The sequence below is a fragment of the Podarcis vaucheri genome (genome assembly GCF_965113315.1).
Source record: "Podarcis vaucheri genome assembly, chromosome: 2".
In the NCBI taxonomy this organism is placed as follows: domain Eukaryota; kingdom Metazoa; phylum Chordata; class Lepidosauria; order Squamata; family Lacertidae; genus Podarcis; species Podarcis vaucheri.
The window spans coordinates 79904792-79961475 of record NC_138760.1 but is presented as its reverse complement, the minus strand read 5'-3'; the positions used below and the strand labels follow the sequence as shown (position 1 = coordinate 79961475).

The 56684-nt window shown below is 42.7% G+C and overlaps 1 protein-coding gene and 1 long non-coding RNA gene across 5 annotated transcripts; both read right to left on the bottom strand.

Annotated features, from left to right (window-relative positions):
- Nucleotides 1–2262: 2262 nt before the first annotated feature.
- On the bottom strand, nt 2263–32772 carry POC1A (POC1 centriolar protein A). 3 transcript variants are annotated; one of them, XM_082213305.1, is made up of 12 exons: nt 32299–32771; nt 27935–28019; nt 26856–27027; nt 25806–25985; nt 24240–24347; nt 22025–22140; nt 20717–20850; nt 16531–16599; nt 14605–14757; nt 8246–8305; nt 6439–6591; nt 2263–2555 (listed from the first exon to the last, which is right to left on the bottom strand). In XM_082213305.1, exons 1-12 carry the CDS (start codon nt 32314–32316, stop codon nt 2457–2459), a joined length of 1347 nt encoding a protein of 448 aa, XP_082069431.1. In that variant the 5' UTR covers nt 32317–32771; the 3' UTR covers nt 2263–2456. The 3 variants fall into 3 exon arrangements, with proteins under 3 accessions (XP_082069431.1, XP_082069432.1, XP_082069433.1); XM_082213306.1 differs by lacking the exon at nt 24240–24347 and having other exon boundaries at nt 32299–32772; XM_082213307.1 differs by lacking the exon at nt 32299–32771 and having other exon boundaries at nt 26856–27023.
- A 12444-nt stretch (nt 32773–45216) lies between these two features.
- Nucleotides 45217–54898, bottom strand: LOC309527739. 2 transcript variants are annotated; one of them, XR_014217323.1, is made up of 4 exons: nt 54170–54898; nt 46418–46705; nt 46072–46149; nt 45217–45405 (listed from the first exon to the last, which is right to left on the bottom strand). It is a non-coding gene; the product is annotated as an uncharacterized lncRNA (long non-coding RNA). The 2 variants fall into 2 exon arrangements; XR_014217324.1 differs by lacking the exon at nt 46072–46149.
- Nucleotides 54899–56684: the final 1786 nt, after the last annotated feature.

Sequence of the window (56684 nt, the reverse complement as noted above, 5' to 3'; positions counted from 1 at the left end):
GAAAACCCGCTAGACGAAAGGGTTTTCCGTTTTGGAGGCGCTTCGCAAAACGAATTTCCCTATGGGCTTGCTTCGCAAGACGAAAGCCCATAGGGAAATCTCCGGGACAGCGGGGAAGCGCAGCGCGTCTTCCCCACTGTCCTCGGACCTCCTCCCGCGCGGCATCGGGACGAGGCTCCGATGCTGGGCGGCGGAGGGGGAACGTCTCCTCCTGCCGCGCGGCATCGGGACGAGGCTCCGATGCCGGGCGGCGGAGGGGGAACGCCTCCTCCCGCCGCGCTGCATCGGGACGAGGCTCCGATGCCGGGCGGCGGAGGGGGAAAGCCTCCTCCCGCCGCGCGGCATCGGGACGAGGCTCCGATGCCGGGCGGCGGAGGGGGAACGTCTCCTCCCGCCGCGCGACATCGGGACGAGGCTCCGATGCCGGGCGGCGGAGGGGGAACGTCTCCTCCCGCCGCGCGGCATCGGGACGAGGCTCCGATGCCGGGCGGCGGAGGGGGAAAGCCTCCTCCCGCCGCGCGGCATCGGGACGAAGCTCTGATGCCGGGCGGCGGAGGGGGAAAGCCTCCTCCCGCCGCGCGGCATCGGGACGAAGCTCCGATGCTGGGCGGCGGAGGGGGAAAGCCTCCTCCCGCCGCACGGCATCGGATGGCTTTCCTGAAGACTTGGGGTGGGAGGAGGGTTTTCCTTCCCACCGCCAACATTCAGAATGCTGTTCTGAATGTTGGCGGTGGGGAGGAAAAACCCTCCTCCCACGCAAGCCCCGGGAACAGAGGGAAAGCGCTGCGCCCCTTCCCCTCTGTGCCCGTACCTGTCCTGAAGGCTTGCGGTGCGGAGAAAAGCCCTTCTCCGCACCGCCAGCCTGGCAAGCGGTTTCCCTAGGAACGCATTAATTGATTTTCAATGCATTCCTATGGGAAACCGTGCTTCGCAAGACGAAAAACCCGCAAGAAGAAAAAACTTGCGGAACGAATTAATTTCGTCTTGCGAGGCACCACTGTAGTTTCTTAACAGACTTTCTGAGATGGTGGGAATACAGTCTAATGAAAGGGGGTGTGGGTTTTTTTTTTTAATGGAATTGGATTTTTTAAAAAATCCTCCTACGTGGAAATGGTAAGGTCCAACTTTGAAGGTTTCAGCAAAACACAGACCGATACAGGCTTCCATGGAAAGGGGTGCGGAGAAGAGATGGTTCTAGAATATATAAAGAGTGGGAGTGGGAGATTTTCTATCCACAAGATCAGGTGGGGGTTGGGATAAAATGAGCAAAATCAGTGCAGGTCAGTCTTTGAAACCGGCAACACTTAAAGGTCCCAAAGCTAAGATGAGGAGCATATAACCCTACATAGATTACCTTTATAGTAACAGTGAAACCGCTGACTGGTCCCTTCCTATTCTGCTTAGGTAACCATCAGACATCTAGGATCACATGAATGAAATTCACCATCAGGCTCCTTCCTATGCCAGCTTTGCCCCAACTTCTAGGAGGGGCAACAATAATCTGGCAGGGAGCCATGTCTTGGGACTCCTTTCACACGAATCAGGGCTTTTTGTGTCATCCTTGCACTATGTGAAAACGCTGCACTGCAAGGTCTCCCACGCCACAGTTCCAATGTATGCAAAGGTGATGGGGGGGAAATTATCCATCAGGAATATAAGTATACTCATGGCAAAAGAAATCTATGATCATGAACATGCATGCAAAGCTGGCACGGACTACACAAATACACATGTAGAAAAATAGACAAGGCATCTGACATTACTTAGCTAATGTTAAAAAAAATGGAAACCATTCTGGATCTGACTCTGAGTGCTTCATGTGTTATTTTCTGCTTCAATGAACTGTAAGAGATGTATAAAGATCCTACATAGCAGGACTGCTTTGTGCAGGTAACATTCAAATTTGAAGAGGAAGCTTTTTAGCAGTATCTCCCAGAAGTGAGTCATATTTCTGCTTGAAATGCTTGCAGAACATTTGGAGCGGAGTCCTCTCCCTCCTCTTCCTCTAGTGCTTTGGGAAATCTGTGTCTGAAGGGAAACTCCCACACTGTTCTCAATGCATGCACGCGCACACACACACACACACTATTTCAAGAAGTCTACGACAAAGGTTCCAGAAGCTTGTCATTTCCAAAATGAGGCTACCTTAATTCTTAACAGAGCTGCTCTGAGAAGCAAAGCCAGTGTTACTTTAAAAGTGAACAACTCCTCAACACCTGGAAATGCGAATCGGGGTAGTAAAGCCAAGCATCAAAAATGACCGTCGTTAGTAAGAAAGTTTAATATGAAAAAAGTATATATTTACAGACACTATTAAGCTGTACAATTCATTCTAATAAAATAGGAAATGTTTTCACTTTACAAATCAGTCACACAATATATGCTGAGAATGTGCTCGCGTGTGCGCGCACACACACACACTCACAATGCTGGCTGCCGTCCGTTCCCCAGCAAACTCAGTTGGATTTACTTTGAGCAATCTTCTGTTGATTCTCAAGGCACTCCTTCAGCTTGTCTTCAGTTAATGTTAATCTTTGTTCTAGAATGGAAACAGTCTGCGAAAGGAGAAAGGCAACAGCTGAAAGGTGTTGGAAAACCTTAGCATGCAAACCTACCACCTGGGACAAAGCTGAACTCGGTGGGGCTTCCCTCTGAGCAAATATGCCCAGGATCAGGGTGTGTAGCACATCTTCTATTTATGCATTGCGGACTGTTTTGCTGCCTTACCAAACAGCCTACCAAAGAGAAGAATAACAATCACACAAAGTTACAACAGAACTTAAAATGCCTACTTTTGAGATGTAGGATACTGGCACAACATGGGAGCAAAGCAGCTTGTTATTTTCGATTTTAGACGCAGACTTTTTTGGGGGGTGATCAGGGGGAGGGAATTATCTCCCTGCAGATCATTTCCCTGCTTCTCTCCACTATTTCATGCCACAATGAATTCCCGACCGAGAAAAATAACCTTAATTAAAAGGATTTGCCATAATATTGTCCTGCTGAAAAAAGTCACTGTGTGAAAGAATGTCTGGCTTTTACTGTACACTAACTAAAGGACCACTGGGTCTGAGCCACAGGGAAGGCGGGGAGAATTCCCCCACCACACACCCAACCTGTACCCTCCCATTAATTTACATTGCTGCATCAGGCACAGCAAGAGGTGAAAACACAGCTGGTGTCCTCGTTCCCCAAGCAAATATAGCCTCCAGCCCTCAAGACGACAAAGCCAACAACAGATATACCCCCATTCCCCAGTCAGGAACTGTGTTTCCTAGGATGAAAGGTCACGCCCTTTCATGGAATCCTAGACCTCCTAGAGTTGGAAGGGACCATTAGGGACATCTAGTCCAACCCCCTGCAATGCAGGAACCTTTTGCCTAACGTGGGGCTTGAACCCACGACCCTGAGATTCAGAGCCTCATGCTCTACCAACTGAGCTGTCAAATCTTGTCTGGCATGGGGAGGTAGTTCCTTTGGCCAGGGTGGGGCGAGGAGAGAACCCTATGATTACTGAGTGACCTGGGAAGGAAGGTGGGCTCCCTTTTTGCAGGCTCACCATCAGTGGAGGCCACTCCAGCCACATCAGGAGTGACTGGCAGGTTCTTCCTCCCCCTGCATCATTCCATGTGGTGCTCTAATCTGTCCCACAGGAATGAATGCTAGCAATTCAGTTATATGACAGAAAAGCAAGAGTAATTTAAAAAAATTAAAAGAAATTATTAAACACTGAGAGACAACCTTGGGGTGGTAATAGGGCTAGCTAGCCTTGGGTCTTGCTTGCCAGCAATCCTAGTGCTTGGATTGACAGGAGAGCTTGCCTCCTCTTAAGTGTGCCCCACACAGACTTAAAGCAGAAGAATGGGAGCAAGTGAGAATCAACCCAGATCTGCCTAGCCATTCCCTGGGTTCCGTTTCTTGGTCACAGGACACCGACAACTGGTTTTTACAGGTATCTCTATACAGTGAAAGTATTAGAAACCAAAGAATCACCAGTCATATACAACCTAAAACTGGCTGCTGTCACCCTTCAATAGATAGCAAACTGCTACTTCATTGTGTGTTGCAAAGCCTGGGGGAAGAATATTTTGGAAGATGAGCTGAATGATGTTTGCAGATATGTAATATTAAGGCATCCAGCAATAACAGCCTCCTTAATCCATCTGAAGCCTCTTATGGGTGAGAAAGGCACATATTTAAAGCAATCATATTAGAACCTGACCCTGAAGTTCAAATGTAGAAGGCACATGTATATAAAGCTAAACATATATCTTTCAGTATAGCGTGTTGGGTATTAGGGCCCCCTGCTGGTCCTTTTATGGCACTGTCCAAAGGAATGCCATAGTAAGAAATCTCTGATAAGTACCAGGTGTGAATTTGTGCAGTTAATATGGTTTTTAAAGGTTCAAAACAGAATACAAGTTGAGGCCTATATATTCACATTTAATGCTGTTGTAAGCACTGATGAAGGAACTGTAAAAGAAGTGTAAAAGATCATTTACCCAGTACATTTAGTATTTATACAACACTTCCTTCAAGCATTGTATCATATACACTCTCAGTAATCATCAGAAACACCCTGTACGGTAGGCCAATATTAACATCCCTGTATTACAGAATGGAGAGGGGAGAGGCTGAGCTAAGGTCTGAACTGGAGACTTCCAGATCATAACTAACAATTTCAATGCACTAGTGGCTGCCGGTGGTTAGAGCATGACCCAAGAAACAAGACGTTCAGTTAGAAGGGAACCATTCTGCTACATTAACCTGCCAGAAGGGAATACTGTCACTCTGAGATGCCACACACAAATACCCCTACCTATCAACTTCTGTTTGTCTAAAGTCAATTCTCTGGAATCAGCAACCTTGTTCTTTTTTGTAAAGGCAAGGTGGGACAATAGCTGTTTCAAACTGCTGTAACAAATACAGTCTGAGCAACTGGGACCTGCCATTTTAGTTTCCCACAATGTTCCCCCAACATCATGTTGCTTTCCTGGAAAGCTGCTACTGCCAGGAATGCTCAACAGAGGGCTCCTCTGGCAGGCTCCCCTGGTAGCAGCAGCACTAGCAAGCTGGCCAAGGACTATAACCACTTGGAAACACTCAACTGTAATCTCTGGGCCACTGAATTTCCAGTTCCGCATTCTTCCAGGAAACTTTATCTGGACTAGCCTCCTGGTTGATAACTCCAAGCAAGAAAGATCTCACGATAATGCTACTGTCTTTAGCAATTGCAGAGACCAGGACCGGGGTGGACTTAAGTCTCTTTAATGTAATCTTTCCACCAACTCGCTCAATCGCTGTGGGGTTTGAGATATATGCTTGACTTGTCAGGGAGCGCCCATTCAGCAAGCTAGAACAAGGCAGAGGCTGCTGACAAAATGAACACTTCAGCTAAAGTGCAAAAAGAAGCAAGGCTGCATATGAACATCTTGCTGTGCGGGACGTAATACCACTCCAGCCTCATCATTCCTAAATAATTCGTGTCTGGCAGATGGAAGCTACTTAACAGAATAAAAACAGTCCTGCTGTTCTCATGTACACAGAAACGCCACTTGACACTTTTGTCTCCGTAGGAAGCGGACTATTCCACACTATCGCCACTGGCCGCAACTGGAGTCGTCCACCACAATGGTTTGAGAATAGGCCAGTGAATCTTAATTTAAAAACAAATTCTATCCTGCCATCCTGGTGCACAGCTTACAACACAAAAACACCACAATTAAACACACAATAAACATGAACTGAGTTCATTTTTGAAGAACTGTGCATTCTATGTTTTGAGTATTGAACAGACCTCCCCAGATGCAGAATTCAAATAAAGCAACAGAATTAGAATAAAGCCAGCTGCATACCAATGACAACTAGAGGGGGAGAGTCTTTGTCTGCGAAAGAGAGAAACTATTCTGAGCACAATATCCCATTTTATAATTTAGAGGAAGCTGGTGATACTACGAATCTATGCCTCGCAACCTTCCAAATGGGGCCAGCCACACATGACGTTTTTTCCCTTTACTAAGATAATGCCCTTATAGGAGAAAACACACATGCTGTCATTTGTGAAGTTCAGTACAAATGTTTGGTTTGCCATGAACACTGTTCCTAGGGTCTCATGGGCCATGCCTCACCATTTGTCCCCAGTGCTAAATCAAATAAAACTTGGGCTGATAGGAAGCACAGACATGCTGAATTATAAGATACAACATTTCCTCTCTTTATTTGCGGACGAGACAAGTAGAAAAGGACTTAAGACACATCAGAGAAGAATCGGTTGAGAATATATTTTGGGATATTCCATTTCAAGGCATCCATTTCAAGGAAAAGTCTCAAGTAGTAATTCCTTTTAATACCTTCTCTATCAACAAATAATGGGATGAAATGCAGAAGTTTTATGACCCTATTCAAGGTTTCATAGAGACTCCTGAAAGTATTGCATACCTGAGTGAGAACATCCAGCTGCCCCACAATATGCTGGAGGGTGCTGGCAAGACCGGCCTCGTCAATTTGCTCAGGTTGTCTTCTGGCAGATTCTGCCCTTTCAGTTCCTTGAATGTGTTTATCTGGAACTTCTGCAAAATCCATCTCTGATTGCTAGAGGATGAAAAAAACATTGCTTACCATATTCAATTAAAATTGGTGGAGTGGGTAGGTGGAGACTAGTGGAGAGAGACATCAGCTCAAATGAAATACACAGTTAAGGATCATGTGCCTCAGAAATTCAGAGAAGGGAAGCTGCTCAAGTCACTGTACTGCAGCTGTACTGCTGAAACCCTCCAATTTGTACATGGTGGCCATGAAGACTACTTAGTAGTGATCAGCAACACAGACATTCTGCCCGTAAGCCATCCCCACCCACCCCCTTCCCAGTGCAGCATTTCTCTTTTAATTAAAGTAAGTATAGTGGTACCCCTAGTTACGGACTTGATCCATCCCGGGGTGCCATTCGCACCCCGAAAGTCCATAACTAAAGTGCCACTTCTGTGCACGTAGCAAAACCCGAAAGTATACACTTCCGGGTTTGCTGCGTTCGCAAGCCAGAAAGACGCAACATGAACCTGACGCAACACGAGGTATGACTGTATAAAAGTGAAATATAACCAGAGAATCAAAAGGAAGAGCAGACAACTGATATTTTTATACTCATCAAGAAATTTAGAAGCCCTTGGCTCCTCAATTTGATGTCAGGGGAGAAACATTTCTCACACCCCAAGGCACTTCAGTTGATATTTTGCACCTTTAGATGAATATAACTCAAACTATAATATAAAGTGTGTGTTTATTAAATAACAGCACAGTCTTTTCCTAGCCTACTGGATAGTTGGCCATCCTTTCTAGCTCAATCCACATACAACATTCTCTTTCAATAATTCCTCAGTGTTTCTTGTCAGGTGCACAGCCCAGGAGAGTTTACCTACAACGAATGTGGAATTTGGGAAAGTTGCAGATTCAAATCCTAGTATAGGGCTATTTTCCACAAAAGGGAAGAAGAGCATTTGCACTGTTTCCACCATAATAGATTTATTCCTGCAGCAAAGGAGACTTGGACATCTGTGGCCTCTAGGATTTTATTAATCACACTTGCAGGCAGAGGCCTACCCTTCAAATATTCCAATGTTCACTACAAGCACGCATAGGTCCGTAACTCATTAAAGTTTAGCTACATGCATGGGCTATAAAGACTCATGTGCTGCCTCAGTCTTGCACAATGCCCTCTTCTCTCTGATGCTAGGGGAAGACTTCGACAGTGTTTACTTTCAGTTTCCACAAATCCTGGCTTCTTGTTGCATATAAAGCAAAGATGATGGTTCAAAACCAACTAATGGAAGTTTCAATACAAGCTAACTTCAAGCCATGGGTTATAATGTGGTTGTTTGAGCAGAATTTGCTTTAAACCGCCATCTCTAGGTCATAGACAATGATAGTATTTGTGGAAGCTGGGAAAAAGTCTACATAAGTCTTCTTTCTGGCTGTGTAGCAGGATAGAGAGGGGGCCGTGTGCAATTTTCAGGCTTTGCTTGATCTCATTCTAGCTTATGTAGGTAGCGCTAAAACCATGTGTTAGCATTACATGCAAACCAACTCAGAGCGGACATTTGATTATCATTTTCCACAGCTCACAAAGTGTTTCTGTCAAAGTCAATAAGTGAGGCTGTGACAAAGCTCTGTCAAAATACTTGTGAAGGCTTGCCTCTACTCATCACAGTAACATTAAAAATCCCCTACAGAGATGTTTGGTTTCACTTACCTTTTCTTGTCTGTAAATTCCAGATTTCTGAATCTCTCTACTGCCAGTATCCATTGGTTTCTACAAGCAAGGAATCCAAGAGGGTTGTGTTATTCTGCGTTACCTGAGATGTGAAACTCAATGCACCCTAAATATTCCCATCTGTCTCTGACAGATTTTCAAAAGTTAGCTACCTGCTGACTTGAGCTGCACACTGACCTGACCTCAATGTCACAGTGCAAAGCAGTGCCCTGATGTCCAATTTGACAGCCCCTAATCTTGGGGTTCTGCTCTGCAAGAATGTTTCAAATAATGCAGTCAAAAAAATGAAGACTAAGTGCTTTCATCACTTATTCCCACAAGTTGTGACATTAGCCACTGCTCCTCAAGATCTACGTAAGTGGCTTTCCCCATAATTTGATCCTGAAGAATAATTTCAGTTGCCTTACTCGAACTGTGGAAAAAAGGGTGATAGAACAGCAGGGAGTTCAATAAGCATTTCTTAGCAAGCAGCTGCACTGTGAGTAGAAGGAAAGGTCATCCAGGATTACGGTCTCAAATGCAAGGGGCCTGGCTTCTCCACAATGGGCAACAGCCCCACCATCACTTCCTTTAGTTCCCTTGAGGCTTCACATAATCTGTAGCTTAAAGGTAAAGGTAAAGGACACCTGACAGTTAAGTCCAGTCGCAGATGACTCTGGGGTTGCGGCGCTCATCTCGCTTTACAGGCCAAGGGAGTCAGCGTTTGTCTGCTTCCGCAGACAGTTTTTCCGGGTCATGTGGCCAGCATGACTAAGCCGCATCTGGCAAAACCAGAGCAGCGCACGGAAACGCCGTTCACCTTCCCACCGGAGCGGTAACTATCTACTTCCATTTTTGGCGTGCTTTCGAACTGCTAGGTTGGCAGGAGCTGGGACCAAGCAACAGGAGCTCACCCTATCATGGGGATTCGAACTGCCAACCTTCTGATTGGCAAACCCAAGAGACTCCGTGTTTTAGACCACAGCACCACCCGTGTCCCTTGTAATCTGTGGCTTACTGGACACAAACCTTTAAAAGGTATGACATAAAATAAAAGCAGTCATAGATTGTCCAAGTGAAATGGCTCCATTTAAGAATTTTTCAACTTGCTCTGATTAAAAAATAGAATAAAAATAGAACCTTCCAATAAAATATTCTGAAGTTCAGCCTGAGAATGAATGCAGAGTGGAGCATATCATGAGTTTCTCTAGCCCTGTGGTAAAAAACTAAATTTAAAGAAGGGCATGTAAAACTGACTCAAGTTCTTCATTATTACACCTATAGTTTACACAAGGTTCAAAAGGGGCTTTCCCAAGCCTTTTAAGAAGATCAGCCCCCACCCTAAAATCACAGTACCGTTGATCAAAGATAAATAATACTAGCAAACCAATATTTGGTACTATCTAGAAAGAATCATAAGATCAGTGCCAAAGCCCTTAATTCCTAGCACACACTTAATGTCATTCACAACTTAGCGCTTTTAACTTTATTTTTCAATGAAGGAAGCTGGAGCCTTCAGACCCTTTCAGCCAAGCAAACACACATACATGTGCATGAAGACAATGGCACTCACTCAATGGTTATCAAACCACAGAAAGAAAAATTAAGCACAAGTCACTTTTCAAAGCTTGTTCGCAGCCAATATGCAAAATTCTAAACAGGGACTATTTAGAAGGGGTACTGTATAATTACACAAGTGCAGAGAATAATCCTATTTTAGTTCATTGTTCCTGTGCACAATTTGAAGAGCACAACAGAACAAAGGTATTTGATACTAAGTACCTACTTAACAGGTACTGGAAATATTCAAAAGAACAGAACACTGAACGGTAGGAGAGACAAGCCGTTTGTGGGACTATTATTGGCAACAACATAATTGACTAATTTATAGCTTCTACTAGGTGAGAGCTGCAACTACTGTGGGTTGGGAAAGAGAATAAAAGCAATCCTCTTTTGAAAATCCCTATCACACTCCCAGGCAGCAGACTAGTCTTGCTAACTAAGGGGGTTGTCACAGACTGGTTGGACACAGAGGAATGGTGGGAAGAACCAGCTGGGGAACCTCCTAGCGAAGAAGGCCCCTCCTGCTGTGACAAGCTCCCCTTCCCACTGGTCTCCCAGAACCAGGAGAGGAATGAAGAGGGAGGAGGTTAGCTTAGTGGGAGGCAAAGTCTTGGAGAAAAACCTGACAAAGAGGGGACTTGGGCAGCTGTGGGAAGACATGAAGCTTCAGTCTCAGCAACTGCTTCATGGAGGCAAGCTGCCGCAGATGAGTCACTGTCCTGTGCAGATCCTGTTTTTGTTAACAAAGAGTTAACTCCAACTTGCTCAGTGTGATTTACTGCTGGCTCGCTCCTTCCAAGTGTTTGCAAAAAGAAAAAGAAAGTTGTTTGTCCAGCAACTTATTTGGGCCTGCAGAAGCTGAACTTTATTCACAAGTTGTTTCAATGGTGTCAGTCCATATTTATTGGGTTATAAAGAGCAGCCATCCTTCATAGAAACATAAAATTCAACAATAATTACTTGGCATTTATATATTGCTTTTGAATGTTTTAATACTGTATATGTTATCTTATGATGCTAACAACAACTCCTCTACAAAATCCAGGTTTTAATTTCCATATCACAAATTGGGGGAGATTGAGGCTGAAATCCCTCCTAGCACTACATACTGTAGCAAGTTCATGGGAGAGGCGAGATATGAACCAGGGACCTTCTGCTTCACAGCTCAAGTTTCTTTTCTCCAGCTAGCATTTCTCAAATACAAACCCATGTAAAATGACAAAGATCAAACACATACGACTCTTCCTTACTGAGTTCTCTGCAGTTTTACATTTAGGGGAATTCCGAACAAGAGAAAGAATGCCATAAATAGAAAGCAAATTGTATTCCTATCCTCCCTAGAAATTGTGTAGCCATGGTACAAACTAGAAAGCCCACTCTCACTCAGAGTAACCAAAGTTATGGAGATTGTATACAACTGAAAGTATATGGCTAATCTAATGCATCAGATAGTCTAGTTAGGAATAGAAGGAGAAACATTCGATTTTCAATTTTAAACTAAAGAAGTGCTTACATCTCATGACAAAATTCAGGTCATAATAAAAATATTTTCACCTATCAGAGGAGTTATTTTAGATATGGGTAAAGGATTATTTCATCCCTAGCTGCACAGAAAAAGAGTAAAGAGTGACACCCAGTGGAATAACTCTCCTAAGAAAAAGAAAACACTGAGCAGATCCTCTGGGGCATGAGTTTTTGTAGAAAACTGGCAGTTATAAAATGCATCATAAGAAGCAAAAGGTGATAAAGCCAAGGTAACTGGAAGATAATCCAACCAGACAATAAATCTACAGTCTTCCAAAAGCTTTCTTGAAACCTGAAAGCCAAACCCATCAGCAGTCTGGGTCAGCTCAAAACAAAACGTGTCAAGTATGCCCACAAACATTAGAAAGAAATAATAAGCATCAAAATTAGTAAGGCACTGTACAATCAAAACAAGCTATTTCTTTCGGCAACGATGAAAGACGATGCACAATCTGGTTTTGATTTGGGAAGTGCTGCTTAGTAGAACTAGCAAATTACTTAATGAGGAAGTGAGGACTTCCTTATTCCAACAGACGTTTGGGAACTGACTGCTATTAATGAAAAGGGCAGGTGCTGCAATGTTTTTACTGTAATTATGTGTACATATTTAATAGATCTTATAATTTTTAATTCTATTAGTGCATATTTTTTTAAGGATTAAAAAATGTTTTTAGCTGTTCTTATGAGTCCCTGTCAGGGAGAAAGGCGGGATATAAATAAAGATGAGAAGGATGATAAATACATGGTGATGACGATGCTCACAAGTGCTCTGCACATATTAAGTCCTTCTTTTAGGATTATGCCATATTATTCTAATCTAAACTAATTAAAATTGCCTAATATTGGAGGAGCTGGGATAAAAAAAAAACACTTTAAAGGGGGGGAAACCCTCAGCTTTCAATACACACCATCTCACTATTCTCTACTCTAGAGTTATTTGTGCCACCTGATAGTTTTATTTTATTTTGTGCCATTTTAAAACTGTTTAGTGTGGGGAAAGAAAAGTTGCATTCTGTCTTTTGGAACTTTTATGGGTCAACCATAAAAATAAAAGAATGCGCACGGCAACAATTCCAAGTTGCATTTAGAAATATAAGCAATTTCATGGTTGCTCAGCAACATTTTGTTGCAACTTTATCCGTTGCTCAATCAATGAATACATACCAAGCAGTGGGTTGGACCCAGAGCTGCTGCTCCCCCCCCCCCCGCCGCCAAAGAATAGAAGAGACTGCAGTCCAGTGAAGGTTCCCCACTGAAGATAGGGAACCAATTATCATTGATTCCTCCTTCCTCCTCCTTTTATTCACAGTCTGGGAAAAGTTGAGGGAGGGAGGCAGGAAGTCTAACCACTTTCATTTTTATTTCCCCCAAATCCAAAACATTCGTTTAATAAATAAATAAATAAATAAGTTTTTGAAGGTGTCTTTAATATGAAGGACACTTAAATAGTTCGACTGACTGAACACTGCCATAACCTTTTGCCCTGGTTTCTTTTTCTGATACTGTAAAGACAAAAACAGGTAACAGATCAGAGCCATTCAATTCCAAGGTTATGTAAGGAGCACGGCATGCACTAGACCTCTTGAAGCATCGCAGCTCCTGTGCTGCTCTACACGGGAGCTGGGATGTGCCTGGTATCCCTGTACACACAATTGGGGGTTCCAGGTTGTATGGAATCCTTCATGCATACAAATGTACCTGTGAAGGCACAGGCCAAAGAGGGAAGGGTAGTGGACACTCACCCACACCTGTTTAGAGTGATACAGGCCAGTAGAGGACTGCAAAAGTGACTAAATCCAGAAAAAAACCAAATCATGTGCTCAGAGGTATTCAGATCTCTCATGATTACTAACCTGGTTAATTTTTTTTGCTTTGTTTTTAAGAGGAACCTTTTTTATCCTACAGGGGCCACAGAGACAGGATAAACAGAAAAGATATAGCAGCAAGGGATAGGTGTAGGCTTCTAAGAGGCACAGGCAATAGTAGTCAAGAAAGACAAAGAGGAACTCTTACAAAACTCTGGGTTGAGTCTTCAAGACATTCTTCCACAAGCCTCGGGATAGTATTGTTATTTATAAAATTTATATACCGCTCTTCATCCAAAGATCACAGGGTGGCTTACAACACAAAACTCAAAATGCATGACATAAGAAGAAGAGTTTGGATTTGATATCCCGCCTTTCACTCCCTTTAAGGAGTCTCAAAGCGGCTAGCAATCTCCTTTCCCTTCCTCCCCCACAACAAACATCCTGTGAGGTGAGTGGGGCTGAGAAACTTCAAAGAGGTGTGACTGGCCCAAGGTCACCCAGCAGCTGCATGTGGAGGAGCGGAGACGCGAACCCGGTTCCCAAGATTACGAGACTACCGCTCTTAACCACTACACCACACTGGCTCTAATAAAAACAATAACTGGTTCTCTCCAAAAAAAAAAAGGTTTGGGCTATGATCCTATAGCGCACCTTAGCTAGGAGTAAGTGCTGCTCTACTTAGTGGGGTTAACTTCTGAACAGACATTTATAAAAGACTGCACTATGTATAGAAATTTGCTCAGGGCTTTTTTGTCAGCCGGAACTTGCCGGAACTCATTTCCTGCACCTCTCAGGTGGATGCCATTGCCATTATAAGAGAACAAGGCTTATTATGGTGAGCTGTGGCATTCTTTTTTCTAGAAAAATCGCACTGGAGTTGCTTTTTATGACATAAATACTCAAAAAATTACATTGTGCACGGTGTAAGCTATTTAATTTAATCACTTCTCCTAAGAGAAGTTCCAAGAAAATTGTTTATCCTACTCCCCCCCCCCCATCCCCTCAAAATGCATTAAAAATCTGCTGTGGGGGGAGAGAGATGAACCAATGCCCAAATTAGAATGAATTCCTAATTTGAGAGCCACAAGGTCAGAACAGAAAGCACATCTGGCATATGAGCAGTTTGAGAAGAATTTGCTTACATAAAGAATAGCTGGATGAAAAAGAACAAAATGTTATAGTCCGCAACAGAAACAGCCCAAGAGACCACTGACAAAGTGCAAGAAGTGGAGTGCCTTACACGGTAACCAGATGGGTAACAATGGGATTATTGGACTTGAATGCCAGGCTTTGCTTTCTTTATCACCAACATGCAATGAGAAGCTCAACCGGGATTACAAATAATCTATCCCAGAAAACTAGAACTATGGTAATGGAATTTCTTGAGAGCTATCAGTTCTACCAAAGTGTGGAATAACCAGAGAACTGAAAAATCTAGAATGACCATCAAGGACATCAACTTACCACACTGTTGGAAGATCCATTCACATTCATACTGGACCTCTGTGTTCTCGGTGCATCACCGTAGTCAGTGCCATTCACATTCATATTGCATTTCCGTGTTTTCAGCAGGTCGCCATAATCAGCAGCATCAAAGTTTGTTTTCCACACCATTACCTGTAAAGCCATTTTGAAACAGCTTTCAAACATACAACGATTTGGGTAATAGCTTGTGTACAATTCACAGGATTAAGATTACATCTTCCCCAGAATAAAAAATACCATGAAGCTTTTCCAAACTATGTTTAATTAATATTGCCTCCCCAACAGAGTAGTTTTATTACAAGCTATTTATTTTTTTAAAAAGCTTTTGAAAGATTGGCCCAGAGAGCACATGGTGCTATTAAGTTTTTGAAGCTAGGATTCCGTACTTCCAGAGAGCACTGATGCAAAATAAAACTAATAAATAATAATAATAATAATAATAATAATAATAATAATTTATTTGTACCCTGCCCATCTGTCTGGGTCTCCCCAGCCACTCTGGGTGGCTTCCAACCAAGATTAAAAAGACATTAAAATGTCACATATTAAAAACTTCCCTAAACAGGGCTGCCATCAGATGATCAAAAGCAACTTTGAGATTAGAAACTAAACTGGCTACTTTTTAAAAAAGTTTTCAAAAGCATGCAGATTGTTTGGGGCTGTATCTAACAAGCCTTCATTGGAAGAGCCACTTATTAATGCTTTCCTATTTTTATTTGTTTTAACAACACAGAGAGAGAGAGCGCCACTCAGTACAAAAATGAAAAAGTTAGGTCACTAGTAAGTTGCCTCTATATAATAAATAGGTAAGAAGCATAGATTAGATCCTTTGGTAAATGTCTGTGATTCCTATTAGTACCTCTTGGCAAGGGCAGACTATGGGGGAATACTGCTCAGGTGCAAGGACAGCTAACTAATGGTAGGTACTGGACTCCTTAGGCCCAGCACACCTTAGGGAATGCATTCCCTCATACATATCTCCTTGTTCTTTTAAGATCAGCTGGAAGTGTCAGCTCCAAGTTCCATCACCCCAGCGATGCCAGACATATCAGTACCAGGAGGCCAGGGCTTCCTCTCTAGCAGCGCTGCAACTTCTAGAACAAGCTCATCAAAGAACTTCCTTAATTCTGACACAAATTTGCCATATTTCTTCCAGGCTTCTAAAAGGCTGCTTTTGATATCTTCTCTTCTTGTTTGTTTCTAGTTGCAATACTCTTTTGTACTCTGCCTTGGGCATTTTTATAAAAAGGTAGCAATTTTTTTTCTAAATTGCATTCAACTGCTTTCAAATTAAACACAAGATTTCAATATTTTAAGGCAAGTTTGCAGACACAGAGAAGAAAGTAAACAGAAGAACGGAATGGCCATATCTAAAGCTCTTGCTCTCTCTCTTTCCCCATTTAGGCCTAGAAACACCACCAAAATATTTGGTCTTCCAACTGGCCCTAAAATCCCACCGTTGAGACATGACAGCGTTATATTTATGTAACTTATTGCAACTCATTTTCCTGAGCTCCATTTCAGCTGGTTTATCCCATCTTCAACTACCAGTCATGACTAAACACTGCAACACAGCCCACAATCTTGGACTCTGGTGAAAAGGAATGAAAGGGCTGGGCTGGACAATATTAACATGCTGGTGGCCTTTTATACTCAATCTCCAAACTCAGGTTGAAAACAGTTTGCTGAACAAAAATTTTCTAAAGGATCAGAGGAGACTCTTATCTGTGATGCCTGCCCTTGGCCCACTGCATTTTGTCTGTAAATATATATTTTAAAATAAAATAAAATAGATATTTATTGTGAAATTGCAATTGTAATTTGTTGTAATCCATCTTGAGAGATGTGTATGAATTAGAAAAAAGGGGGGGGGAGTTTTATAGAAAATAAACATGAAGCAGATACCTGTTCATCGAAGCCTCCAGAAGCAAAGAAATCTCCAGTTCTCGAGAAAGTAACACAGGCAGCTGGTCCCTGTAAGAGAACAACTCATATAGTATGGATTGAACAGCCAGAAACTATATATTGAAACGGGCAGTGGGAGTGGACCTGCTTTTCTCTACTATCTATTGCCATATATTTGTTGCAATCCCCATGTAGTTCAACCACAACTAAGCATCAATGTTGACTGAAAGCATACTTTTATCATGCTTTGCAGCCCCGAGAGGGTATAAAGCAAAGAGGTTCTTGCAGCAGCTTACAAAATGTTCTCTGGAGTCAGGAACATGTCCCCACGATGCCAAGATTATTCAGGTGGCATTCCCCCTCCCCACCTACATCCCACTGAGGTCCTCTGAGGCTGCAAGGGGGTGAGGCTGAGCAGCTAGATCACACGCAACCCATGATGGCAGCATGTTTTCCCTTGCTGGCAGGCAACAACTCCCACTGACGTCCTCGGAGGCAAGGGAGTGGAGCTGAGAATGTACAGCTATGACACGCTAAATAACCTTACCCAGTGATAGTATCTTGAACCTCCAATTATATTTGCACAGAACCACCCACAGCCAAGCAGAGCAAGGGAAGATACAAAATTTAGAAGTGCCTACTCCCTTTTTTTAAAAAGATCTCCAAAACTGTACAATAGGTTCCAAACTACTAAAATACTAGATTTAACCTCAAAAAAAATTGCTGGCTGATTAAATTATGTGAACAAAGTCATGCCATGCAAACTTTTGAGAAGTAGCTAGAATACAACTTGGTTACAATAATGTTATGCTCAACCAGCGTAGTCATTCAATCCCGATATTCCAAGGTTAGTGATTCTCCCAAGGTATTGCCAGAAATTCCCCTGAGTAAAAACTGAATCTACCCACAGATTTGTTCTGCACTCTTCTAGCCACTTACCTGGGATTAAGCTCCACTGAACTCAATGGGACTTATTTCTGAACTCAATGGGACTTACAACACACATGCACAGGGCTATCTGTGCATCCCCAGATGACAAATCATGGCCACTGAATGTAAACAAGAGACTAACTATTTGTTTGGGACAGTTTTGTCACTGGTATGATTAATCTAGAAATAAGTGTGTGGGAAATATAATTCCAAACATTTATGTCCAGTATCTGCCAGATCACATTTTGAAGGAGAAATGAAATGTGCATTGCTGAGCTTTACTATCAGATGATTCCTACCTCAACGGATTATAATCTATGTAAATTTTTCACACAAGGGAGATACTGTACTTGCAATTATACATTGTGGATCGAGGGCCCGACCCCGCTATGTGAAATAAATACACAAGGACACGTGATATAAGGTTAATGGGCAAGAAAAGGCCACAACTTTATTGATTACAGCAGTGAAAAGGTATTAGCTTAGGCATTGGATGACTATAGGTGGTGGGTTTATTCAACAGTAGGTGGAGCCTGTTGATGCTGATCCAACTATAGGCTCACCCCCTGATGTCACCGAGGGTCGTGCCATGGCCTCCCGCCAAGCAGGCACCGGACAGAATACACGACTGCCAGATTCCTTTAACGGAATAACCCACGGTAGATAGCATAGGCGATGGCCACACCTAGCCCTTGACACACCACAACACATGAATCCAATGCCTAACCTACCCACTAATACCACAAAAGTTGTGACGATTGCTACGAGGTAGGCAAAAAAACCAAAAGGCCTAATGCCAAATGGAAAAATTCCTACCAGGCCCCCCAGACAACCAGGGCGACCAACCTAAGGTCCATAGCAAGGCCAAAAACCTATACCCTGAGCTAAATGGGAGTGGAGGGTGGGTGACTCGCTGAGGGACGACGACGAATGAGGAGGAGGCGGAGCTAGCACCACAGCATTAAGCTGCTACACACGCCCCCCGGAGGCACCTGGTTGGCCACCTCCAGTGGGCGTGGGCGCCAGCCAAGTAGGAGGGGAGGGGGCTAATGCCCCCTACCAGGGGCAGAGCTCGGTCTCCCGCCCACAACCACTCCCCTCTCTTCCAGGGAGGAGAGTCTTTATCTTCAACATTATGCTTAGGGACCTTTTTATAATAATGAGCAATGCAAATTCCCACAACTATCTTCCTTGATGTGATTAAATTAAAACAAAGCAACCACAGTGGGTATATGGATTCTATTGCAGAACTAATCTTAAAACCCTATCTGTGCTATACATCTAAAGCGCTATGATACCACTTTAATCAACCATGGCTTCCCCTAAATAAACTTGCAAAGTGTAGTTTGTTAAGGATGCTGAAAGTTGTTATTTGTTATTCCACTCACAGAGCTACAATTTCCATTTTGGGAACTGTAGCTCTATGAGAATAATAGGGATATCCTAACAACTTTCATCATCCTTAATTCCCAGGATTCTTTGGTGGAAACCACGACCATTTAAAGTGGTTTAAGACTGCTTTCAATATATAGCGCAGATGGGACCTTAATGTGAGAAACCATAAAAAACAGTAGCATTATAGAAGCATTTTAATATTAGTCCAGATTTAATATAGACACATCCACTGGGACTTGTTCCAGATAAAACTACTCAATAAATATGCTTAGATTTGCTTCTACTTGCATTATACAGTACTCCTGTGTTGTACCCACACCTATTCAGTCTTGTTAATTCTTTGAAACAGACTCTCATTTGTGGTCTATACATTACATTCTATGGCTCCCCACTAAAAAAAAGTTGTTTCTCTAAAGATGATTATAGCTTTGTCTCTATCAAGCCTAGTTTATCTATCCAATTACATGTCCTAAGAATGGGTCTAACCTGCTAGCCCAACAATTGTTCCAGCCTTCCCCAAGCTGGTGCCCCCCAGATGTTGTTGGACTACAATGCCAATCGTCTTTGGCCATCAGCCATGCTGGGTGGGGCTAATGGAAGTTGGAGTCCAGCAACATTTGCAGGGCACCAGTTTGGGGAAGGATGAATTATTCTATCATGTAGGACAAATTAGACAGCAAGCACAGCTTTATCAAAAAACAAACAAAAATCCCACAACCCTCCCATTGACACACAAAGAGAGAGAGAAAGAGAGAGAGAGATGCTGTACTTCTGCACAAGTTTTAATGACCACCCAAGAATTGCATAGTTCTGAAACGTTCTGTTTCTGTACAAGTAAAATGTCAGCAGTGGGCCTATGTATTCATTCCAAGCCCTGTTTGTACTTCAAGAAGAATGTATTCCATAAACTGAAAGCCTTAAGACGCAATCACAGCAAACCAAATTTTGCAGCTGCAAATATCAGCAGCGAGTTAAAACACCATTTCCCCAATGATCCTTCTGGTATGAAGAGTAAGCACCATTATAATTGAAGACAGCAATGTAAACTTGGCAGCCTTCTCTATGTAAACTAGTACTAATCAGCTAGTAATGAATTCCTGGTAAACCAATAGTTGCGTCAAAGCGCTTCTAAGGAATCCTGAGGCTTCTCTCATGAGTAATTGTCCCAGAGCATCAGTCCAGTGCCAGAACAAGAACCAAATCTGAACCAGGCACTAACACGCAAATTACAAGAATTTAACAAGCTGTTCATCCAAGTAACGAATATTCCCTGTAGACTAGTCACTTGACTTACTGTCATTTCTATCAAAAGCCATTTAAAGCCTACTTATTAGTCCTATAAGATTCAGCACATCTATGCTATTAGGTCCCGCAGAACTCCATCTCATCTCCCACGCTTGTTAGCACCTACATGAAACTGATGAGCAATGTCACCCAGAGATTTTACACTCCCTGCTCTATTTCTGTTTTACATTGGATCCAGGTGAGGCAGCAAGGCAAATGAAGAAAGGCATGGCAACGAGAGCAATGGCTTTTCTGTACTGCCAAGCAAGCATCGGTTGAAATGTACTCCATGAAATGGAGTTTCAGACTCTTTGGAAGCCAAAGAGAAGGAGAAAAGAGCAGACAAAGAAATAGAATTCTCAGTGAACGACTCAAAGCAAAGGCAGAAACATAAGAGAGGAAACCCAAAAAGACTTTTGAGACAACTGCACTCCTGCCTTTGAGAGGAGAGGGGAGGCAAATCTACTTGAGTCCATTATAATATCACAGGGGAAGGTGTAGTGTACACAAACATGCGTGTGGAGCTTTGAAAGGTCTACAGTAATAAACGACTCATGTCTAAAGAAGTTCTCCTCACCTGGTGGCCATGAAGTGTATACAGCAGTCTCCCCTCTAGTAAATCCAGTATTTTTAGAGTTGAATCGTTGGAAGCAGTAATGAGGTAGTTTCCAGAGGAGTGAAAAGACAGGCAGTTCACTGAAGCACTGTGAACTAAGAAAGAAAGAAAGAAAGAAAGAAAGAAAGAAAGAAAGAAAGAAAGAAAGACAGCACAAGTTACCAATACAGTTTGACATTAAAAAATACAAACTGAAAAAGAAAGGTGGATAAGGTCCATACATCAATACAAAAAATGGCTGAAAGGCATTTCCCCCCCTGCTTATGATTTTCATCTTATATCAATGTAAGTTTTCAAGGACCTTCAGAAAAATGTAGTCCTATGAAAACTGGCACTGCCTCAGAAGTTCAAGGTCTGCCATAACTGCAAGTTAAAACACATACACACTTCTTTTCCTCCAAATTTTAATTTTTAACAGAATAAACACATTAGTCCCAGTTGTAGCAATAAGCAAGTCTACAAAGATTTCTGACCACTACACCCGTCTTGAGCCCCTCTGGTTAGCTGCACTGATGTCAGATAGGGCGTGGGAAGCCATGAGAGGGCAACTGAGTAGTAAGGGAGAGTTGTGGAGACAGACATCAGACCTGGAAATCCAAAGTTCATCAGCATCATCTATTAAATTAAACAGTATGTATGGCCCAGGTACCATAAGCAAAGTGTAATTCAGAAGACCATGGCATGTGAAATATCTTTGGATTAACAGCAACCTAAACCAGCTTCTGTATATTTGAAAAAGAAGAGAGAAACTGGAGTCTTCAATCCAATTTGTTTATGCAGACGAATTCCCTACAGCTGCAGTAACATTTTATTATGAATAATAAGCTTTATACACAAAATACCTTATTGAAACAAAAATGTCATTCCTGAAGTTTAACTAAAAACTAGCACTCTCTCTGTATAACGGTGTGATCACATTTTATTTAATTTCTTTAACTTTGGTACTGTACATTTTAGAAAAATTATCTTCTTTTAAACCAAGTGTGGGGAAGCTTTGGTCCTCCAGATGTCGCTGAACTACAACTCACATCAGCCTGAGCAAACATGGTCAATCGCTAAGGATGATGGGAACTGTAGTACAGCAACAGCTGGAGGGTCAAGCTTCCCTATGCCTGTCCTAAGCCAATGGTTCTAATTCAAAATTCTGCATGCAGCTCTTTCTGATGTTGGAAGCTATGATGGCAAAACTACCTTTTTTGTTTAAATTATCCACTTCAAGAATCAAGCTACAAGTTTAGCAAGGAAGACTTCTAACAGCGCATTGCTTACCTTGGTAATGCTGCAGAAGCCTATTCATCCTAACATCCCATACTTTCACTGTGTTGTCTGTGCCAGCTGCAGCAATACATGTACCACTAGGGTGGAAGTCCACATGAGGCACAAAGCTGCGAAAAGATGGGAAGACAAGATCAAATCTCTCTTCTATTTTGGAGGAAGAAAAAAAACATTTTCATCTAAGCAAGTAGCGAAAAATACTAGCTCCTCACAAGTTGTTCTTACAAAACATTGTGCAACTTCATAGTAAGTTTCCCCTAAAGTGTGTAAGATGGATATTAAATGTTTTTATCAGCCAGTTTTTGCTGTCCCACATGGTAAAGTCACCATGAGACTTTGCTCAGCCCATTGTATTGACTATTTCACTGCAACACTGGCTCTCTGTGCAGCAAAGAAAGCCACAGAAGGGTGAACTGAACTATCATTCCCATGGTTTGGGGATTAGAGAAACTTCCATTAGGACGCTTATCTCTTTGGATGTGATTATAAGGAGCCCTACAGAACACTGCTCACTCCAGAGAGGTCTTGTCCTCTCTGCACAAAACTACTGAAAGCTGTAACATACAATCTCACGGGTAACACAATATTCTCTTAATTTAGAGCCTTTAATGATGTTATATAACATTAATAAATAAAATTAGCCTAATGTGTTGAAATCAGTGGATTATGAAATTACCGATTCCTGCTAAAATACTGAGGACTTAAAAAATGGAACAACATTCAGTCTCCTATAGTCTCCTGAAACATCTGAGCTGTCAGACATAGAAAAATGAACAGGAATAATTGAAAGCTGAGAACTGCTGAGACCATTAATGGTGCAACTATTTTGCCTATTAATGTTGTCAATAAATGAATTTGATAGCTTATTGAAATTTGCATCTTCACGTTACGTTAGGTAGAACTTGGTTTTTGGGTTTGTTTTGTTGTCAGATTTTTAAAAGCAGACATTAAAAAAAAGAGCAACATCACCCCGAAGATTACATATTCCTTTCTCCAATTAAGGTCCAGATGCAAGTGACTGCTGAGCCCTTGGCTGACAATCATTATTTATTATATTTTGCCCCAGTCTTCCACCGGGGGACTCAAGGTTACACTTCTCCCCACTTCTCCTGCTTTACCTTAACCAACAACCCTGTGAGATGAAGTAGGCTGCCTGAAAGACAGTGAAAGTCCCATGGTCACCCAAATAACTTCAGGGCGGAGAAGGAATCACAAAAAACCTTGCATTGCCACAGAAGAGCCTAAAAAAGAGAAGTACAGCCGTACCTCGGAAGTTGAACGGAATCTGTTCCGGAAGTCCATTCGACTTCCAAAACGTCTGTAAACCAAAGCACAGCTTCTAATTAGCCGCAGGAAGTTCCTGCAGCCAATCGGAAGCCACAGAAGCCCTGTCAGATGTTTGGGTGCCAAAGAACATTTGCAAACCGGAACACTCACTTCCGGGTTTGCAGCGCCCGGGAGCCAAAACGTCCAAGTACCAAGGTACAACTGTATCTGCTATTCCCCAGTACCCTTGGAAAGCTAAGACAAGTTCATGCATGACCCACTCAAATCCAACACCCTCTGTGGTAAGTCCCCCATCGGGGACAAAAGTGAGCCTTATCCCAAATCCCAGGTGGGAGTGACTTTCATTGTTTTATTTCTACGTATTCCATATTATATTATGTTGTTAGCCACCTGGGGCTCAAGGAAAGGTGTGATAGAAATGTTTGAGATAAATAGGAGCTGTCCTAAAGGGCATGGCTGAGCCAAGCGAAAACAACGTCCAGAACACAGAAACGTTTTAAGCATAGACTACAAATAATATTTATGGAACTAGTCTTCAACAAGACTCCCTCACAATATCTATCACACGTGGGTACATTCAAATGGGCACGGTCACCATGTAAAACCAACACTGTTTTTAAAGAAACTGTGACAACTTTAGCACTAGTGTGACTCAGGCTTAAAACTCATATAATAAATGCTTGCGAGTCTACAAAAAAACACACCAACCTATGCACAAATGCAATTGTTATTATCTGGCTTCTAAGCTTAGTGTGGTATAAAACGTTGTATTAAAATTACAGAGAATGTTCACAGAATGAAACATACAGCACATAAGGAGATACAGTATGTTCTTGTACATCAATATAACAAAGCTCTAATCGAGGTTCCAGAAGCTGAAGGCCAGTCCCCTGAAGCCCCAAGGAAATGCACCAATACTTGCCCACCATGTTCACAGAAAGAATGTATACATTCTCTGCTTGTTTTATCCCAAAGTTTGACAGTTTTGTCATCACTGGATGATACTATCAATCTTCCGTCAGGAGAAAACCTAAAATAAATACATTCATTAAAGCAAGATTAGGAGCAATATAAGCTAGATCTGGATTGTCCTCAGTGACAACAAGATCATTATTTCAAAAGTTAATGGCTAAGAGACACTTGTGCTAAGCAAAGAGGGTGTTATTTAACTAAGTTTTACTCAAAATAGACTTACCTTTGTCATGTTCATTAATTGCAATGGGTCTACTCTGAGTTAAAACGTAGGTAAATACCACCCATAGGCCTTTTTCAAGGACTCTTCTGATTGTAATTTGTTTTAACCAATTGTAATGTTTACTTATAGTTGGTAAATTGCCCTGGGACTGAAAAATGATGGGCAGGTAAGAAATTCAATAAATAATAAACACTGCTATTGATTAACTCTTAGGAGTTTCCTCTTTGACAATCTATCTCAACAAGATTCCATCAACTATGCATATGGTCAGAACAATGGACTTTTCCATACACAGACAATCCTTTTGAGATATTACAGTAACAAACAAAAACCACAGCATGAAAATGTAAGCTTTTCTATTAAACAATCCTATTGGACCAGTAATTAATGAAATACTGTACAGGTAAGTCTTATTTTTCCTTACAATTATTTCCCCTTTCCCCCTCTTTTTGTTATCTAAAATTTAAGCCTCTTTGGAAGGCTTAATTATTGGAAACCATTTTAAAGAACAGTGGTCATAGTCAGTAGACTTATTGAAAACACGTGGAGAAACTGATGGAGAAGATCAGAAACTAAGAAGACCAAGTATTTGTTAGAGATTGGAGTAAATCCGTAGTTTATCCAAAAAACCACAGTAAGCAGTTAAAATCATTGGTAGCGTTGTAATGAAATTTGTAACATGAAACTGATTATGATAAACTAGGGATACACAATAGTTGGAAAAATTACAATATGCAAGAATTTATTTATTTTTTTAATTTAAGAACCCATGGGAGGGAGGGGAGGAAACTGGAAGGTTCATGCAACCTTGTAATTGGATATATGTGAGAGATAATACAGTATGTATAAAATTGTGAAAAAATAGTAAAAATTTATTACAAAAAAAGAAAGAAACCAAAGCACTTATTGAAATCTATGGATTTCAGAAAGTGCACTCAGTAGAATGACTTAGATAATGCTGCTTGGTTATATCCAACTGACTGCTTCTTCTAACAATGACAGTTCCCTTCCAACAAGACAGGAATTAGTTGGAAACACAACTAAAGCTCTGAAAGGTGGCTAACACCTAAAGTATATTGATAGCCAGGTTAAAAGATGAGTGGGTTTATAAGTGAGTTAAGCAGAATTTCAGATCTTCCTACAGTTGTGTTCAGATCTTCCTACAGTTGTGTTCTTTTTTTTTCTTTATTCCCCCCCCCAAAAAAAAAACTAGGTGCGTCCTATGGGGCAAAAAATACGGTATATATCACAACAAGGTCAACAAAAAAAGGGGGGGGAGAGAGTTTTACTTACTTCGCACAGCGAACCCAGTTTATGTGCTGACTTAGTGAAAATAAGAATTTTTGTCTGTGGACAGCCCAAACTTTAACTGTTTTGTCATCAGAGGCTGTAACCAATGATTGGCCATCATTAGAAAAGTGAACACTTCTGACGGTTCCTGTATGAGCCTTGAAGGTCGTCGATTCTCCCTTGCTAAGTTTAGGGGGGAAAGCACAAAAGATTAACATACTACATTCCACACAGTATGAAGCTTATGCACATTTGCCTACTGGCTTCTAATATATATATTTACATTAGGAGAAAGCTGTTGGTTTAAGCCTCTGGAGCATACCAAACACAGGAAGAAAACTGTTTTACTTAAATCTAGTTACTGGAATGGCTCCTAACGCAGACAGTCTGCGTTTGTATCTTTTACGCAGAACTAAAAAAAAAAAAAAATGTTTAAAGTAGTAAACGTCAAACAGACTCGTTCCAATGATGCAATTTAAAGAAAAATCATGTAAGAACGTCACATCATAGGTCTTGCTGCAAAAAGGAGAAAGACGTCTAAACATGAGGGGCATACTATGAGTTTGAGAAACTTTTCAAGAGTAATTCACATTTAATTATACACATACATCATTCCGCCCTGAACTTTTTTGCACAAATAAGTGACGAGCTACAAGCATATTTGTGTATTCTTGTATATGATTCTGCTGCTTACATGAAAGTACAGAACATCAAGCTAGGAAAGGTCAAAGCCAGGGTTTAAAAAAAGAAAAAAGGCATTGATTCTAAATATATTTCATAAAATCTATACACCACTTGATTGTAAAAAACCCGAAATGTGTGTGAAACATAGGAACTGCCTTGTAGCAAGTCAGACCGCCCATCCATTTGGCTCAATATTGTCTACAATGACTGGCAGTGGCTCTCCAGAATTGCAAACACAAATATGCCCACGGACAGTCAGTGCAATGCTGAGTAAGATCAGCAAATCGTCTGGTTCTGTACAAGCAGCTTCCTATGCTCCTAATAAGAGAAATAACACACATACAAAGTGCTCAGATAGCATATACTTACACACTTGGAACCCACAAGCGAACTGTTTTGTCTCTAGAACCTGAAGCAATCAGATGGCCGGATGGTGAAAAATGCACACTCAGGACTGCATCTTTGTGACCCACAAAGCGGTAGGCTCTCATTTGAGGTTTCATACTCCAGATCATCAGGCATGAATCCATAGAGCCACTTACTGACAAAAAGAATATACTACCTTTCAAAATTATACTCAAAGGAGAGATCATATACATACATACTTGGCAGGAATTTCAGTCACTAGTTTCAATTTCTCTCTTCCTTTCCTTGAATGAAAGTACAGTGGTACCTTGTTTTGAGTCTGGGATCTGTTCCGGAGTCCCGGAAGCTCAGCGAAAGGAACGCTCGACAAAGCGCCACTCTGCGCACACACACAGAGCAGTTTGCGCTTCTGCGCATGTGCAAGTGGCAAACCCAGAAGTAGCCCGTTCCGGTACTTCCGGTTTGCCGCAGATGTTCACCGAAATGGACGCTCAACGGGGCGGACATTCGGGAAGGTATTACTGTATTCACTAATCACAGAACTGAAAGCAAGCACACAAGCATTCCAGTTCATCCCCGTAATTGAGAGAAATACCTCTTGAAGTATATGCAGTCTCACCTTAAAAACAGGCAAGGAAGGAAACCAAAGAATTACAAGCAACCATTTAGAGAATTTAGTACAAATGTCCTTTATTATCACATCATTTTAGCTGCTTCCACCAAGCTATTTGTTTTCAAATATTTATATACTATCCAACAAAAAAAGTTCAAGGGGAATTTCAACTAAAAAATAAGATTATAATATATAAATATATGTGATTTTTTAAAAAAATAATAATCAAAAACCGAATAAAACTTAACAGATCTGCATGGTTGAACCAGCCTTTCATCTTACGACTCAGTTGCTCTACTGTAAAATCTCAGGTTTGCTGCTACTTTTCTTAATATCTGATAGCTAAAACCAAGGAAGGTACTTTAGTATGCTGTTAAGTCCAAACAGTTTGCTAAAAGCAGACTGAATGCTATTTTGTTCTACGAAAGAAAACTATACTAAGGAAAATTCTGCTTAGCTGACAACTTACCTAGCTGTTTATTATTTAGACTGAAATCCACACTCGTTACAGCATCACGGTGCCCTTTGAAATGCCTCTCCAATGTTGGATCTTCCTGCAAGAAGAAAGAAGTCAATACTGGATTAAATTTTTGACGGCTACAGACAGTATTTCCGAAGCAAGAAGCACACTTTATATATTTCTGGATGCTGCACATATGCCATAGCAGGCATCGTGTTTTTGTGTGTGTTTTTTGTTTTTTTTATTATTATTAAATTTTATTTCTGATATACACTATATATATACCCAGGCATCGTTTTTATTGTGATTTCTTACTGGTTTTACAGTTCCATTTTCTAATTTGCTCAGTCTAGTTTCAGATTGATAGCACAGCCTTTTACCGTGACTCGCCTGCTTGGAACAGGCAACAAGGAGCTCCAAGCAGCTCAGGATGCGTGCGAGCAGAGAAGGGACAGACCACTCAGTTCCTCATCGGCCAGCCCACTGCATTTCCACAATGGCCATAGGGGAAGGCAAGTCCTGTCCTCCACAGCCAGTGTAGAAACCAAGTGGGCTGGAACTGGAAGGCAGACAAGGGTTGGCGAGATCCATCTGTTCTCCACTGGTTCACTTGGTAGAAGCCAAGTAAGATAATCCTATAGGTCAGTGGTTCTCCAAGGGTGTGGCACACCACACTGGTGTGGCAGGAGAAGATGGCAAGTGTGGCAGAAAGATTCCATGATAATCAAAAAACAATTTAACATTTCAGTGTAGCATAGTATAGTATATTACCAAAATATTTCTTTTTAAAAAATTTAAAAACATTTATTCAAATGTTACAACACATTTTCAATCAATTTATTTCTTTTATTTGCATAATATGGATAGATATCTTTTCAAAATGAGAGCAGGAGTGCCAAGTGATACTGAGGACAAAATCCTAGTTGTGATCCAGAATCGCTGTGCAAAACATCATAGTTTCTGGATGTCCAATGATCGTACTATAAAGTAATTGTGTTCTATGTTATAAATCAAGCACTGCTAGTTGTTGTTTCTTTTTGTTTTCCAATGCATTTCTTATCAGTAAAAAAGTTAACAACTACAAAACACACAAAGGCAAAGAGAGTAGAGGATAAGGAAGGAATTCATATGGATTTTTTTTTATTATTTCACAAAAATGCTGGAGCCATGTTCTTAAATGTAAGCATTTAAAATACTGTACCATTTTGCATTCTCTGTGGGAAGTGCAATACCGGCAGAGACAAATGCCAAGCACCAAACTCACACATGTATATTCTGTACACTGAGCTTTGCAGTATACCTCTCTTCCTGGGATTCTTTTCTTCAGAATCCAGTTTAGGATGCACAAGGCCATTTTAAGCTACAGAGCTCTGCCCAAGGATTATACTTTAATACTCTGATTAGATACAGTGGTGCCCCGCAAGACGAATGCCTCGCAATACAAAAAACTCGCTAGACGAAAGTTTTTTCCGTTCGCGATTTGCCTCGCAAGACGAATTTCCCCTATGGGCTTGCTTCGCAAGACGAAAACGTCTCGCGACTTTTTTTCTTTGACTAAAAACAAAGACATGTTTTGTTTATAAAGTTAATTTATTTTCCCTTAAATTTTTGAACTGCTCTTTACAGTATGTGTGACTTTAAAGAGCAGTTAATAAACTGTTGTTGTACCAAATTTGGCTTTGTTTGGACTTTTTTTGACCATAGGAACGCATTAATTGATTTTCAATGCATTCCTATGGGATTTCGTGCTTCGCAAGACGAAAAATTCGCTAGACGACAAAAATTGCGGAACGAATTAATTTTGTCTTGCGGGGCACCACTGTACTCTCAACATTCAACACACAAATACTTCTTTGGAAGGATCAGTGCAGGGCTGTATATAAACTATTATTCCAAAGAAGCAGAGTTCAGAGTTCAGAATTCAGCTTCCTAATAAAGTCCGTACTCATTTTTTAAAAAATTTCTATTGCTTGTGACTGTGAAGATATATTTGTCTGTGTGTTATCAATTCCTGCTAAAACTGCAGAAGCCAGGTTTCTTGCATTTGTTTAGCAGTTTCAAATTGCAAATTGGTTTAACTTGAATACTCCAGCTCATCCTGTTACATAAACTGGATGTTCTTGTGTAAAATTTAATTTTACTAAACACCATACATATAAACCTGGGATAATTTTGGGAAGAAAGCTATCCAAAATGGATTTTAATATAAGGAAGATGAAATAGCCTTTAGCCTACAAAAGCCAACACCATCTATTGAGTTTGTTAGTCCTTAAGGTGCCCATGACAACAGTTTGATCCTGCTGAATCAGACCAAATGTCTGGATCAGACCAAACATCTAGTCCAGTATCCTATTCTCACACTGGCCAACCAGATGACTATGGGAAGCCCACAAACAGGACATGAGTGCAACTGCAGCTCTTTGATCATGATCCCCAGCAGCTGGTATTCAAAGGCATACTGTACTGCCTCTGAAACAGACATCATGGCAAGTAGCCACTGAGATAGCCTTATCCTCCATAAATTTGTCTAATCCTCTTTTAAAGGCATCAAGTTGTGGCCATCACTAAATCTTGTGATAACTTTTTATAGAACAGTTCTAAGAATTACAGTTTATATAACATGAACACTGATATACAGTGTACATGCAACATGCATATTTTCAGCCACAGGTGTACACACCTGTCTCTTTAAAATGTATTGTGAGTAGCAGCTATTACATCACAATCCTAAGTACATTTCCTTGGAAACTCTCCTAGAATCAATGGAGGCTTAGGGAGCTTCCAGATCGTCGCTATTTGGAGTGGGGCTCAAATCCAGCAACAGGCAAACTGAGGATCATTTGGAGCTCTCATGCAACAAATCCATTTTCTCCCCACAAATCAGACTTTTTTTTGCTGTAAGGAAATTGACAGGAAAGTCACTGGAAAGTGTGGAAGTCATGTGCTTGATGCAGCGCTGTCTAACACCCACAAACACAAATCAGAACGAATGCTTGTTAAATAACCTTCCTGCAAACTTTGTGCAAACAGATCAGAATGAATTCCTAGAAGCAACATTACTTCTAAGCAGTGGGAGTTTTTCCTAGAAAAATCAGTACCAGTACTCACCATGAAGTTGTTATAGTAAGTGCTACACTTTTCAACAACAAAAAAGAAGTGCCAGTACTGCATACCCCTGAATTCCCCCTGGGAAAAAAGCACTGCTTCTAAGTAACAATAAGGGGATTGTGGTATTTGATCTAAAAACGTTTTTAGGTTTTTTGTTTTTTTACAGCACCACTAAAATGATATAAAAACAGCAATGCTCAAGAATGGCTATCTCTACATGTTGTTTTTCAGGTAGTTAGTTCCTGCAAGTCAGGCAAAACAACCCTGACAAAACCCACTCAGGAGACCAATGTGAAAAACAATACAACCTAAAATTGCAAAGAAGCAAAAATGGGGAGGGTTAGCCCTTAGGAAGTGATCAGAATTATCCCAAATCTGACAAACTGTGACAACACATCAGGACCCATAGCCTTCCCCACCCCCGCCGGTGTCTTTATTCATTACAATGACGTCTGGCAGGCATTCATGTGACGCTTTTCCCAGCAGAGGGATTCTGCAAAGCCGAAATGGTCCCTGACTTATTCTCTTGTAGCTGTTATTTAACGGGGCGGGAGGAGACGGGCGGCAGGACTTCCTACACAGAGAAGGGCAAACAGCTCTTCCTGCACCAAGCACAATCCAACCGACTTCAAGCCCAAAGTGCCATTTTTAAGCATGTTACAGGCAGGAGCTTTTAACATTGCGCCCAAACCACGTACTTCGCTCTCAAACCCTATTTTCTCCGCCCGCCCCACTATATATCTGAGAAGGAAATGTTACTCCAGTAAACGTGTTTTGTTTTTGTTTTGAAAAAGCTTGCTGGCTCCTCTCTTTGTGACTTTTTAGACAGCCCCAGTAGAGCCATGGTTCCCCACAGGGGAGCGATTGGGTTTTTAAGGGGGGCAATTCGAGAATGAGTTATGAATAGTTAATGGCGTTTTAGGCTTCCTCCACGTGAATAGGAGTTCACTTTTTGAACACTGTAATAAGAATTATATGTCGGGGGCGGGCGCTTTAGGATTTTAGAGATGCTTAGATGAGGCCTGGCCAAAAAAAGTTTGGGATCCACTGCAATAGAGAAACGTGTCGTGCTGGTCGCCGCCGCCCCCCCCCCCCGCCCACCGATCCCTTTTTGTCTGCTAACAGGGCGCTGCGGCTCTGCAAACTTGTGCCGACCGAGCAGCCGCGGTCTCCATCGCCCGCCCGCCCTGCTCCGAGGAGCCTCCCTCTTCCCGCCGCCTCGAAGCCCCGCTTGCCAGGCTGCCCGACCCTCCTCGGCCCCTTACCAAGCAAGCGAACGCCATGGCGCTGCGGGAGCCGGAGCCGGAGCGGAACCGACAGGCCGCCGCTGCTGTTCGCCGCCGGAGCGATTCAGTTTGCGCGCTCCTCGGGCCGCCTTAGTAACGGCGTCGTGCGCTTAAAGGGGAGGCGGGGCAGCGAGCGGGAAAGTGTCCGCCGACTGGAAAGCGGCGTCCTTTGAATGGAGGGAGCGGCGCCTGGTTTTCAAATCGAAGGGGGCGGGGAGTTCATGCTGCACGAGAGACGCTCTCGGCGCCAGAATGTGGCTTGCAGGGGTCTCGCATAGATGGATGGATGGATGGGTGAACTCAGGAATAAGCCTCCTTGAGTTCAGTGGTGCAAAAGTTAAGAGTGTCTTACTATGACCTGGGAGATCAGGGTTCATAATCCCAACTCAGCCATGAAGCTCGCTAGGTGACCTTGGGCCAGGCACTCCCTCTCCACCTCACCTACAGTGCTGGATTTATGTATAAGCTAAACACAGGTGGCCCTGTGGGTTGAACCACAGAGCCTAGGACTTGCCGATCGGCGGTTTGAATCCCCACGACAGGGTGATCTCCAGTTGCTCAGGCCCAGCTCCTGCCAACCTAGCAGTTCGAAAGCACGTCAAAGTACAAGTAGATAAATAGGTACCACTCCGGTGGGAAGGTAAATGGTGTTTCCGTGCGCTGTTCTGGTTTGCCACAAAAGGCTTAGTCATGCTGGCCACGTGACCCGGAAGCTGTATGCCAGCTCCCTCGGCCAGTAAAGCGAGATGAGTGCCGCAACCCCAGAGTCATCTGGGACTGGACCTAATGGTCAGGGGTCCCTTTACCTTTAAAAAAGTTATAGTTTAGGGCCCCACTCTCTTGGGGGGCCCCCCAAAAATTAAAGGGGGCCCAAAAAAATTACATTTCCAAAATGTAAGATAAAAAACAAATAAAATAAAAACTACATACAGCAACAGTGGCAAATGGCTTTAGATACCTATTAGATTCATAAATTGCCAAATAGCATATATTCAACACAAATGACAGCGACAATGTGTTGTTGACAAGGGACTGCTGGACGTATAAAGGGCCCCATTCCCTTCAGTAGCTTAGGGCCTCATCAAACCTAAATCCGGCTCTGCTCACCTACCTCACAAGGTTGTTGTGAAGATAAAATGCGGAGAAGTACTATGTGCTCCTCCTTGTGCTCCTTGAAGGATATAAATGCAATAAAGGAAGAAAATCTTACTCTGAGGAAAGTGGGTACAAGATTACAGCCTAAGACTGCGGGGAGGGGGGAGTCAAGTTGGAAATGGCTAGATACTGAGGGCCCTACTATTTATTTAATCTGTTCAGTATACCTGAAGGAGCGTCTCCACCCCCATCGTTCAGCCCGGACACTGAGATCCAGCGCCGAGGGCCTTCTGGCGGTTCCCTCACTGCGAGAAGCCAAGTTACAGGGAACCAGGCAGAGGGCCTTCTCGGTAGTGGCACCCGCCCTGTGGAATGCCCTCCCATCAGATGTCAAGGAAATAAACAACTACCTGACTTTTAGAAGACATCTGAAGGCAGCCCTGTTTAGGGAAGTTTTTGATGTTTGATGTTTTATCGCTTTTTTATTATCACTAATATCCTGCTGGCAGCCGCTCAGAGTGGCTGGGGAAACCCAGCCAGATCGGTGGAGTATAAATTATTATTATTATTGTTGTTGTTGTTGTTAAAATTCACCAAGCAGTTTACCACAAACATTGCCGAGCACTGATGGGCTGATAGGAACCGTGGTCCAGCAACATATGAATGTGATTGTTTTAATGGAAAAGTAAATCAGTCCTACTTCCAGTGCATTTTGATGCAAAAATAATCACCACTGATCTCATCAGTATTTTTTCCCAAGTAAGGGTGCCTAAAAGAACAGACCTATGCATGTTAGCCCAAGAAGTAAGTCTCGCTGAGTGTAGCGAGATTTACTCCCAAGTAATTGTGACTTGGGAAAAGTGCAGAAAGCACTTATTCAGGAGTATGCATCGCTGAACAATATAGGAGCTCAGCTGCACTGAGTTGCCTTTTCCTTGGGGTCCCGGGTTCAATCCACAGCAAAGCCCCTGCCAGTCAGTGTGGACAATACTAAGTTAGATGTACCAATGGTTTGGTTTTATTTGATTTGATATAATGAAGTTTGCTACGTTCCTATGAGCTAGTCTTAACTGTGAAGAAAACTTTCTTCTCTATAAATTACATTAACTCAGGGGCACCCAAACTTTTTTCAAAGAGGGCCAGATTTGATGAAGTGAATATGCGTGAGGGCCGACCAAAGTTCTTGAGCTTTTTTTAGGATTGGAGTTGCTGAGCTTTTTTTAGGATTTTACTCCAGGACATATACTGCTACAGGAACCAGATTAGGCCCCCAAAACGGACTGCATTAACTGATCAACCCTCATTTTGGAAAATGCACGTTAACAAGTTCCTCCAATGGTTGTTCCATATTGGAGCCACCAGATGGCGACTAAAATCTAGGTGTTAAAAAAGTGCAGCATAAAATGGTCTTTTGAATGCAATGTCTAATCTGAAATATTTGAGGGCTCACCCACACTTCTGCTTTCCCCGCTTTCCCCTGGGAAAACCTGCTATTTGCTGCTGAATTGTAACAAACAGTTTTTCTGAGTATTTGTATCGCCTTTGAGTTCTTTGCTAGTCCTGTAAGAAGGGTAGAGAAAATTCCTGTAGTGCAGGTAAGGCTGGTATTTCACCACAGAGAGATGAATGATAAGTGTGCATGTTTTACATCTCTAAGATCCTAGGCTGAATCCCTGACATTGCCAGTTTCTCTCTGTGTGTGTTTTAAGATCTCAAGTAGCAGTGCTGGGATGGGCCTTTGCTCTTTATTATTTGCATTTCCTGCTCTCTCTCTCAAAAAAAATGTTTCACTACTGGGTAGGCGATCCTGGGCTAAAAGCATCTGCTCTTCATGCAGACGGACCCAGATTTTATTCCCTGGCATGTCCAAACAGGGCTGGGAGAGATCCTTGCTTGAAATCCTGGAGACCCATTGCCAGTCAGCAAAGGTGGATCAGTGCTTTGGCTCAGTATAAGACTGTCCTATATTCCTATGTCTGTCTCAAATTCCAGTTATCTGGGTTAATTTAATGAAATACTGACTCAGCCACTAAGTACTGTAGAAGAAAATAAAATGCCTATCAGTGTCCTCTCCCCTTCTTCCATCTCTGGACACAACAGATGCGGGGGTGGGGGGAGAGAAGCAGAGAGAACTGTTTTCACAATAATGGACTCTTTCCTGTCATAGAAATTCAGAGAGCAAATCAGTCTGATGACCTTTTATGTAAGAAGAGATGGTATCTCTAATTCGGAAAACAGCGAGAGGGAAAGTAGGTATGGCTGAGGCAGCTTTTGTGTGGTTGTGTGGCAAATGCAAAGGAGTGTGTGTGTGTGTGTGTGTGTGTGTGTGAGAGAGAGAGAGAGAGAGAGAGAGAGAGAGAGAGAGGGACTGGAAGGTGGATGTTTTGGATCTTCTTAAATTGTCTGAAAATGAGTTTGACTGTTCCACAATTGTAGCTCTTTAAAAATATGCATCTCTTAATCCAGAATCCTCTCTTGTAAGAGTGGATCGTTACTGATGAATGTGTCTGTATTCTAATGGTGTGAGGATGTTTCCCTTCCGAGCAAGCCGGCTTTCAAAACCTTTAGATGAAACCCCTTCTCGCAGAAGATACACACAAGATCTACAGGAAATGGAAAGAGGGACTTGCCTCTTCACGGCAAGAGGAACCAACGCTGGCACAGGTGACAACGTACCTAAGGAAGAGCAGAAGACCAGCTGAGCAACTGGGCTTGGAGGACATTCTGCCCATCCATCACTTGGAAAGCTCAGGAGGAGTCAAGGTCTTTGAAAGAGGCAGGGAAGTGTTCTGAAACTTCTGACGCAGGAGATACTTAGCCTTTTAATAAACATTCCTTTAAAGAAGAGGGGAGAAATCATGACATTCATTTTGCACAAAGTTCTGGCCTTGATGTGTGCTCATTCTGTTGCTGAACCACCACACACACTCCTTTGGGCTTGCGTTCGCATGCGAAGGCCAACAAAGTTCACAACCTGTGCTGCACTCAGGGACACATTGACACAAATAGGCCGGATGCCAAGATTAGTATCAGGTGAACGCCACTGGAGTTCATGGAAGTTCGCCTCCTCCCTGCTCCCTCTGATTACCTTCAAGGTCTAATTGCTGAGTCATTCTGAACACCCGTAGGACTGGGAGAATTATAGTTGTGTAGGTAACAGGCACCCCCTTTGCAGCCCATCTGTCGGTAGAGCAAACCCATCACAAGTCAAAGTAGCAATTTCACAACTTTGTCTTCAAAATATAACTCTGTGTATGTACCGTATTATTCGCCCTATAGGACGCACCGTCCCATAAGGCGCACCTAGTTTTTTTGGGGGGGGGAATTATTTTTCCCCCAGGCACGGGGCTGGGGCGGGGGAAGCCCGAGCTTCCCCCAACCCCAGCCCCCAGAACAGGCAACTCTCTGCAAGCCGTGGGAGCCCACCGCAGGGCTCCCGCGCCTTGCGGAGAGCTGCGCGAAGTCTGGGCGCGCTGAGCTCAGCGCGCCCAGCCTTCGGCATGCAGGCAACTCTCCGCAAGCCGTGGGAGGCCGGTGCGGGCTCCCACAGCTTGCGGAGATCTGAGCGAAGCCTGGAGAGCGAGGGGGGTCGGTGCGCACTGACCCCTCTCACTCTCCAGGCTTCAGCGAAAGCCTGCATTCGCCCCATAGGACACACACACATTTCCCCTTCATTTTTAGAGGGGGAAAAGTGTGTCCTGTGGGGTGAAAAATACGGTATTACCTATACCTGGAGAATGTTTCATATGGAGGTGGTGTGTAGAAACCTCTGGACGAGATTCAGCTAAGTTGTGTGCACAGAACAAGGTTTGCTCACACAGTGGGACCCCCTCCCCAATTCTCCTCCCCCTGGTCCCCCTAAAAGTGCTCTGGATGGGGGTGGAACCCAAAACAGTTTCAGGGAGGTGGGTAGAAGAGAGGTGGGACTCTTCTCCTTGCGCAAGAGGACTTCATTCTGTGTACTCATGTTTCCTACCCCATTTGAATGCTTATTTATTTTCTTATTCCTGGAATGGAAAGAGCTGGCCAAGCTGGCCAAGCTTTACTACAGTTATGAGAACCAGGCCTAACTTTGGCCTATCCTAACTCAAAAGGTGGTTTTGGTGAGACTGAGGCTGACAAACCCGTAGCTATTTAGAGCTCCCTGGAGGAAGGGTGAGATGTAAATGAAATAAATAAGAAGAGAAACAGAACACACACACACACACAATGTTTATTTCTGCTTTATGCCTTGCCAAGAACCCTGTTGGCAAAGGATGAGTAACACAGATGTACTGTAGCATTGAACGGAATCCAGAACGCTTATCTTTTATCACCAGCCCTTTTTCTGCCCCGCTCTTCTCATTCTGCAGATTTTTCAATCTGAAAGGTTGGCTTCATGACACAGAGCCAGCTGGTTCATACAAGTTCAATGAGAGATTGCCTAGTCTAGATAAAAACTTGCTGAATGCCACGTGTAATGATTTGGAATTCTAGATGCTTCCTGTAGATCTTGGTGTTTAAAGCACTGGTGCCTGCCCCAGTCGCAAGGAACCACCTCACTCGCCTTGTTGGGCCAGCAGCAGTAGCAGCAATAAAAAATGGGTGTGGTTGCGGGGAGACTTCAAGATTCACATCTGGGTTCTTCTCCAAGGCAAGCTATAATGTCACTCTTCTGGACAGCTCAGTGTACGCTATACATTATCACTTGATCCCCGCAGTTTCAAATGATATCCTGCATGTCTGAATCACAGACAACTTCAAGGCTTGCCTTGCAGGTACAGCAGTGGGTGGGAGCCTTTGTTCAGAGCCTCCATTCCTACCCCATGGGGCTGCTGTACTCCTAGCACAATATGGGCAGAATAACTCGCACTGTTCCTTTCCCTCCAACAATCATTACTTGATCCCTCAGGCTGGCGACTGTGTGGAAAAGGCTTGCACAATTGGCCCTGCTCAGATGGTTCCAAGCCTTAGGACATTACAGGAGTCTTGTGGGGTGAATCTCCAGAAAAGCAGCTCTCATACTTCTTTCCCAGCCTGAACTGCAGGTGCTGAGAATTGAACCAAGGGCCTTTTGTTATAAACTAAGCATAGGAAGTTGATGATCATTTCCTAGGAACTCATTGGGGCTTACTTTTTATCAAGCATGGTCAGCATGCGCTCGCTTATTTTAGTCCTTATTTATTCAGTATTGCCATGCATGGCAATTTTGTTTTCAGCAAGCATTTGGGCATCTTAAGTTGTGTCATTTATTAACTGTGGGAAATATGTATGTCACTTTTCTACAATGGGAAGAGGTTGTGCAATTAAATGAATGCAATGGTTCAAAGTACAGGGAGCCAGTGTGGTGCAGTGGTTAAGAGTGGTAGTCTTGTAATCTGGTGAACGGGGTTCGCGTCCCCCCTCCTCCACATGCAGCTGCTGGGTGACCTTGGGCTAGTCACACTTCTCTGAAGTCTCTCAGCCCCACTCACCTCACAGAGTGTTTGTTGTGGGGGAGGAAGGGAAAGGAGAATGTTAGCTGCTTTGAGACTCCTTCGGGTAGTGATAAAGCGGGATATCAAATCCAAACCCTTCTTCTACAGAACCCTTGAATTTCATTTAATTGCAGCGAGCCTGTGTATCCTTACAGCCCACTGTCTAAATATATGACTTTTTACTGCTTGCTTATTTATCTGCTCATATCATAATTTTTAAGATTATACATAGCTATGTTTATCGCATTAGATGATATTAACGTTTTGTGTCATTCAGGGTGTGGGGGACTTAACTTCCGAGTGGATATGCATAGGATTGTACCGTAAGTGTCTTAAAAGTTACCATACATTTTATAGAAAAGTATGACTAAAAACTGATAGATGAACAAACAAACAAATAATAATATTTAAAGTTCTCATGGGTAATTCAGACCTTACACAATATCTCTAAGACAGTTGCCCAACCTTCTACTTTCATTGAAACATTAAAGAGCACGTGCCTCTCTGTGTGGGAGTCAAGCAGATGACCTGGAAAGTTTGCCATTGCTGTTTTGTTGGCAGCTAATTGGCAGGATGTCTGTAAAGGACTTGAATCTGGATGCAGGACACACAGGCTTATTTATAAATGTGTCTTTACAGAAGGCTCTTGCACTGTACAGGGTAGAACAAAGAAAATCCGGTTGTACCCAGCTTCAGTCCTCCTGTTGCACGTTTCCTCTTTATTTCCTTTCTCCATTGCCTGTGATTTGGGAATCTGCTTCTCTGCACTTGTCCAGTTCACTGAGCCATTTATGGCTGCTCTCTCAATACAGTTTATGTTTATGGACTCTGCCATTGAAAGGGGGTGTGTGGCATTCCGCTTAATCATTTACAAGAGTCCAAGCAGCCTAGGAGAAGAGGTAGAAAGGGGATTTCCTTGTCTGTGCATTCCCACTGAGAACACAGAAGGAAGAGGGAAACACATGAATGGTGTTCTGTTGTCTTCTGGGAACCAGGCGGAGGGCCTTCTCGGTAGTGGCACCCGCCCTGTGGAACGCCCTCCCACCAATGTCAAAGAGAACAACAACTACCAGACTTTTAGAAGACATCTGAAGGCAGCCCTGTTTAGGGAAGCTTTTAATGTTTGGTGCATTACTGTATTTTAATATTTTGTTGGAAGCCGCCCAGAGTGGCTGGGGAAGCCAAGCCAGGTGGGCGGGGTATAAATAATAAATTATTATTATTATTATTATTATTATTATTATTATTATTATTATTATTATTCTGTTGGCTCCACCATTGTGAATTAAGACACATTGCAAACATCTCAGCTCCTCAAAACATCTGTTTTATATCTTCATCTCCCACCACATTTCTTTGGTGACCAACTCAGCCAGATCTCCACATATAACTGCTGAAAGTTGCCCAATTAGCTTAAAGCTATTCTTAGTAAGCACTGTTATTTGTGAGTGTCTGCAACACTGCTTTTGACCACTGCTTTGCCTCAGTATATCAGTATTGTCTGCTGACTAGCAGCAGCTTTCCAGGATTTTAGAGAGGACCTTTTCCCAGTCCTACTTTGAGATGTCAGAAACTAAACATACTGTATATGCATTGCAACTGCCCACCCCATCAACATCTGCCACCTGAGGCAGCTGCCACACTCTTTGTAAGGCCGGCCCTGTAAATTACAGAGCAGAGATGGATGCATTACTAGAGACTTGGGGCTAATCCATCTTCCTGATCTTGCCCTACATAGCCCCTAATTTGAAGGACTTCCCCATTCTTCCTTGTGCTTGCTAGATTGCTTTTTGTTGTGTGTGTTTTAAGTAACATAATTCCATGTGACACATTTAGCATCATGTCTAGTTTGGCTCAAGAATCACAATCATGTGTGAGCTGCCAGTGAAATGCACAAGGATGATTCTGTGAGGATTAGAAGGCCAAAGTAGACATAGAATTAATTGTTTAACCTCCCCCCCCCCATGATTCTGGCAAAACTCATGCCGCCATGTCCCACCTCCCCGCACAAGTTACTATTTGCATTGAGAGCAAAAATCCAGTGGAAAAGCTCAGATAAATACAGATAGCAAGGGCTTTGTTTTTAAAACACACACATACAATAAGGGATTTATTCAATAAGACAAGACCTTTCATAAAAATGTAGTTTAGATGTGTATGGAGCATAAGAGAAAAGCTGAAGAGCCTGTCAATTTTGTAGATAACAACAGGGATATTGATAGATGGAAGAAATTCACCCAAGAGATCATCAAATCAGTCATATCCTTCAGAGAGGAAAAGGCACAAAGCGAAAGCCATGTGACATATTAGATACAACAGGGAACAGAACTGCTCTCAGATGTTTGCACCAAAGTCAGCCAAGTGTCTCGGGACTTACAAGATCATCTAAAGGAAATCAGCATTGAGGAGGCAAAATGTGAAGCCTAATTGTAGGCAAAGTACTTAAACCCTTCTGCATTTGTTGAGTAGTGATCTTACAGAGCTGATTGGGAGTGCCTAACTAGAAAGGTGCCAAGTGTACCATCCAAGCAGGTAGCAGAACCTCCTTTGATAAGGCTATTCCAATAGACTAGGAGTCGGATGGTGCCTTAAAATAACAACCCTTTTGGTCACTAGGGTGCAGGTATGCAATGAATCCATATGGGTGTTTCCTGAGTGATTCACCATATGGATTGTCATTTTTACCAGGCCACTCTAAAAGTCAATTAAATGAAGATGTGCTGATCATGTGCTCCATATTTGTGGAAAATAAAATTAGCACGCTTGTGCAGATTGTGGGTTCAGCCATGTGAACCATAACCTGCATCCATACCAGAGGATCACCATAACTTGGTATTACTCTGGATGTTTCCATGACTTGGTCTGGTAAACCACACTGGCCATGATAAGTTCATGGCTTCAAACCTGTTTCGGACAATATATTGCCCAGACCTAACACACATCACGATTTGCGATATATTGCCAGGTCAAAAATTATGAAACTAATATCACAATACGGACTTCAAACCAGTTTTGGACAAGACATCGATATATCGCCCAGCCCTAATCTCTACCATGAAACTTCAAGATTGAATGCAAATATGAATGATACTGTTGGTATCACTAATCAAGAAGGACTATTATTTGACTAATCAACAGTTAATGCAAGAGAGAAACTTGCCTAACATGTCTCATGCATGAAAGAATGCTTTTGAGCGTGGAAAAGAGCAGCAAGTCTTGGAAGTAGGTGCAAAATAGATGTGCCAAGATTACAGAGCAGCTTTTGGCTGTTGTGCAACATTGGGCGGGGGGAGGGGAGTTCTGTAAGCACCATCTTTACTTCAAACAAAATTGTGTTTTAGAGACAGTGATTTCACCAACAACAACAACAACTGGCATGTATCTTTATGACTTGTCTACTTCAGTGCCTCAGAAAGGGTAGAAGGAATTACTGTGATGCAAGAGCAGCCCTTGCTTGAGCAGCTTAAAAATATCCATGTGTTTGCTTGCCACATGGACTTTTATCTGTGCCAGGCTTTTGTTGTTGTTATTGTTTAGCTCAGCTTTATGAGTCATTGTTTTGAAAGACTCTTGCCTCCTTGGAGTTGCTTCCGAAAATTAGGGCTACAATCTTATCTGCACTCACCCAGGAGAGAACCCCATTGAAATAATTGAAATGTGCTTAGATGTGCATAAGATTGCACTGTAAATATTCGGAATGTCTGTCTCTTACTAGGGAGGGGCTTGAACTTTGTAGAATAATGTTTTAATAGTCCATATCCTTGCTTCATAATCTGGAGCCTCTGAACCTGTACAAGAATAAGGATGCTTTCTAATGCTTGGGAGGGTGCATAATACAAACCACAGGAGTCGCAGTCAATGATGTTATGCAGACCCATGGGAAGGCAGACTTCTGGCTTTGCTTTTCACTAGAACCCAGAGTCAAAGAATTATTCTGAGTACCAGAACTAACCGAGCACTCAATCCTTCCATACTAAAAGCCCACCCACTGTTGAGCTTTCATTTCAGCAGTATAATTTGGAGGGGGGAAAGTCATTTTGCTATGCCACTGGGAGTCACAAATCCTCCTTGATATGCTTTAAACCACCCATAAATCTACCAGTATATCCCTACCTACACCCCTAGTGTAGACTATCATATTTATTCTTTTTTAAGTAATTGACTTTATCAACATATTATTCTAAATTATAATGAAATATAATTACATGTTTGATTCTGGTAGCACCTGAGGTGTAAGACTCAGGGATATCTTCTCTCTCCCTCTCTCTGGCTGTCTCAAGGGAGGGTACGAGCCCCTATCAAGATGATGCTGAGCAATCAGTAGTAACTACTTGCGCTTGCTTTCTTGGTATAGAGGAGGCCTGGCAAAGTGGAGATTTTGCGAGGACAGTCAGCTGCATAAGAACTGCCATGTGCCTTTAATACTTACCCACAGCAATTATTAAGAGTCCACTGTAGAGTGCATCAGCTTTCACTCGCCACATGAGCCTCATTATAGCCTACCACACAAAGAAGTCAAGCTGTTTCGTCTCCTTGCTGCGGCTGCCGAAGTCTTTGCCGCAGGAGTTCGGTATTATATAAATCTCAGAGGCACATGTGCACTAAGCCCACAACATCCATTGTGCTCTGGCATTTAGAAGGTTTTTATTTGATTTGTTGGCCAGCGCTACCTCACATGCCTGTCTGTTAGCAGTTACAGGTGTGTGTGTTTGTGTTTGATCGTGCTTTCCCTCTTTTTCATACAGCAGCTTTGAAAGAAATATTTGTTTATATTTATTTATTTAAACAATTTATGTACCACTTAACTGCAACTGTCGCTAAGCAGTATACAGAAAACATTACACAGAAAAGTTAAAAACCGGTTAGAACTATGAAACCAGATATTCAACAGGGAGGGGTGCTTGTCTGATCTCAGCTGGAAGGGTCCTTCAAAGGCGAAAACTGGGGCACCATGTTCTGGGATGCCAGACCCTTATATATAGTGGGAGGGACCCTATATATAAGCGTCTGATGACTTCTGTTTCAGTGTATGTGAAGAAGTGTGCATGCACACAAAAGCTTATACCCAGAACAAACTTAGTCTGGTGCTGTGGGTTAAACCACAAAGCCTAGGACTTGCCGATCAGAAAGTCGGTGGTTCGAATCCCCACAACGGGGTGAGCTCCCGTTGCTTGGTCCCTGCTCCTGTCAACCTAGCAGTTCGAAAGCACGTCAAAGTGCAAGTAGATAAATAGGTACCACTCCGGCGGGAAGGTAAACGGCGTTTCCGTGCACTGCTCTGGTTCGCCAGAAGGGGCTTAGTCATGCTGGCCACATGACCCAGAAGCTGTACACCGGCTCCCTCGACCAATAAAGTGAGATGAGCGCCGCAACCCCAGAGTCGGTCATGACTGGACCTAATGGTCGGGGTCCCTTTACCTTTTAAGGTGCTACTGGACAATTTATTTATTTATTATTTTTTATTTTGTCTGTGTCAGACCAACACGGCTGCCTACCTGATGCAAGAAGTTAGGTTACAGGGAACCAGGCAGAGGGCCTTCTCGGTGGTGTCGTCCGCCCTCTGGAATGCCCTCCCATCAGATGTCAAGGAAATAAACAACTACCTGACTTTTAGTAGACATCTGAAGGCAGCCCTGTGTAGGGAAATTTTTAATGTTTGGTGTTTTTAATATTCTGTTGGGAGCCGCCGAGAGTGGCTGGGGAAACCCAGCCAGATGGGTGGGGTAAAAATAATAAAATAATTATTATTATTATAAAGGCCTTGTAAATTGATACATGAGCCTTGAAGCTTGCTCAGCAGCGTATGGGCAGCTAGCACATGCTTTTGAGCAGTGGAGTTATATGTTGACAGTCATCTGCCCCGTCAACAGTCTAGCTGCTGCATTTTGCACTAGCTGGAACTTCTAGACCAGACCCAAGGCTATGCTAAAATAATCAAGTCTTAAGGTTACCGGTGTAGGGATCTCTGTGGCCAAACTATCCCTGTCCAATAACAGCTGTAGTTGATGCACCAGCCGTAGCTAATAAAGGACACTCCTAGCCACTGAGGCTACCTGAGCTTCTAGCAGCAAAAGTGGATCCACAAGAACCCAGTAAATCCCAGCTTGTTCTTTCAGAGGGAACATACCCACCTTGGCTCAAGAACAGCTGTGTCTGTACTCATCACTCTGTCGTAAGAGTCAGATATGACACATATGAAAGCAGACTTTAGACCAGAAGTGGCATAGCACTTTCTCTAAAGTCAGGGTCCAGTTTGTGTTTTAAAAGAAAGATCCTAATCACTGATAAAGAACATAACAAATTACCTACTTTTGAAGCATGGTCTAAAAAGAGAGAGAGAGCTGAGTCACATTCTGCAAGTTGGGTTTATTTCTCAATGACAGAATTTCCCAAGTCTTCCCACAAGAGGTTTGCTTCCTTTGTACAAAACTTTGAAGTCATTGTGGTGTTCTATCGCATGCTTCCCTATCAGTCTGTGGACACAGATGTGCTTTTGGCTCCTAGCCTTCAATTCGGCATCAGACCATTTCTCAGCCTGGGTGACAGAACAGAAACAAGCACTGTCAGAACAAGAACATTCATGACGGCTTATCACCCTGCCTTGATCCCCTTGCACAGCACTGTATTTTAAAATACAGCACTGGAGGAGACTCAGCTGAAACCCCAGAGCCTTGAGAGGTGGGAGACAGCGTGCTGCTAATTTCCACAGGAACATCAAAGCCGATTTTAAACATTTAAATGCTACGTGACGCAACCAGCCCACAGAACCTTGAGCAGCTTCAGAGGCAGCAACTGCAGATGATGGAAAGCGACGCTGCTAAATAAAAATATCCCTCAAGTCACAAATGGAGGGCTATGTTCACTTGGCTGGGACGTGGCCTTGCTCTTTATCTACCTATTATGGCACATGTTCAGAGAAATTAATGGAGCAAGCATACTTTTTTAGTCAGAGCAAAGTTGTTTTCTTTCCAGAAATAGTAAACAACAAGGCAACAAGAGAGTCAGTGTGACTGGAATAGCAGGGTTCAAATCCTCACTTGGTCGTGAAGCTCACTGGGTGACCTGGGGCCTATCACTGCCTCTCAGCCTAATATACCTCACAGGGTTGTTATGGGGATTAAATGAGGAGGGGAAGACCTTGAGCTTCTTGGAGGAAAAGGTGAGATATAAATGCAATAACTATAAATAAATAAATAAATACAGGGTAATGTCCAGATTCCATCCTCCCAAAGTTCCCAGAGCGTCACAGTATTGGACAGCGTTAACACTTTGGCCACACCTACCAGAAACAGATTATTGTTTAGCATTGCATGATGTACTTTTACAAATGTTATAAATCATCATCATAACATTATACAACTACAACCAATGTATACACTGTGTACATCATATTCAGATAGCATAACTAATAATTTTATTGGTGTAGGGTTTCGGTTATCTTTGTGTAGTTAATAATGATGGTGGTTTAGCATGGAGATTAGTACCAGCATGCAGATAATTAAAATATCTTTTTTAAAAGTGCTGACTGAAACTTCAACCCATCTCACCCTTTGGTCTTGAAGAGAGGTTTGACCAAGAAGGAAAAATGCGTCGTACAATCCAACTGATCCCAATGAATTGGCTTCTAAATGGCATATTAGAAATAAACACCCCCAGAAAGAATGAAATGCACACCCAGCAGATTTCATTTCATCCCACATGATGCTGCCACCTGAGGAAAATTTAGCACTTAGAAGCAAACGTGCTTCAGGATGATGGGCACTTGACGTAAAATCTTGGAGTGTAACCAAAGGGATGTCAAAACCATGAGTTGTTGATAGCACAGGGAGTGTATTCTGAAAGAAACACAACAAAACGCACCTGTCAAGAACAGAGAGCTGAGGGATGATGGGGGAGTCTTTTCAGAGCACAACCAGGATGTGCTGTGCAGCAGCCATGCCAAAGGGAACATAAACCACTTAAAGCGTAAATAATTGCAGAACGACCACATTGGCCTATTATGAGTTATTGTGGTGTTGTATTGCAGCATTATTATGCTGTTCCTTTCCTCTTCTGTGGAAAAAGGCCCTGAATCACCCAAGATGAAGAGAGCTGGATAATGATTACCACAGAAAAATACAAGTTGCTGCAACCTCCATATCTCTGGCTCAGTCAGCCTATTCTAAATGCATAATGTCTGTTTAACATTTTTATCATGTCCTTCCTCCAATAGCCCTATAGAATATATGGGATTATTGCATTTCACCGTCACAACAACCCTGCAAAGCAGCCTGAGGACAGGCATCAGAGTCATAAACATATTGTTAAATGTGTTCCAATTCTTCATTTCATTTCCTTGAAAAGAGGTCACTGGAATCTTGCTGGCATTTTGTGATATATGCTTCAGTTACACATATAGGTTGCTTCCCGGCTTCCTGTTTACTGAGCATTCATTCTGCGGTGAGGTAATATGCCATTGTGCCAAGCAATTGTTATCCCACATTTTCTCATCACTTTCCTTATTGCAGAAAGTCACATTTTGCAGAAAGCTGGTTTGTTGCACCAAATCAACTTTAATTGCGCAACCTGAATCCAACCCCAAAACAGCAACAGTGTCCGTTTGTGGATTGAGCATGGGAGAAGATACTGTTGGGGGTAGCGTTTAATTCCCGGATGCCAAGATTCAAGTTTGAGGCAAGTACTCTTTGGTGAAAGAACCCCAACGGAGATTTAACATGGCAAAACATGAAGTAGAGAAAGTTAGCAACAGATCTCAGGAGCCATCTGACAACCTAGAGGAATGGGAACAGCCATCCTTTGGATGAAGATCCTTAGGGTAATGTAAACTTTCTTCTGGAAGAGCACTAGGAATAGTACTTTTTCAATCCACTTTATGAAAATTAAATGTAGGTCAGAAAGGGCCACCTTGATAGGCACATCACCTGCTGATTCATAAAGCATTAGATGTTAACTTGGCTTTCTGCAGCAAACGTGTATTTTCCATCTTTCCAGTGCTACAAACACCACGTTGCAAAAACCTTTGTTTGCTTAAACTGTTCTGTCTAAATTAACTAGTTCAGTAGCGGATCTTAGAGGGGATGGGTGAACCTCTCAAATTCTTTCTTTCTTTCTTTCTTTCTTTCTTTCTTTCTTTCTTTCTTTCTTTGCAGGGGAAGCAATTGTGCCGCACTCACAGGGCATGCAGCTGCATTTTGGGGGATGAACTGGCTGCAGCTGATACTCCCAAAGTGCCAGGGGTAAAAACTGTAGGCTAGGATGTGCAGCCATGTAATAGGTAATATGTGAACTACATAGAACCTCTAGATTATGCTCTGTTGCATTTTCTGTTAAATACACCTTTTTTGTGAATCTGCCTGATAAGTTAGAACGTGTCTTACGTGCACATGCAGCATTGAACAAAAGAGCCTGCTGAATGAGGCAGATGGACCATCCAGTTCGGCAGCCTGTCTTTACAGGGGCCAAACAGATGCCTGTGGGAAACCTGAAACCTGAAAGCTGGATGTGAACAGAACACAACTCTGCCCACCTACAATTCCCAGCAACTGGTATTCAGAGGCCTAAATGCCTCTGTTATGAAATAGCACAAGCCAACCATTTAATCACAGTACAGTGTGTAAATACAGTGGTACCTCGGGTTGCATACGCTTCAGGTTACATACGCTTCAGGTTACAGACTCCGCTAACCCAGAAATAGTGCTTCAGGTTAAGAACCTTGCTTCAGGATAAGAACAGAAATCGTGCTCCAGCAGCGCGGCAGCTGGAGGCCCCATTAGCTAAAGTGGTGCTTCAGGTTAAGAACAGTTTCAGGTTAAGAATGGACCTCTGGAACGAATTACGTACTTAACCCGAAGTACCACTGTATATGATCCTAGGCAGTGATCTGTAGCAAGCCAGGCTGTTTATGGTTTTGATTTGATCATACCAGGATTTGGGGCCAGCATAAAAGGCCATCAGTTTGTGGTCACAAAGTCTGTTCAGTATCTTTGCACATTACACTCTGATGAGACCGTCTGCCAGTAGACATTAATAATAAGCACACTTCTTTATTCCCTGCAAGATTCTCTCTCTCTCTCTCTCTCTCTCTCTCTCTCACACACACACACACACACACACACACACTATTGCTGACTGTGCAACTCAACTCTCCAACTGAGACGTGTCTTTCAAAGAAAACCAGAGTGCCTTAAGCCAGGTGCCAAAAATTTTGCTGTTTGGTATGGAGAGACAGTTGGAGGCAAGGGCAGTGGGTTTCCGTAACCAAAGTTCAAATCTGGTCTTGATGAGATGGCTTAGAGCAGGTGTGGGCAAATTTCACATTGATGGGTTTCCCCCCCTAAAACCTTGAGGTCCACCAAACAGTAACTTGGGTCAGCTGTGTGGGGAGCCAGATGCAATATGCTCAGGGGACAATAATAATCACCTACAGCTTTTACTCAAGTGAAACTACCATGTCGCAACACAGCACATGACCGGTAGTCATATGCTTCACTCTCCATCTTATTGTTGCCAGAGGCCATGCCTGCACTGCAAGATTCCCTGCTAATACTATGTATGATTTTGTTTCACAGCGCATAGAGCACATTTGGTTTGTCATCGTCTGATCCCTCTCTGATCCCAGATCCTGCACACATTTCGGTTACATGATGCCCTGTGTGCTTATGCTTTTGTTGGTGTTTTTAATGTGATGCTGTTGTGTCATTGTTCATTTACTGCACTTTATGGATTTTTTTTATTGCTTTATATTGTGGTATTGTATATTATTTTACTGTTTTACAGTTTCCTGTCTGAATTCAGACTATAAGCTGTCTGCGGAACTCCCCGTTCTTCCTGCTATTGAAAGCATGAGGTATCCAGTACAGTATTTAAATAATATGTAAATCAACAGTCAAATAAATGGAAAAATTGCCTTCACACATTTTCAAGGCATGGGTTACTCATACTGGGGAGTGTACTGAACAGTGCCAAGCACCACACAACTCTGACATACATTCTCACTTCCGTGTGCTAACACAAATAACTACATGAGCTCACACTCAGTGAGGGGAAAGGAAATTATTTTTCTAGTGATGGAGACAATACATGCCAGGGAAAGGCTTCACAACAGGATCTGCCCTGTGGACTTATGAACAGAGGAAAGAATTTCTCACAGGCCAAGTTAACACAACACGTGAGGAGGAAGGGTGACTACAAAGCTCATCTGTGGTGCTGCTGCAGTCCATCTGATCCCTGCAGTCCACCCAGCATAGGCTTCCTGGATAGCTTCCCATTTGAGGAAAAAGAGTCTGAAAGGGAGAAAGTCTGAAATTTCCAGAGTTCTAGCTCTTCCTGGTTCCTGGAGAGAATGAGGAAGTGGCAAGCAGAAATACCTAAAGGAGTGCCTCAACAGCAACCTGAGAGGGGGCATTTCATGACTCTGAAACAGCATGGAATAATTCACAGCTGAATTATTATTCTACGCCACTTCTTTCTTTCAAAAACAACAAAGAGTTTTGAGTACTTTGAGGACAACTTATGGTGCCTCAAAATTCTTTGCTGTTTTTTGCTGCAACCATGGCTATGTACATATTACCAACTCAAAACGCAGCCAGGTCTTTCTCTTTCTCTATTCGGATCAATGCTGATTGGGGAGGGGGATTCGATACTGTATTTCATAAGAAACACAAGGATATATAAGGATTGTAGCTAATATTATGTGTACACCACTTTCCAATGCACCAGTGGGAACACATAGAATGCAGAGTGAATGGAAGTGTGTACACATAGCCAGACTAGCATGTCTACCCCTCTGGAAATCCTTCCAGTCACACTAACATTTATGCTTCCCCCCAGGACATCTGCCCTGCTGCCAGAAGCATAAACAGCTGCCGCCTGGATATGCATTCTCTCATAGCTGGATCATGTGAGTTTATCTTTTGCTCTTTGTTCCATCCCCACAGGGCCTTCTGGTTTAGTTGGAGTATGAGTGCTTCCAGACTGTTCAGGTGGGATTCACATACCCACAAACATTCGCAGTGGTTCCACTCTCGTCTCTACTTCATCAGATGAGACCCCCTCTCCCCAGCCTGATGTTGGTCTCTCATCAACACCCATCACCCCAAGCCGGCATTAGGGAAAATGTGGCCATTGCTGCTTCTCTCAACACCCTAGACAAATTAATGCTTGCCATAGGGAATCAGCCATGCCCTGCTGGTCCTGACTATGGAGATAGAGCTGTTAATGGCACAATAACCTTCCCCCCCCCATGCCATCCTGTTCCCATTTACCTGGGAATAAGCCCCATTAAACACAAAGAGACTCACTTCTGAGTTGACATTGTACTATAAGGTAACTAACTACACAGTGAATTTTTATTGAGTGTCTGGCTCTAGATCCTGCCAAAACATCTGTGCATAGTTTTCACATTTTGCACCTGTCATTTGGGAAAGGGATTTTTCAGCATCCACCTTCACTTATCACATAACAGCATTTGCAAAATATACCAGTAACTTCTAGGAAGCACCTAATAAGCACACCCAGGAAAGATGCATTCTGGTTGCTAGGGGCGGAAGGAAGGGCAAATGCTGGAGATGCCAAGGACTACTGGACAAAAGCTGGAAAAGTGCTATAAATGGAAGAGGAAAAAGACAACTCTTTAGGACTCCAGGGATTCCTACTTACTGGTGTCCAAACAATGCACTTATCAATCAAAACTCATTATCTAAAAATCCTGACAGGCTGGCTTTTTTCCGCAGAAATCGCTTAGAAGGGTACCTGCACATTTTGCTTCCTAACTTTCTTTCTCGGTGGGATAGAGACTTACTTCTTTCTTTAAATATAAGCTCAGAGTCAAAGTTGCCTGACTGGGAGTGCGAATAGAGGCCTTTAGCAACACAGTATGGCTCCGATGCTTCATAAGGCAATATAGAATCAGTACAGTGTGGTCCCAGGCACTCCACCCTCCACATATGGATTTGACTGCATGGCACTTAAGTTGTAAGCAAACACAGTTTATGACAGTGCAAATCATTACTGATCATGGGACACATCTGTTATGTAATTAGCCTTAGCTTCCAATTTCCTGGCTTTATGGCATCTGAGCCAACATGAAGTAGTTTTAACTCTGGTCTTAAACTGGCAGATTTTTAAAATCAATGAATCTTTTAGGTTTTTGAACATAGCTGTCAACGTTTCCCTTTTTTTAAAGGGAAATTCCCTTATTCCGAATACGATTCCTCACAAGAAAAGGGAAAAGCTGACAGCTATGTTTTTGAAATGTTAGCAATCTGACCTTTTCCCATCCAATTCATCTGCAGCCATTAAGGAAACAGCTTACATGATTCTCCTCCTTTCCCTGTATATCCTCATAATGACCCTGTAGTAGAGGCTAAGAGAAAAAGTCTGGCCCAAAGTCACCCAATGAGCTTCACAGCTGAGCAGGGATCTGAACTCTAGTCTGCCTCTTCCCACTCTCTACCACACTACTGTAGTTCTTTTAAGATTTGTTCTTTTTCACCCACCTCCCTCTCTTCAGCAGCAGCAACGGTGTCATTTAATTAGCCATCTGTTCTAATATTTAGGTAATTGGAAAGGGTTTTTAACATTCTTTGAAAGCTGCTCAATCCCCTGCAAAGCTCACTACTGCAAAAGCAGATTTAGCATTGTTGTTTTTTCCAAAGGGAGAGGGAAGGAAATAGCAGCATAACTGCTCCTTTACAACAAGGCTCTCTGACCCTTAGCTAAATATCTGCCCCATAAATAATCCGCCTGCATTTTTCACTGGCAAAATGTTGGAGGGAGACGGAGTATGATGCAAGGGCTAAGCTGCACTTTAAGTTGTTGGGAGGACATGCATTCCGTGGCCATGCCAAAAGGCCCTTTCAGTGCTTATCACTTTGTTTGCTTATTATCCTGCTGCTGCTTATTTTTAAAAAATCTTTAAAAGAGGGGAAGGAAAGGGAGGTGATCATACTCTTTCCAAAGATCAGTTAAGTTTGTGAAGCAGTTTCAGAAAACATACTTTCTAATTGTGCTTGTCTTCAGCTTTAATATGACCTACATACAATGTCACTGAAGCACAGTTGGTGTTTTTTCTTCCCTCCCCTGTGGCACAGGAGAAAAAAAGCACTGGAGACTTTTCCTACTGCACTGTTCTGAGAACAATCAAAACAATCTTGTTTCTGCAGTCCCACCCTGTGCAGTCTGTAAACAGCTCTCCTGGATACGAATGGGAGCGATGGCCCCATGAGGAGAAAGCACTCAGCATGCTGAGTTTCTGACAGAAAAGAGAACAAACACAAATTCGAGAACCTTCGGCTGCAATTTCAGCCCTCTGAAGAATTACAAAATGGTGTTCACGTGGCTGCAGGTTCTGTCAGGAATCACAGGGCTCTGGTTAACCTTTCCTTTGGCTGGCTGGCAGCTCTCTGCAATGGTGCTCCATCACTTGGGTCTAATTACAATGGCAAGTTCCACCACCACAGCATTTCATCGCCTTATCATGCGGTAAGAGAGGAAAGAAGGAAAGGAAAAATCAAGAGTCTTTTACGAAGACACGTTATGCTGTCCTACGTCTGGATCCTTTGCTGTCGCTTGAGGCTCAGGTGGCCTCAGTGGTGCAGAGTGGCTTCCATCCGCTTCAGTTGGTGGCCCACTTCAGCTCCTATCTGTACAAGTATAGCCTCATTTCTGTCGTCAATGCTCTGGTGATTTCTAGGTTAGATTACTACAACACGTTATATGTGGGGCTGCCTGTGAAGACGGTTTGGAAACTTCAGCTGGTGCAGAATTTGGCAGCTAGGTTGCTGACTGTGGCAAGACGGTTTGAGCATATTACATTAATATTACACTGATCCTGGCCCAACTGCACTGGCTGTCAATTAGTTTCCAGGCCCAATTCAAAGTGCTGATTTCGACCTATAAAACCTTAAATGGCTGAAGACTGCAATACCTCAAGGACTGCCTCTCTCCATATGAATTGACCTGAACCCTACGATCACCACCTGAGGCCCTTCTTCTACATGAGGTCCAGAGGATGGCAACACGAGAATGGGCCTTTTCTGGCGCCTTTAGGTGCCAGATGAAAACGTTTCTCTATAACCAGGCTTTTGGCTGATTGATATGGCCTTTGAAACGTTTTTGTGGGAAGGGGTTATTGGTTTGTTCCTGTTTTGTTTTGTTTTGAGTATGAATTTTGTGTTCTCATTTTGCATTGTTCCAGGCCACACCAATCTCTGCTGACCGGTTGCAAGATTCCAAGGGTCTTGGCACTTAACCAGGGTTTGTGTTCCTTTAAGAAATCTGTTTTATTCAAACATATTTACACCTGAGTTTTATGGAGAGAGAGAGAGAGTTCACAGCATTGACATCCCAAGAGGGGCTTGTCCTTCCTAGCAGCACCATCCTCGTATCTCTCTGTAACAACCTGATCCAGCCAGCCAGCATGCAGTTCTGCCTACGTCCTCCTTCCCCTTCCCAGCAGCACTTGCAGAAACCACTCCTGTTTCAAACGGACACCTTTCTTCCTGTGGTGACATCATACACCCTTGATACTCCTGGCAACCTCCTCCTCTCAGTTCTTTCCCTGCTAAATCATCCACATATCGAGGCATCCAGGGAGATTTCTACTGCAACGGGAGTAATATTTTTGGCCCTGGGCAAGGCCTTAGAACATATGGTGGCTTGTCATTTTAACTTTCCTGAGACCAAGACCCAGGGAACAAAGAAGCAATTTATTGAGGGGGAAGCTAAAACAAAACAAGTACAGTGGTACCTCGGGTTAAGTACTTAATTCCTTCCGGAGGTCCGTACTTAACCTGAAACTGTTCTTAACCTGAAGCACCACTTTAGCTAATTGGGCCTCCTGCGGCTGCTGCCGCCACCACAATATTTCTGTTCTCATCCTGAAGCAAAGTTCTAAACCTGAAGCACTATTTCTGGGTTAGCGGAGTCTGTAACCTGAAGCGGTTGTAACCTGAAGCATATGTAACCCGAGGTACCACTGTATCTCATATACCTTTTGAGTTCTCTGAAAGAATTCTGGGTACTGTAGTTTAGGGAAGCTTTTAATGTTTAATAGATTATTGTATTTTAATATCCTGTTGGAAGCCGCCCAGAGTGGCTGGGGAAACCCATCCAGATGAGCGGGGTATAAATAAATTATTATTATTATTATTATTATTATTATTATTATTATTATTATTATTACACTGTAGCTGACCTACCTCCCCCTGCAATATTTTTTTTCGTTGGAACTCCTGCATGTGTGCTCTGTCTCTCTCACAAATGTGTGCGCACAAACATCAGCCTCAGATTATTGGTGAGTGTTCTTGAGTGAATTAGAAGATCTATTCCAGACTTGCATTATCCTTTCCAGTGTTTTGGCAGAGTGGAATAAAAACATTGTGTTCTTTTCTAAAACCCAGCGGAGCAAAACCCTTCGGTTCTGCCCAACCTTAGAAACAAATAAAAATGTTTCAGTTCACTGCAAAAAGAGGAAAGCGGAAGAGCTGTCACTGGCTCAGCAGAAGTAGGCCAATCCTGCTTGATGATTGCCAGAGACAGGAATTTGATAAAATTACTGTAACCAGATCACGGAAAGGTGAAGTCTTGGGGTATTTATAGAAAACTGATTTGCAAATGGTTGCCAATGTCATGTTTCCCATTTACAGACTTTTTCTGTGGAACTAGAATTTGTGCTATTGTCTATTTTGCCTGTTTTTAACTTGTACCACTCTTTGAGATTTCTTTTGTAATTACCCATGATAAATACAATAAAGTCCAGCTTAGCCATACCACTTAGCCATACCACAGCTAATCATGAAGAAGCAAGAGTGTGGATACACAGAGCAAAAAAATCACTGCTACTTCACTCCCCCCCCCCAATCCTGCTTCTGCTGGGGAGGCAAACCAAAAGCCTGGGTTCACAAATAAAGAATGCGCCAAGGCACACCATGCTGGAGGTTGTATGTAGTGGTTTTTTTCTGGGGGAACGCAAGGGTACACATATCCCTAAACATTTTGTATCTTTGTATTTTTGTCCATTTACTGTATTTATTTTTCCAGATTTGAACTATAAAATGGTGATTTTCTTGAGTCAAAATGAGAGAACCCCTAAACATATTTTTGGGAAAAAAGCACTGGTTGTATGGATAATATTTCATCACTTGTGGCATGGATTTAAGCCTTGTAGACATTCAGATGGGACACACATGGGCAAAAGTGTGCAGAGGGACAGAGGCATACATGCTAGCCCCATTCTCAATGTCGCTGGACCAACAGCCCCTTGTCATTTTGTTCTTCCTGCAAGATGGGTGTATGAGCAACTTCCCAGTGGTCCTGGGTCCCTTGCCTGATGGAAGAGGCCAGAATATGCATCCCATCTTTTATACAGTCAGGATCCATAACATATTTGAACCCAGTTCTCCCAAATTAAGGTCAGTATTTATCACAGAGCACTTCCAGGCAATTTTCTGGTGGGATACAATTCCAGCAAATGCAGCTTTTGTGGCTTCAGTTATACAACTGTTGCTCTTGTACCATAAACCCCTCCAAAAATCAGAGTGCTTGCAATATTTATTTACCTACCTTTATCTATTTATTAAATTTGTATACCGCCCTCTATCTCGTGGTGGTTCACAGCATAAAAATACAAGATAAAAACACAAAATATATAATATAAACAAAACAGTAACACCCCCTCCGTCAAAAACATTAAAAAGGATGTTAGTCAGTCAAAGGCCTGGTTGAAGAGGAACATTTTCGCCTGGTGCCTAAATGTGCCAGATATAGGATAACATTTACTTGATGCAGCATTGTGTAACTTCCCCTCAAACAAGT

Excerpts from the sequence above, each read along its gene's own strand:
- POC1A (XM_082213305.1), bottom strand. Across the intron at positions 20,851-22,024 it reads GCTTCTGCAGCATTACCAAG|TTCACAGTGCTTCAGTGAAC; the intron begins GTAAGCAATGCG and ends TTTCTTTCTTAG. Across the intron at positions 2,556-6,438 it reads AGCTGGATGTTCTCACTCAG|ACTGTTTCCATTCTAGAACA; the intron begins GTATGCAATACT and ends CTCCTTTCGCAG.